Source organism: Malania oleifera, chromosome 5 (genome assembly GCF_029873635.1).
Source record: "Malania oleifera isolate guangnan ecotype guangnan chromosome 5, ASM2987363v1, whole genome shotgun sequence".
Classification (NCBI taxonomy): Eukaryota; Viridiplantae; Streptophyta; class Magnoliopsida; order Santalales; family Ximeniaceae; genus Malania; species Malania oleifera.
The window spans coordinates 54,346,496-54,418,584 of NC_080421.1; the positions used below are offsets into that span (position 1 = coordinate 54,346,496).

General features: G+C 36.5%; 1 protein-coding gene across 2 annotated transcripts; it reads right to left on the bottom strand.

Annotated features, from left to right (window-relative positions):
- Positions 1 to 25,054: 25,054 nt before the first annotated feature.
- Positions 25,055 to 43,222, bottom strand: LOC131156239 (chromatin modification-related protein EAF1 A-like). 2 transcript variants are annotated; one of them, XM_058109763.1, is made up of 24 exons: positions 42,743 to 43,222; positions 40,785 to 40,984; positions 40,621 to 40,675; positions 40,449 to 40,540; positions 38,942 to 40,361; positions 38,716 to 38,835; positions 38,214 to 38,489; positions 36,838 to 36,885; positions 36,517 to 36,708; positions 35,622 to 35,702; positions 35,130 to 35,187; positions 34,530 to 35,053; positions 34,241 to 34,294; positions 33,524 to 33,581; positions 33,228 to 33,418; positions 33,039 to 33,092; positions 32,863 to 32,943; positions 32,490 to 32,624; positions 32,203 to 32,319; positions 31,329 to 31,420; positions 30,905 to 31,120; positions 30,449 to 30,818; positions 25,855 to 27,631; positions 25,055 to 25,672 (listed from the first exon to the last, which is right to left on the bottom strand). In XM_058109763.1, the coding sequence occupies exons 2-23, from the start codon at positions 40,925 to 40,927 to the stop codon at positions 26,531 to 26,533; spliced, it is 5,478 nt and encodes a 1,825-aa protein (XP_057965746.1). In that variant the 5' UTR covers positions 40,928 to 40,984; positions 42,743 to 43,222; the 3' UTR covers positions 25,055 to 25,672; positions 25,855 to 26,530. The 2 variants fall into 2 exon arrangements, with proteins under 2 accessions (XP_057965746.1, XP_057965745.1); XM_058109762.1 differs by having other exon boundaries at positions 31,329 to 31,432.
- Between the last annotated feature and the right edge of the window lie 28,867 nt (positions 43,223 to 72,089).

The window sequence follows — 72,089 nt, forward strand, 5'->3', positions numbered from 1 at the left end:
CGTGCATATTATTAATATTATTAATATTTGGTATCAACATTTAGTCAACATTTGGATACAATCAAAACCTTAAGATCTCTAAAGGGAAAAGAACATAAGGTTGCATCTACTCATGCTTTATTTGTTTACACCTTTTGGTTGATGTCAAAGGGGGGAGAAAATCTGGAAAAGCAAAAATAATAAAATGGAAGCAAAGAGTCTTGGTAAAGCTAACTTGCAAAGGGTGAGATATTCAAAGGGAGAAATCTAGCATATTACATTCATTATGAGCATACTTCATATTTCATTTGGATTCAGGATAAACACTTTGTGTATGAACATGAGCATATTGTCATTCATTAAGGGGGAGCCTTGTTCGCCGTAACCCATTATATATATTTTTGCTTGTGTATTTGTCATCATCAAAAAGGGAGAGATTGTTGACTCTATGAGTCCAATCTTATTTTGATAATGACAAATATCTTGATATTTGATCTGTGCATTGAGTTTGTGAATAGGACTTACACTAAGCATGCACGGAAAGTTAACAAATCTTGGCAAGATCCATGGAACTCAAAGAGTACGAGAATCAAGATGCAAGCGGCAAAGTTCAAGAATATCTTGGGAAAGGGTATTTAGAACTCATGTATTAACATTTTCATATGATTTAATTTGAGACTCATTATAACTTAGAATGGTTTTAGGATTCATGCATTTTATGTACATCATTAGAAAACTCTCATGGACTTTGAAATGTTTTCAAAATCATGAAAAATATATTTTATGAAAGACCCAAGAAAAGAAACCAAGCAGATTTTTTAGTTAGAAATAAAAATTTGAGAGAATGGGTAGTTCGGTCGCCTGAAGTCAAATCTCGGTAGCCTGAAGAATTTCTTCGGTTGCCTGAAGATCAAGTTCAGTCGCCTAAAGAATTAAATGGAGAAGACAAAACCTGGCCAAGGCTCTTCGGTCGCCTGACCTTGGAACCTCAGGCGCCTGAAGTTGATACTTCAGGAGCCTGAAGTCGAGTTCGGTTGCCTGAACTCGCAGGAAAGCCTAAAAATCAGCTCTTTATTAAAAAGACACGCGAAGTATCTTATTGATTCAATGGTTGAGATAAATTCTAAGGGTAATATAATATATATTATGAATATGTAAACCCTAGAACATAGCTAAGGGACACAACAAGAAAGATATACTTCTCATTGCAAGATTTGAACCCTAGAACCGGTTTTCTGCACTTCAATCTTCTTCCATCTTCGTTTGGGAAAATCTCTACTAAAATCAAAAAGGGCATTCATTCATACAACTAAACTTTGATCCAGTATTAAGGTTTGATCTGTCAAGTTACTACTTTTCAAGAATCTCTCATCTCTTTACGTGTTTATCATTAGAAAGAGATTTTGATCTTGAGTGTGTATTCACATACAAAAACTAATTTTTGGGAAGATCATGTTTTGAGAAAAACTTGTTAGCTTGGTTGATTGATTTGAAATTCAAGAAGTACATAAACACATATTCATATATATTGTTCATTGGGCTTCTTATTGAAAAACCTACTTTGATTAAAATATTGGAACTTGAAGGAAAACTTTGTGATTTTTGATTGAGTTGGATTCAAGTCAAATTTTTGTTAAATAGCTCACTTCAAATATACTTGAGCATCTTTACAAAGTGAATTGAGAACCCTAGTAGACTCCAAAGAATTCCAAATATATTTTCACTTGGGAGTTCAGGCGCCTGAGCCAATAGACCTTAAGCGACTGAGGTTCTACTGCCTGTTGAGATTTCAATTCTGTAAATCTTCAGGAGACTGAACTTAATCTTCAGGTGCCTGAAGTCGCGGGATCTATATATTTAAAGCGCGAAAACCTTAACATCAGGCTACTGACTTTTGCTTCATCACTCACTCAAAGTTCCAACCTTTGGTCTCCCTTACTCCTCACTCAAAATCTCTTGAATCACAGCCCCAAACTCCTTCTCCTACACTCTTTTCCTCAGATTCTAGGGTTCCATTCTCCAAAAACACAACAATGCTTTGTACTAAGACCACGGCGAACTGAGGATCTTCTTCTAGAATGGACGATAACAACATCGAGCAGTGGTTAATCACTCCCCAATCTAAGCTTCATTATCGTTCTACTCTCCATTCCACGGATCCAATATTTGCTAAGGTGATTGAAACCACCTTCGTTGATTCCGAATTTCTTGAAATATTGCCTATGTTTAGGAATATAGGTTGGAAAAATTCTTTTGTTTCTCAAGCCAAAGGCATGTATCCCAACTTAGTCAAAATCTTTTATGCCAACATGATTCATGGAAAAAATTTTCTAACCACTGAGGTTAGAGGCAAGAAAATCATTTCAAATTCTCAAATCCTAGCTCCCATTTTGCATATCACCCTTGGAGAATTCAAATGTCCCGCCTTTGCTCAATCTTGGATTCTAGAGCAAGGCTTCGCACCCGAAGAGTTTCTGCCTCTAATTATGGTAAATGAACCTGTATACTTTGGTCATCCATCTATGTACAAACAATTGAACCTTCTGGCTCAAATACTTCACAAAATCATCTCAAACAACATCCTACCTAAGGCTGGCTCCTACGATCATCTTTCCTATGTCGACTGCTTTATTTTATGGTGTTTACTAAAAAGAAAGAAGCTTGATCTCTTTAGCCTCATTTTGAAATGGATATAGGCCATGTTAGAAGCCACTTGTGTCACTCTTCCTTATAGAGGTGTGTTAAACCTTATTTTTGCTCAACTTGATATCACCACACCTTCTAAGTTGTTCATCAAACGTACTCGATATAACCTCTTCACCTCCACAACCCTCAAGCAAATAGGCTATGAAAAGCATGATCAGGGTTGGTTCTTGAAAGGAGGAAGACCTCAAAGAGCAGAAGTTGTACCTCCTCCTCCTCCTCCAACTCAAGACCAAGGACCTCCTGTTGATACGCCTTCTTGGTTCATTCCTTTTCATCATGAATTCTCCACCATTAGCAGAGACATGAGATCAATACTTCAATCCCTATGGGAGGATGTATCTTCACTTCACACTACCTATTCGACACTTGATCAACACCTCACTTGTATTGAGAAGTATCAGGCTAGCTCCTCTCGTGGTGTTGATCCTATGGACACTAGTTCCGCTCCTTAGAGTGATGATGAAGAATCTGAGGAAGGCAGTGAAGAAGGTGATGAAGAAGAAGGTGATGAAGAGGAAGTTGAAGAGGAAGATGATGATGATATTGATAACTAATTTGTTTATCACTTTGTGTTGTGTTAAGCACTCTTTATATGTTAGCTTTGTTTTATGTTGCTTTGTTTGTTCTTGTTTTGGTTGGGCTTGTAATCTCTATTACTTATGTCCTTGTGAAATGTGACTATGCTAAACCACTTTGTGTCTATGCCCCTCAATTCTTTTTGAATGATCTCAGAGGGGGAGAAATTTTGAGCAAACATGAGAAAACATGAGAAAGTAATAAAAATAAGAATATGGCAAATATATAAAGCATACAAAATCTTGGCATATAGCGAGGGGGAGTAAGAGCTAAAATGAACATGAAAACTTAATAAAAGATTATATGATGACATAAGCTAGAATGTATTATATGATGACATGAGCAACAATGCAATTTACTTTTTGATTGTGACTTATTTTTTAACTTACTTATATTTGAATTCATCATTTTTCATATTTGTTAAAAAGGCATGCTTATTGTAAGGGGGGGCCTTTTCAAAAGGGTCTCTCATCCTTGCAGCTTATTTGTCATCATCAAAAATGGGGGAGATTGTTGGCCTAACATGGCTTTTGAATCTCGTTTTGATGATAACAAATGAAGGTTCATTTAACATATGTTGTTAAGTGATGATATTTCAAAAATGCTTAAATGACAAAGTTCAAAAGATCAAAGGAAATGCAAGTTCAAGATCACCAAGGACCACTATGTCATACTCATCTTTAAAGTGATCCAAAGGAAGCTCAAGTGAACCAAAAATGATCAAAGAATTTGGAAACCTAAAGTTGACTCATGCTCAAAGTCTAAGAGGATTCAAAGCAAAGACACTATGAAGACATCAAGATTAGAGTTCTTAAGGCTTTACGATGAATCAATGTAAGTACTTCATATTGAATATCATGTACAAATGGTTTAAAGCTCATTAGGGTTTGTCATGGACTTAGAGACCTTGTTTTCAAAAGCCTGAAAAATGTTTTTATAAAGTAACAAAGAAAAAGAGCCAAGTGTTTTTGAAAACTAGACTGAAAAACAGAAAATTTGTTTGTTCAGGCAACTAAAGTGTAAGCTTAGGCACTAGAAGATTTTCCTCAGGCAACTAAAGAATAGGTTCAGGTGCCTGAAGATTTTTCTGATGAATTTTTTAAGAGATAGTATAACCTCAGGCGACTGACCCTTGTCACCTCAGGCGCTTGACCCTGTTTTCAATTGAAAAATCACTATTTTAAAGACTTTCAAGTGACTAACCCCGAGACTTCAAGCGCCTGAACACTATTAACGGCTATATTTTTTAAAAGTTTTAAAATTCAAAATTAAGTTTCTTGTGCCCCAAATTTCATAAAAACTTAGGAAACACTCCAAGTAAAATTGGGCAACATGAATTAGCCTTTATGTGCCTATAAATACATGTTTTCACAAATCAAACACAGACCAAGCAATTGAAAATCTGCTCTCAAACTGAAAGCTCTTTTGTTCTCTTAAAGCTCTCTCTTGCTCACTCTTGCAATGTGAGAATTACTAAAATTCTGAGCTTCTGATCATTTTTCTCTGAGCTATACAATCTGACTTACTAATTTCCATCTAGAGAAGTATTTTGGTGAAATTTTTTAAGCTTCAACTCTGTTTATTTTGATATTTGTTATTGAAGTCTAGAGTGCTTTCAATTGTACTAACCAACTCTATCTAAGAGCATTCTTTGTACAAAATAAATTTGTTTCTTATTTCTTGTTTCTTGATGGTTCAGGTGATTGGATCGTTGTAACCGAGCGTGGGGTATCGCTTGAAGAGGGGGCTCCACCCTGAAGGAGGGTTGTAATTGGTTTGTCCCTCCCGCAAAGGAACAAGTTAGTGGAATCCTTAGGTGGTCTTTCCTAAGGCGAGGACGTAGGCTGGGGATAAGCCAGACCTCGTAAAAAATTTCGATCTCACTCTCTCTACCTTTTTCTATTTAAATTTCAGCATATACAAATTGTGTTTTCAAAAGTGCAGGATTGCTGAAAACTGAGATTGAGAAGACCTTTTGATTTAAGAAAGTATGTTTTGGTTAATCTTTTACAAAAACCTTAAGGTAGTACGTTGATTAACTGCTTGCAAAAATCTTGATTAAAAGAAGCGCTTAAAAATACATTCATACAGGGCTATAAACTGAAATCTTGCAAACGCTGAAAAACAAAGTGTTGCAACTCTCGCATATTGGTTAAGCATTGTATGATTGGTTGATTGATTATTGTTTGTTTTGTGATTGGTATTTGGCTTGTGTTTGGATTGTAATTGATTTAACATTAAGTCATTCTTGTGTGTTTTCTTAATTTTACATGAACATTGAAAAACCAGAAAAACACTTAAAAGAATTTTTATAAACCCAATTCACCCCCTCCCTCTTGGGATAACACCTTGACTTTCAAGTATGACAGTTCTAGTATTTCCCAAACATTCACAAATTAGTATTTAAGAGAAAATGCAATGATATCAACCAGTATAAACATGCAGAAATAGAAATGGAAATAGTATAGGAAAAGAATAACACTTGATTTTTACGAGGTTCATCAAATCCTGCCTACGTCCTCGCCTCAAGCCAACCCACTTGAGGATTCACTATATGCTCACTTAACCAGATTGAGTGATGTCGTTTACAAATTCTCCTAACAGGGTGGAGTCTCCCTCGCTCACTTACCGAGCAAAGCCAAACCTTTACATCTTACAGGATGGTGTCTTCCTAACTCACTTAACCAAACAGAGCCAAATTGGTACACCTTTCAGGGCAGAATCTCCCTAGCTCACTTACTAAATGGATCCAAACCAATTCACAGATATGAAAATATTGTGTACAAATAAAATGCTTCTATAATAAGGAAATTTGTACAATATTAAAACTAATGCACTCGTGTATGATGAGAGCTTATGCTCAATAGAGTATTTGTAGTTTATCTCTCAAAGATATATTTATGAAATAATTTGAGAGATGATAATGAAAATGATCTTTGATTCAAATATTAAATATTCACTAAGTGTATTTCAAAGATCAAAAGCCCAAATAATATTTCCAAAAGTATTTTTCGAACATGAAGTGTAAGAGATGTTGGAGATTGGCTTACAAAAATAATTTTGCAATAAATACAATGTAAACTTTTGAATCTTGCAATGGATATGCACAAAGATTCACAAGCTATGAGGAGTTTTCCCAAAAATATTTATCAACAAAATAATATGGGAAAAACTCAAAGCTTACTCTCAAAAAGGATGATTATCAAAAGTAAATGAATGAGTGAGAGTGTAAGTTTTTAGATGAAATGTATAATGCTCACAAGAATATATATATATATATATATATATATATATATATATATATATATTCAACAATCTTCAAATGCAATAGGTTTGCAAGTGAAGAAGGTGAATCTATGCTTCTCTTACTAAGATGATTTAACAACAAAATGTAAGAAAGAGAATCAAATATGCTTGTGTATATAAGAGTATAAGAAATGTTGGCCTAACTGGGCTTTTCAATCTTGTTTTTATGATAACAAAATGAAGGATGTTTTAACATGCGTTGTTGAGTGGTTTTAATTCAGGTCTAAGTAAAAGGACACTCACAATTAATCATGGAAATAAGCTGGAGATCAAAGTCAATCAAATGAAAGCTTCTCAGAACATTGAAGAAATAAAAGATACATGAAGAACTTAAAGGCCAAGCAAACCTTAAAGTAAAGACTAAATCTCAAGAGGGTGCAAGACTTAGTGATTAAGGAGATCAAGCTTAGAAGGATATTTGTAAGTACTTCAAGTCATCACTATTTAGATATGTGAAGTTCCTTAAGATACAAGAAACTTAGAGAATAGCACTTAAAAGAAAAAAAAAAAAAAAAAACTCTTGAAAATGTTTTTGAAAAGTTATAATTAAGTTTTTCAAGTAAACTAGATTTTAAAGAAATCAGAAATAGAAAATATTTGAAAAGAAAAGACTGCTCAACCAACTAACTCTACGGAGATTTTTTAATTTCAAACTTGTAGGAAAATTTTCAAAATTAATTTTATAATTTAATATTTTTAAGTGACCTAGTTGAGTAAGTCAGTGACCCAATCAAGTGAGTCAGCCCACTAACTCTGCAAAGAATTTTTGAATTACAAACTTGTGGGAAAATTTCAAAATTAATTCTATAATTTAATATTTTTTAAAAAAAGTTACTTAAATGGAAGATTTTCAAAATTAATTTTATAATTTAATATTTTTTGAAAAATTACTTAAATGCTTCATGATTAATGAGAAAACTTTTCCTTTAAAAATGTCTATAAATACCTTCCTTGTTAAATGAATAATACATTCAAGCAATACATAATTTATATGCTAAAACTCTCCTAAAGCTCATTCTTGATCACACCTTTACTGGGGGAAAACTCTACGAAATTGCTAGATTAAAAAGGAATTCTGATTCTGAGTTGCATCTAAAATTCTTATATCAATAAGAAAGAAACTTTGGTGACTTCTAAACATTGAGCTTCACATTTTCTATTTAGTTTTGGTTTTGAAGTACGATTTGAGATTTAACTTGTACAACTTACTCTATATTTGAGTGTTTTTGTACGCAGATATCCATTTCTTTCTACTAGATCTTTGATGGTTCAAGGTATTGTTGAATTGTTAGACCAAGCATAGGTTGTTGCTTGGAGAGGTTTTCTCCCCCTTTTGGCATTAGCAAAAAGGGCTAAGGTAAAAATTTAAGCATTTAAATGCATCCTTAGCTTAGAGAAACTCCCTAATTCAAACAACAAGATAGCATGAAATTCTAAGTATGATCATTCAATTCGATCATGCAATAACCTAGTCCACTATCAGCATGCATACACAAATTTTGAAACAACCTTGCAGATGGCATTCCTTACAAGCATGCAATCCAATATCTCAATCAATATAGTCAAAAATGGTTCCAAATACCAGATAATAAACATCCATTAAATAAAATCAAGCAATCAATACATAATGGATAGCAATTGTATTTCTCACAAGTCATAAAATATACAAGTGTGAGACAAGATAAGATTGCGAGAAAGCTTAATATTCAGAGTTGTAGTGATTTTAAATTAAGTTGCTCCCCCTCAATTATGCACTTTATTATATCTCTATGCAACTTCTCGAGTGTGCATCAAGCCTAATTCACATCTAATATGTATGAATCTATCCTTTTTGTAGAGGTTTCATGAATATATCAGTCCATTGCTCATCGGTGCACAAAAACTCAAGTGCCACATCTCCCTTTTGCACATGGTCACGAGTAAAATTATGTATTATTTCTATATGCTTAGTTTGTGAATGTGATATGGGGTTCTTTAAGATGTTAAATGCACTAGTGCTATCACATTTTATAGGAACTATGTCATAGTGCAATCCATAGTCTATGAGTTATTGCTTTATATAAAGCGTTTGAGCACAACAACTCTCAACTACTATGTATTCAGCCTCGGTTGTCGACAGTGCAACTGAGTTCTATTTCTTGGAGAATCAAGAAACCAGAGATTGTCCTAAATAATTACAAGTGTTGCTCGTGCTATTTCAATCTACTTTACTACTGGGAAAGGTAGCATCAGAATAATTGACAATCTCAAAAGAGGTATGCTTAGGATACCATAAATGAGACTCTTTAGGTGCAACCTAAAAACTCCCACACATACAAACACTAAACGTAATATCAGGTCTGCTCGCAGTCAGGTATAACAAGCTACCAATTATGTCATGGTAGAGCTTAACATCTACTGGTATACCTTACTCATCTTTGTCTAATTTCGTGGAAGAGCTCATAGGTGTTCCTAAGATTTTACTATCTTCCATATTAAATTTCTTAAGCAAGTATCTAACATATTTTGATTGGCATATAAATGTTCCATGTTTGGCCTATTTTATTTGAAGTCCAAGGAAGAAATTAAGTTCGCCTATCATGCTCATTTCAAATTCATTGTGCATGCATTTGGAAAACTCATTACACAACTCATCATTTGTAGCCCCGAATATGATGTCATCTACATATATTTGTACTAGGAGCATATGATCATTTTTAGCTTTTATAAAGAGTGTTGTGTCTATCTTCCCTCTAGTAAACTCATTATCTAATAGAAAACCACTAAACCTCTCATACCAAGCTCTAGGAGCTTGCTTCAATCCATACAAGGCTTTCGTCAATCGATAAACATGAGTAGGGAATTTATGCTTTCGAATCCATAGGGTTGCTCCGTATATATTTCCTTATTGATGTAGCCAATTAGAAATGCGCTTTTAACATCCATTTGAAATAATTTGAAGTTCTTGAAAGCAGCATATGCTAATAATATACAAATGGCTTCCATCCTAGCCACAAGAGCATAGGTCTACTCAAAATCTATCCCTTCCTCCTGCTTATACCCTTGGGCTACTAGTCTGACTTTGTTCCTAATTACTATCCCATTTTCATTTTTCTTGTTCTTATAGACCCAATTTGTTCCAACAACAGTATGATCATCAAATCTAGAAACCAAGTTCTAAACTTTGTTTCTCTCGAATTGATTAAGTTCTTCTTGCATAGACATTACCCATGATTCATCCTCAATGGACTCATTGACATTCTTAGGCTCCTCCTGAGACAAGAATGCAAAGTGGCTACACAAGTTTCTAAGGGATGATCGGATGGCTACACCTCGAGATGGTTCACCTATGATTATTTAGGGTGACTCTTCACAAATTTTCATTCTATAGGTAGTTTATGTATCTCACTTTCTACTTGATTATCCTCAACACATGTTTCTTTGATTTTTGTGTTTTTACCCTCATTATATTCAATGGATAATTTTTCTAATATCTTCCTTATATCAAGATCATCCTCATCAGAATTTTTGGTGAAGGGATTTGACTCATCAAAAACTACATGGATGGACTCTATAACAGTCAACGTTCTTTTATTAAATACCCTATAGGCTTTACTATCTAAGGAATAACCTAGAAATGTTCCCTCATCAGATTTTGCATCAAATTTCCCTAGGTGATCTTTATCTCTAAGAACAAAGCATTTACACCCAAAGACGTGCAAGTATGAGATATTAGGTCTATGTCCATTCCATAATTCATAAGAGGTTTTGTTGAGAGTTGGCCTAATTAAAACTCTGTTCATTACATAGCAAGCAGTACTAACTGCTTCAGCCCAGAAATATTTGGGTAAGTTCATTAAGCATTGTTCTACCCATTTCCTGTAAAGATCTATTCTTTCTCTAAACTACACCATTTGGTTGTGGAGTCCTGGGTGCAGAGAAATTGTGAGATATACCATGTGAATCACAAAAGTCCTTCATATCCTTATTTTTAAATTCTCTATTCCTATCACTTCGAATGTGTGTGATCGTATAGCCTTTTCGTTTTGAATTTTTTGACATAGTCTATAAAATTTTTCACATGCTTCATCTTTGTGTGCAAAGAATAAGATCATGTGAATCTAGAATAATCATCTACAATTACAAAGGTATATGATTTTCCTCCTAAACTCTGTGTAGCGACCCGAAAATTTTCGTTCAATTTCTCTAATACCACCTGTAATGACCTAAATATTTCATATAATGGAAGACCTTAATAATCAATTACCAGAGTACTAAATCATCCCAATATAAAAATATCATCTACTACACTACGAATTACATCCTTACCGCTCATAAATCATTAAAACATAATAAAATAATACAATTCTAAGTAAGACCTTCTATCCCACCCACGCTTCTGTTGCGCTACTCTAACTACTGCTATCCTCCACATGAATCTAAAAAATGTTAGAATATTCATGGAGTGAGACACCTCTTAGTAAGACAGAAAAGGTTACCATCAGTGTGTGGCAACATGATTTTAAATATTGTTGACTTTGGTGCAATCCCAAGAGAGGGGGTGAATTGGAGATTTAAAATTTTTCTCTCCTAGGTCAATTATCCAGCAATAATATTTCACAACCCTAGGATCAATCTAAAGCAAATATAAAATAAACCAATAAATGTAGTTGTAATTAAATTGCACAAGATAGCAAAGCAGGTAAAGTAAAGAAGACGCCCGATATGTTATCAAGGTTCGGCAAACGTGCACGTCCCCGCCTTGGCTCACAAGTACAAGGATTCCACTACGGCTCACTTAATGGGTGAAGCAACACTGATTATAACGAGGTCAATTAAAGCAGGGATGATCTCAACCTTTACAACCAATCCTTTCGGGCTGGATTAACACCCCCTTAGGCCACGCCTAGAATACAACCAATTCAAAATACAAAGTGTGTACAAAATGAGTGCTTCTCCAACAAGCAGATTTGTACTAATATCAATCAATGCACATCAGCAAGATAAGAACTATAAGCTCAGTGTAATATGTGTGATGTAACTCAATCTAATATCAATACGCAATCAAGCCCAAGAGTATGTAATCAATCTATCTTTGAAACTATGTATCAATACTAATCAATCACAACTAGGGTTACAAAGAGTTCCAACAAGAGTATTCAAAATATCTCAAAAATGATTATCTCAAAAAAATTAGCTCAAGAGATATTTCAAACATAATCTTGTCAAAAATAATTTTAGCACAATCAAAATACAAGCTTTGGAGTCTTGCAATACAAATGCCAAGACTCACAGGCTTCAAAGTTTTTCCCACAAAATGAAGTTATTAAATAAACCAGGGGGAAAACTTTGGCTAAAACTCTCAATACAAAATCAATCAAGCAATAAATCAATGAGAGTTTAAGTAGGTATGAATCTATATATAATCACTCAAGGCACTCTCACTAAGCAAGATTTAGCAAAGGAATAATAATGGGGAGTGTATAGGCTTTGTTTTTGGAAGAATAGAGTTTGAGAATTTCAGAGAATTTTTCCTTATCATGGAACTTTCATATGCCAATCTAAATATATCAGGGACTTGCTAAAGAAATTTAATATGGAAGATTGTAAAATTCTTGGTACACCTATGAACTCTTCCATTAAGCTTGATAAAGATGAGCAAGGAATTCCTGTTGACGTAAAATTGTATCGTGACATGATTGGGAGTCTCTTATATCTCACTGCTAGTAGGCTTGACATTATGTTTAGTGTGTGTATGTGTGCTAGGTTTCAAGATGCCCCTAAGGAGTCTCATCTAAAAGCTGTTAGATGAATCCTTAGGTATCTAGTTGGGATTATAGAGTTAGGCTTGTGGTACCCTAAGCATACTACTTTTGAGATTGTTAGTTATATTGATGCTGACTTTGCCAATAATAAGATTGATAGAAAAAGTACCAACGGCACTTGTCAATATTTAGAACAATCTCTTGTTTCTTGGTTCTCCAAGAAACAAAACTCAGTTGCCTTATCCACAGCTGAAACTGAATATATTGCGGCTGGAAGTTGTTGTGCTCAAACTCTTTAATGAAACAACAACTTATGGATTTTGTATTGCACTATGATACAATACCGATTAAATGTGATAATACTAGTGCAATCAACATCTCTAAAAATCCTATCTCACATTCACGAACTAAACACATTGAGATTAGACATCATTTTCTTCGTGATCATGTGCAAAAAGGAGATATGGCTCTTGAGTTTGTATGCACTAATGAACAGTCGGCAGACATTTTCACTAAACCACTTCCTGAAGATAGGTTCATACAAATAAGACGTGAGTTAGGTCTATTGCATAGTAGAGAGACTTCGTAGATATATCATAGGTTGCATAAATTTAGGGGGAGCTCTCTAATAAAATTTACAAGTCTTAGCACCTGATGTTATTGTTGATATGCCTAAGACTTATTAAGTATTTGACTTGTGTGCATAATTCTTATGACTATTACATGATGACATTGGACTTTATACTTTATTGCATGATAATATTAAGCTTTATGCTTTACTGCTTGAGCATACTGGAACTGTTTGAGTAGTTGTGGATAAACTGCTAGGAAATTATAAACTCAAACAGGATACTATTTATATAGGATCTTAAGGCTATACCCATTTTTTTTGCATAGTGTATTTGTCATCATCAAAACGGGGGAGAATGTTGACCTTATAGGTCGCACCTAGTTTTGATAATGACAAATACTCGGGTATTTGATAATTGTCAAGTGTTTGTGTAGGTTTAAATGAACATCCCAAGGACAGACACTTGAAGCAATTAGAAGACCCTGAAGACCTCTCATATTTGTAATTGTAAATTCAATATTTGTAATGTGGGTCTGTAATAGTAATTTAGGATGTGGTCTTTATTTCCCTTACCAGCACATCAAGCATACTGGATATATGGTAAGTTCAATAAGGCCATAGTAAGACCCTAGGTCCCAACACTCACACACATAGCATATAATATATAGGTGTGTTGAAATTTTGCATAAATTGAACATTCCCAATCAACTTGATAGAGTTCGGGCGACTGAACCCTTACAGTTCAAAACTCCTCGGGTGACCGATCCATAAATACACATATCTTCCCCAGTCGCCCGAATCCCTCGAAAGGGATAGTTCACCAACTCGAGCGACCGATAGTTTTAGTTCAAAAAGGACACTGGGCGACCGAAGACATGAGTTCAGGCCACTGAATATTGGACTGGGCACCTAAAGTCACGAACAAAGGCTACTAACTTTGACTCGGGCTGCCGAAGCTCTACACGGGCAACCGAACTTACTTAAAGGCCTTTTCAATCTGTGTCTGGTCGGGCGACCGAATCTAGGTTCAACTACCCAAACCTCAACTGGTTAAAATTATTTTAACCACGGTAAAACAGGGTTAATTCGGGCTAAATGCATTTTAATCATTTGGGACTTTTTAATTATTCCCATCGTATCCCAAACGCTTATATTTTTACCCCTAGCTATAAACATGAGTTCATTTGCAAGATTAGAGACAGATTAGTAAAGTGATTAGCCAAAAATTCCTCTCTTGAAAATTCACCCTTTGCCCAAATACTCTCAAACTTGCATCCTTTTGATAAAATTTGAGATTGTAAGAGTTCTTTTTGTGTAAGTGTGATTTCTATTTTGTCCTAATACTCCCACTTGTTTGTGTGTTTGAGATAATTTCTTTGGGAGCGTAGCTTAGGTTTATCCCACGGATTTTTCTATTATAAATCTTGTATGGGATTAAACCAAGGATGCTTAGGATATTTGCATCTTGTTGCAAGTGTCAAATAGCTTTGTTTTTGGTGTGCAAAGATTTTTTAAACAAGAAAACATTTTCAAACTAGCATTGTGCACATTACATTGAAGAAAACTTTCTTAAGCTAGTTTGATTATTTGATTTGTATACTTGGAATATTGATTTGTTATTGAAATGCCTTGTTTAGCATCATACTGATTATACTATGTTGAGTATTGATTGAACAAAATTTGCATCACTGAGCTTACATTATATTCATGCCATTGATGTATATGTAAATGTGTGTATTTGGGTACATTTCTGCTTTACGTGAAAGCACCATTTTTGTACCATATGTTTGAGAGAATACTGTTGTATTTCCAGGCGTGGCCTGAAGGGGCGGTAATTCAGTCCGGTAAGGATTATCTATACAGGTTGAGGTTAGCCCTGTGCTAATTGACCTAGTTTGTTATAGGTGTCGCTCCACCCATTTAAGTGAGCAATTATAGTGGTAATCCTTGTGCTTGTTAGCCAAGGCCCCAGGCAATTGACCAAACCTCGATAACATTTCTATGTGTCACTCTTACTTTACTACTTTCCAATGCATGTGCTGTTAATTAAATTAATTTATTTAATTTATAGTATATTTAAATTCCTTGCACTAGATTGACCATAGGGTTGTGAATATAATGGTGTTAGGAGATTGACCTAGAGCTTAAATCTTAAAAAATACCAATTCACCCCCCCCCCCTCTTGGGATCACGGTAAAGCTAATAGGTCCTTTGTATAATCTCAGGACCTAAAAGTCGTCATTTGCCAATCTCATCCCAATATAATGGGGATCGACACTTTTGACCATACAACGCTTTATATGGTGCCATCTCTATGCTAGACTAATAATTGTTGTTATAGGCGAACTCAACTAATGGAAAATACTGAATCCAACTTCCTTTGAAATTCAGTACACAAGCTCTCAACATATCGTCCAATATCTGAATGGTTCTCTGCGATTGTCCATCAGTTTGAGGATGAAATGTCACGCTGAAAGTAAGTCGTGATCCCAAGACTCTTTGCAAACTCTTCCAGAATTGTGATGTGAATTGTGGATCTCGATCTGATACGATAGACACGGGCACGCCATGTAGTATAACTATCTCTTGAACATACAACTCTGCAAGCTTGGTCATAGAGCAGTTAACTTTGATCAGAACAAAGTGAGCGGTCTTCGTTAGATGATCAACAACCACCCAGATGGTGTTTTGTCCATGGAGTGCTGGAGGTAGCCCAATTACAAAATCCACGGAGATGTGCTCCCATTTCCACTTAGGAATGTGGAATGATTACAGTGGTCCTGCTGGTCTCTGATGTTCAGCCTTTACTTGCTGACAAGTAAGACACTATTCCACTAATTATGCAATCTCCCTTTTCATGTTATTGCACCAAAAAGACTCTCTCAAGACCCGATACATCTTCGTGCTTTCCAAATGCACTGTATAAAGAGATCGATGAGCTTCTTCCAAGATTATTCTTTTGATATATTTGTCATTGGGCACACACAATCTAGTTTGGAATTTCAAAACTCCATCGCCAGAGATGTTAAAGTCTCCCTTCAGTACACTTTGAACCTTACCCATAATCGTCACTAGCTCTACATCTTCCATCTGTGCAAACTTAATATTTTCTAGTAAGGTTTGTTGGATTACCAGATTAGCAATGAGAGCTTGATGATTTCCCTCCACTATTTCCACACCAAATCTTTCTAGGTCCATCATAATTTGATGTTGGGTCACCATTGCTGAGACTGATGCATTCAATGACTTTCGACTTAACGCATCTACTACCACGTTGGCTTTTCCCGGGTGATATTTTATGGTGCAATCATGATCTTTGATTAATTCTAACCATCTTCTCTATCTCATGTTTAATTCCTTTTGCGTGAAAAAGTATTTGAGACTTTTATGATCTATAAAAATCTCACACCTTTCACCATACATATAGTGTCTCCAGATCTTTAGTGCGAATACCACAACTGCCAGTTCCAAATCATGTGTTGGATAATTCTTCTCGTACTCCTTGAGTTGTCGAGAAGCATATGCAATGACCTTCCCCTGTTGCATTAATACACACCCGAGCCCTTTCCGAGATGCATCACTGTAAATCACAAAACCATCTTCTCCTGATGGAATTGTCAGCACTGGGGCAATGATGAGTCATTGCTTTAGTTCTTGAAAGCTTTGCTCACATTCATCAGTCTACTTATACTTCACATTCTTTCTTGTCAATCTTGTCAAAGGACCAGATATTTTAGAAAATCCTTCCACAAATCAACGATAATATCCTGCCAGACCTAAGAAACTCCTGATCTCATGAATATTCTTCGATCTCGCCTAATCCACTACTGCCTCTATTTTACTTGGGTCCACAGAAATACCATCCTTAGATATCAAGTGCCCTAAAAATGCAACTCTTTCTAGCCAAAACTCACATTTCTTAAGTTTGGCATAGAGTTTTTTTTTTTCTGTTAGTACTTTGAGTACTAGCCTCAAATGGTTCTTATGTTCCTAGGGGCTTTTTGAATAAATCAAAATATCATCAAGGAAGACCACCACAAATTGATCTAGATATTCACGAAAGACCTTGTTCATAAAGTCCATAAATGCAGCAGAAGCATTGATCAGTCCAAATGGCATGACTAAGAAATCATAGTGACCATATCTCATTCGGAATCTAGTATTTGGAACATCTTATGATTTGATTTTCACTTGATGGTACCCTGATCGAAGATCAATTTTAGAGAAGACCTGTGTTCCTTGGAGTTGATCAAACAAGTCATCTATGTGAGGTATTGGGTACTTGTTCTTAATTGTTACTTTATTTATTTCCCAATAATCAATACAAATTCTCATCAATCCATCTTTCTTTTTAACGAATAGTACCCGGTGCTCCCCATGGTGACACGCTGGGTCTAATGAATCCTTTGTCCAGCAACTCTTGTAATTGTTCCTTCAGTTCTTTCAATTCTACCAATGCCATTCTGTATGGAGCTTTGGATATCGATGTTGTCCCTGGTAGTAGGTCGATAACAAACTCGATTTCGCGGTCAGGAGGTATCCCAGGTAAATCCTCATGGAATACATTCGAGAATTCCCTTACTATTGAGATATCCTCAAGCTTTAATTCTTCCCTTGGTGCCTCCACCACGGATGCTAGGTACCCCTGACATCCATTCAAGAGTAATCTCTTTGCTTGGATAGCTGACAATATTTGTGGTGAAAGGCATACACGAGTTCCATTGAACTTGTATTCTTGTTCACCAAGAAGTCTAAACACCACCTCCTTATTATAGCAATTTATACTAGCATAGTTAGAAGCTAGCCAGTCCATCCCAAGAATTACGTCAAACCCGTGCATACTAAACACTACCAAGTTAGCCAGTAGTATTCTTTTCTCAACACAAATTGAGTAACCTTTAAGTATTTTTCTACATACTATCGAGGTTTCCATTGGTGTAACCACAGATAACTCAGTTTATAATGGCTAAATCTCTACCCCACATATTTTAGCATAAGCTGTAGATATAAAAAGTGTGTGGCTCCAAAATTAAATAATACTATTGCTTTCTTGGAGAATATGGGAATAATACCTGTCACTATATCATTAGTATTTTCTGCATCTCCTGGAGTGAGGGCATAGACACGCGCCTGAGTGGTGTTCTATTCATTATTGTTTCGAGGTGCTTGGTTGCTTCATCTTTGTTAATTTGGGTTGTAGGAGTTGTTTTGTCGGCATTCTCGTTGCATGTGACTAGGTTTACAGCACCAATAACAGACCCCTAATCCGGCCCGACACTCACCCCTATGTATTTTGCTGCATTTTGGACAAGGGGTGCTTTGTGCATTATTTGGATTTCTCGTTGTTTGCCCTTGCCCCACAATATTGTTGTTGTTGTTGTTGTTGTTGCTCCTTTTCCAAGGTCCTTGATTTCTACCAGAGTGAAACCCTTGTGGCATGGGCCTCTTTCTCTGGTCAAATATTTCTGCACTCCTTTATAGACTTTCTTCTGCCTTCGTTGCTTTGTTTAACAATTTGGAGAAGTCTTCAAGCTCGAAAACTGTTACCATTTCTTAATCCTTGAGTTCAAGCCTTCTTCAAATTTTCGGGCTTTCTTTGATTCGTCTGGAACCAAAAATGATGCAAACCGAGATAATTCAATGAATTTTACTGCATATTATTGTACGTTCATATTTCCCTGTTTTAACTCCAAAAACTCCTTGGTCTTACCATCTTTGGTGGTTTTGGGGGAAAATCGTTCAAAAAAGAGTTCCTTAAAATGGTCCCACGTAAGGATTGTTGGATTTGGTCCTTCCTCTAGGAGTAACTTTTTCAAGTTCCACTAGCATTTGACCTCACCAGTCATTTTATAGGCAGAATATAGCACCTTTTTTTTGTCCACGTAATGAAGGACTCGTAGTATTTCTTCCATTGCTTACATCTAATCTTCTGCAGCAATTGGATTTGCTTTTCCCTCAAAAATCTGAGGGTGCATTCAATTGAATTTTTCAACCATACAACCTTCATGGGTTGGTGGACCATTCCGTTCCTTGGAGTTCCGTAGAAATTTCGCCATGACTTGTGTCATATCACACAATACCGTAGTAGCATTGATGTCTTCTCCATTGCAAGTTCCCATATTATTCTCGTTTCCTTCAACACTCACGTTTTTCAGGTCCATTCTAAGTGAAAGGACTAGAGTTATTTTCAAATCATAACCTTATCTTTAAAGTTTAATCAAAGTTATAGGCAAAAGAAAAACATCCTAGTTTACCCGATCTTACCCACATCATGGTTTATGTCTATGTTCAGGTAAAATTATTTCTTAAAGTCTACAGAACTTATAACCTATTGCTCTGATACCAAATGTAATACCCCAACCCCGAAAGATTTGGGATATTTACTTTTTACCATTGATTTACAACGGAAGTAAATAAACTCAATTATTATTAAACCAGAGCACTAATTAACTGTATTACAATCATTAAATAATCTGGCATCATACTAATATTTTTAATATTTCTAATAAATCTTTATTTTTCTATCCCCACGCGCATGCTTACTATGCCTGATTTTTGATATGTCCTTCAGAGTTATCTGAAATGTAAAATATGATTGGGGTGAGACGACGCTCAGTAAGTAAATAAGATTATTATTAATGTGTGGCCAAAATGAGCTTTTAAAAGTTCGTAAAACAATATCTATTACTATAACTTCAAAGGTGCTTCTAAAATAAATGTAAATTTAAAAATTTCTACATAAAACTTTTACCATAAACTATAACAATAAAATTTAATAGTCATATACTGTGACTGTTAAATTAAACTTTTAACTTTAAAATTGTACAAATATTTAATTATATACATATATATACTTTTCCTTATACGTTTCCTTTAGATCATCATTTAGGCACAAGAATGGCACTTTTCATACAAACATATATTTTTCCTTCAAATCATCAATAACCCTGTACATGTAATTAATTACATATAAACATATATTGTAAAAAAACCACCCTTAGGTCTGTTAGCCGTAAGTCATGTTTACCCCCCATGACTGGGTTGTGTGATCCGAAAACTGGACTTAGTTGGCTGGCCGATCAAACTAAATCAACGTACATAATCATTAAGTGAGATTTTCCTTATTAAGTCTTAGTTCGGAACCAGGTGTGCACTCAGAAGAAATTTACTAACATATATAACCACTCTGTAAACAGTGTAAGTGCACTCTGATCCGTTTAAACTTTAAATTACAGTACTGAGCATCTATAATTTTGAACTTCCTTTGCCATAAGGGGTTTTAAAACCATCTTATTATAATTTATGCAATTTAAAATAACATCGTGAAAATCTTATATTTACTCATATCTACATGAAACATGCAACGTAAAAATAAACTCATGTCACACAATTTTTGTGCTATATATATATTTTTTAATAGGAAAAAAATGCTGAATATTACCCTAGTGGATTAGAACATTTCTTAACCCAAAAATAAATGCAAGTATATTAAAGATAAAACTGGTATAATTAAATATGCGTAAAAATAAACTTAGGGGAATTTCATGAAACTAACTAACATAATCAAATTTTACTTACAAATAAATTCGGGTATAAATTTTAAATAAAAATCTAACATAATCAAATTTACTTACCTCTTCCTTTACCTAATACTACGAACACAATGAATATCTCTAAAAAATGAGATTGGAAAGAGTGGGTGAGTGAGAATTTACTTATAACAAAAATTCTCTCCACCATTAATTCTTTCACTCACTAATATTTCTCTTCCTTCGAAATTTTTTTGTGAAAAATGAAGGTTGAGAACTTCCTATTTATAGGAAAATTTTGGGGAAGAAAATAGAATTTATAAAAGTGTGGGGAGATGGGTGAAATTATTACTTTTTTTCCAACTTAAAGAATGGGTAGGAGAGGTTAAGGTATGGGTAATCTGGGCTAAGGATAGGGATCTGTGGGGCCATGGGAGTGTTTGCCGACACTTCCCATGTTTAATTAATTTTTTTATATGAATTTACTGATTTATTAATTTTTTTTAAATCCATTATTATTATCAGTTGTTATTAGTTTTATTAGCTATGGTTTATTTTGTTTTTTTTTGAAAAAAAATTAAGTTCGCATTTGAAAAACTCAAGGCCGGCCCCACACACTTTGAGACCTACGTGGGTCCTACATAATTATATAGTTCTCATACGATTGTATGGAGCATATACGTTTGCGAGATTCTGTGGACCCCCACATGACTTCGGGACTCCACACGGATCTTAGGGCCCGCTAAGATTGCTTATTCTTATATATTATTATATTAGTATTATTATGGGAGATTAGGTTAGCAATATGCTAAAATTATTGTGCAGTAAAATCATGATGTACTATTTACATAACAAACAGTGTGCGACCATTATCCTTTGAAAATTCCATTTTAACAAGGTCGACCTCACACGGAGTGATTGAGCCGCAATGGTTTGAGCCACGTCGCTTAGATAAGATCTTTCTTAGGCATCAAAAATGGAAGCAAGGGATCCGAACAGAGAAAACACTTTCATTTGACTTACTTACTAAATGGACCATTATTAGATTCTACCATTTTTTTTTTTGGTTATTAAAACTCCTACCCGTTCATTGCCTTCATTAATTAATGCTCACTCTTCCTCATAGACACGATGTGCCTATGCTGCGCAGTGTCCAAAAACCAGCTGGTCATCTCTACCTTCCGTATCTTATATAGGAGTCACCCCTAACTTACCATGAATATGTTCATTTTTTTAATTTATCTATCAATATTATACCACTCATTCATCTAAGCATTCTCATCTCATAAACTTTTACTTTTTGGATATGTTGTTTCTTAGTCACCCAACAATTTAATCCATATAGCATAGCTAGTCTTATCTTATAAAACCCTTTTTTTTTTAACTTTAAGGGTATTATATAATCACAAAGCACACTGGAAGGAAGCACTTCTTTCCATTACCCAAAAACTGCTCTAACGGTATACATTCAATTCTCTTCAATTTATTTAATTGGCATAATAGAGTCAGATATCGAAATCTACATAGTGTGTTATTTCTTATCATCAAGTTAAACTTTATCTCTGACATTCCTACTAATATTATGAAATTTACATTTATAGATCGTGATATTCTACTCCTAGTCAGTTTTGATCCCTCAATAAAGCAAAAAGGATAAGAGCTTAAGAGATTCTTTGATGTAAAACCTATGTGTTGAAAAGTTTTAATTCTCCACCTATAGTCCTTACACTAGTCATTACTCTATCATATATATCTTAGTGACATCAATATACTTACTGCATAAACTTTTTTTTTTTTAAACCCACCATAAAACTTCCCTAGGTTCCCTATCATACACTTTCTGTAAATCAATAAATATTATATGCAAGACTCTCTTCTTTTCTCTAAACTCTTCCATTAATCTTCTTAAAAGATAGTCTCTGTAATAGATTTTCCCAAGTATAAAACTACTTTGATTTTCTGAGACTCAATTTTTTACTGATCTTTGTTTAATACCCTTTTCACCACCTAATGTTTAAAATATGATCAAAGTTTAATTCCACAATAGTGATTACAAATTGAATATTCTCTTTATTTTGATATATGGTTAAAAGTGTCGTTACCTTCATTCATCTAACATTGTCTTTGTTATTTATAATTGTGTAAAAGAAAGAAGAACCATATAATCATTATCACCGAACTATTCCAAATTTCAACGAAGAGTTATCCAATCCTATAGTTTCCATTGTCATCTCTTTTTTAGGTGCAAACTACCTCATAAATCTAATCTGTGTGCGATACAATCGCATCATGTTCGTTTTTTTCCAGTGGGCAGGTCGAAGGGTTAATGGCTATTGGTTGCAGAAACGAGGTTACTACAAACTGCAGGAGGCGTGGTTGTAGAGCTGCGTTCTTTAACCAGACAATACCTCCGCCGGAGACAGGGACAGTACCTGAAAGTCATTACTCGTTTCTTTCTGTAGCTCTAACCAAGTTTAAAAAATATCGCTTTTCCTTCTTTGTATTAATCTATCATTACAAAATTAGTAATGTATTCGGATGTTAACTTCACTAATGACATTCTCTGACCATTTTTTTTCGCTTTCGTATATTTTCAAGTTGTCCAGGTTTCCTACATTTTACAATGTTTATACAAAATTTTTTGTCTTTACGGTTTTTCGATCATCTTGCTGATCAAACTCAAACCAAAGTTCTTTTATTGAGAATCTTCCTTTTGATTAAAAGTTTATGATATGTCTCCTTTAGACAAGCGTTCTTCACACTAGGGGCCTTAAGTGATGATTTTGTTACTTAGGGGCTCTGAATATTTTGTTAATTTTATTTTTATTTTAACGTAAGTTTTCTACTTTGAGATGCAAATCACTAATAAAGTGTTTGAAGATTACATTAGACTTAAAAAAGAAAGAATTAAATTATATTTACTTTACTTTGTCAAAAATACAATTCAATTTACTTTCTGCGCTAGTGAGAAAGCGGGTCAGATATGAGAAGAGATAACATCATAAATAATGTTAACATTATAAAAAAAAACAAATTTTGGAGACAGCAACTTTTGAGATAGTGGGAAAATCAATGTATGGGAAGAGATGACATCATAAATAATATTAATATTAAAAAAAATTTTAGGGGCCCCAAAACTGCTCAATGGCCTTATGGTCAGGCCGGCACTGCTTTTAGGTTCTACCACCTAATTCTCTTATATTAGTTTATTTTATTATTTCTCTTCCATTTTTTAATACATATATCTAACACTAAAACTCCATATTGTGTGGTTAAGCTTTCACTTGAGAGGACTTTATAATCCTTACATGATAAACAATTTACCCTTCTAGTTAAGAAAAAAAATTATTTGACTTTCATTTTGTCTACTTTTAAAATGTTATTAAGTGTTCTACTCTCTTCTTAAAGTAAGTATTCATTGTAATAAAATAATGTAGCAACATGACAAGTCTCCTTAAGGAACAATCTCCCAGGCTCATTTTTGTCTCCATTATCCATACCTCCCAGGATTCCTCTCATTGACTTTATTATCTCTTCCCACACGTTTATTTAGATCTGTTCCCATAAATATTTTCATAATCCCTAATATGTCTTGTATAAGTACTATCCATATCTTCCCAAATTTGTTACTAAACCTACTTAATGAGCATAGTTACTACTATATAGATCTCTTAACCTAAAATCTTCGAATGGTTATAATTCTATAGTTAACTTGATTCACATTACAACACTTGGTGCTGTATAATAAGTTCTACCCCAGTCTATAGGTTGCTTTTCCAGGGTGTACTAAAGGTTAAATCTGTAAATCGTGAGTTTACCAATTTTTCTTATAACTGTCGTCCCAAACCATTTAATTTCTGAGGCAAATTATATTAATTTTTCTTCTAATCATTATGTCCATTATTTCCACACTTTTACCTATCTCTATATTCCAAGTAGCTCATTTAATCCTAATATCCTGAAATAACTTTTTTACCTGCACATGTCCAGAATGATGCAAACACCCTTACATATTTGACACCACACTCGGGTGCCGACTTCGCACATCACTTCAAGGCGATGGCTTGCCCACTCCCGCCCACTTATCACTCCACCCGAGTAATATAAATACAATACACTGCTCATAGGAGACGCCTTAGCGAATATCGGACAAATTTTATGCTGATGTTGATTATTAGCAACCTAACGCAAATCATCCTCCATTACTTTTGAGTGTAGAATGTATGAAAAGATCAGAGGCAGAGTTGCCATGGTTAAATGTGCTTGCAGAAAATACTTCTGCAAATCAGAATGCAGAAATGCTTCATTGCGACAAGTGTACAGGCAGTAGGGAGTTCTTTCCTCACTGGTTAAGGGATCTGGCAGGGACCAGGGAGAATTCTATATGGCATTTCAGTCAACTACGTGATTAGTAAAATGGCTCATAAAAAAAAAAAAAATAGCTAAAAATATAACTTACTGATTTTAATTGTCCAGGAGTTTGCCGCATTTAATGCTGATAATAAAAGTAGAGAAAAAGAGAGGGCCTGTAGCTATGAGCAGTAGTAATAGTAGAGCAGTTGCGGCAGCAGCAGCAGATAAATATGAAATAAGAAAAGCTTGTTGCACTGATGGAAACAGAGAAGATGAAGTGGTTACAAAAAAAAAAAAAAATAAAATTCAATTTACAGGGCAGGCGCGACAATGGCAGGCCAAAAGAGAGGGAAGCATTAACAATAGATGGGGGGTTGTTAATTGTTATTTTGGTGTGTATACAGAGGAATTCCCCCCCGCCGAACTTCTCTGGCACTGCCTATATTCACAAAAATTCCCCATGAGGCTTTTTCGCCCATTAACAATTGACAGCTACATCCCTTCATTCCAAAGGGTCATAACAATAATAGTACATGCACTAATCTAAAAAGGGAATGAAGGCCCCCTCCCCCTCCCCCTCCCCCTCCCCCTCCTCCCTCCAAAAACGTGCTGGGGAAGCAGGCAAAATTAAAAATGAAATTCAAAAAAAAAAAATTAAAAAAAATAAAAGTAAATGAAGGAAAGAAAGACGAGAGACCCCCCTGTACAAACGCCTCTATAATTGTCCCCATCTTCCTCCGCTGAAGCCCTACTAGACCAGTGGTAATGTACATTACAATATCCTAGAACAAGAAAAACAAAAACAAAAAATATATGCCCTGACAACATCAGCCCTACCTCAAAATAACAACAGTAACCGCCACCCTCCCATCCCTCGTGTGATTCCCTCATGGAATGGCCAGCTTCATCTGCACACAACAACATGCCACCCAATATTAGCTTCCGTCAATTTACCTGTGTAAAAACTATTTCCCCACAAATCAGCAATTGTAAGTCTGGAAAGAAGCAATCACATAATAATACTAATATAATATAAACGACATTAACACAAGTAGTTGTGTAACTTTTGTTAAGGAAACATTAGATTTACCTGTACAGTGCTGTTACAAGGGCATGCGGACCCAGCTGTGGCAGGACCAACACCCTCCTGGAACTGCTCAACCATTGGGGTGCTTCATTCCAGTCTGGAGTTTGTGGATCTGATATACATGCTGCTTTGACCTCCTTGCAGATGCGTCTGCTGCTGAGAGTGCTGTTGTGGTGCCAACTGTTGAGGTGATTTCTGCTGTTTCAGTTGTTCTTGTTGCTGTTGCTGCTGTGGAGGTGGGGGCGGTGAAGGATGTTGTGGTGCGTGCGGCGGGCTGAGGCTTGTGCCACTGTTGATTCCACGACATGTCCATGAGGAGATCAAATGCTATGACTGCCTTGGCCCAAACATGGGTGACCTGTGTAATTGGCTCACTCCCAGAGGAATTTGTTAGAGGTGGGCTGCTGATGGAACCCAATTGTGTAGCTGAATTTGCCAAACTAGCCTCTAATAAAGGTTCTGTTGTTTTCCAATGAGCACCGGCAGAAGAAACAGGAACAACACTAGTTGAATCAACACAAGCCTGGGGCATCATAGTGCTGCCTATTGGAGACAGATCAGCATGAGCTTGGTCAGTTTGAGACTTGCTCGGCAGGTCAGAATTCACTTGACGATTCTGCGGAACCATTCTCTGAGAAGTTGGTTGACTTTGACTAACCTGCGTGGTGGGCGGTGCCGTTTAGCTGCAGTGTGCTGCGTGAGGAAGCATGATGAGGGGAGCAGCATGATGGGAGTCGGACAATTGGCAGACTAGGAGGAACTGGTGGAACCTGGCCTTGACTGCTATTATCAGAAAGTATGGTGGTGTTGTGGTTCGGGATGTTTGACAAAGAGTCACCACCAGAAAAAGCTTTTGTGGTTGTTGTGGTGGTTGGGGCTTTGGAGCAACTAATGGTTTAGCTGCTTGGGCAGCGTTGAGACCTGATCCAGAATACAAGCCTTGACCTTGCATCAATTGCATGACCTGCTCACCTTTGTCTGCAGCTTGGCTGCTTGTGGGTGGAGTAAGGCCATTCAAATGAGAGGAATCCATGGGGAGATTCTGATGCATTAACATGTTCCCTCTTCCTATTCCCTTCAGAAGTTTAGCCTGCTGTTGAGACTGCGACGAAGGGCGTTGTTGAGGGTGGTGCCTACCAGCCTGTGGAAATTGCTGCTGCTGTTGTAGCTGTCGTTGTCGTTGCTTCCCCATCTGGCTGGCCAACACACCAGCACCAGTTTGAGAACTCCGACCAATGCCATGCGGAGGAAGATGGTGTTTCTGTTGATGTTGGGAAGATATTGGGGTCATTGGAGAAGAAGATGTCAGAGGCGGCAGGGATACTGACTGAGAAGTCTGTGGTTGAATTGGGGAACTATTCTGCAAAGAAGATGATATGGGGGCAATCTGGGCCTGTGATTGGACATGTGGCATCAAAGTGTTAGATGCAGCGAACTGTTGTTGTTGTTGTTGCTGCTGCTGCTGAAATATCCTCTGCTGCAGCTGCCTTTCTTTAGCGAGGCGAATTGCATAGGCTTGCTGCTGTGTGCTTGCAGTATGATTAGGGCCTTGAAGGTGGGGGTGATGAGGGTTGCCAAGCACATGGGACTGCTGTGGGGACATTTGATGTTGCTGAGGGGGATGGACTGCATAAGTTTGAACAGGTGAGGGGATTGTCTGATTTGAGAAAGCAGAACTCAACCCGCTGAAAGGAGGAACTCCTTGGTTGTTCCCTTGAGTGACCTGCATCTGAATCTCTGGCACCATCATTTGCCTTTGATGCTCCGTATTCTGACCAGGCTATCACACCAAAAAAAGAAAAAAAAAATCCTTTATCATAACCAATTAGAGAATGGAAGTTGTAATTCAATGCAAAGTGTACAACAGAAAGATGTTGTTAATGTGGACATCAAAAACTAGCCATAAACTACCTTATGGCTTATGCAGCCAGAACAATATTGCACAAAGTAACGGAAAAAATATTAGTTGAGCACACTTCAGCATGGATATAAATATCCTTATCAATCACCTTACAAAAGTTGTGTTCACTTACAAAAGCATAGTTGATCGATATAACCACCAAATGGCACAATTCTATTTCCTAGATTGTATGTCTTCTACCCATCATCAGTTCCAAACCCCCACCCCCCAATGAAAAAATATTACTTAAATCTAATAACATTTTTTTTTTCTTTGTTTACCTCTTTTTTTTTCTTTTCTTCTGTTTTCTATATTTTTATCTAAGAGCAGCATCAGAGCCCTCTTTTCATTTTTTAAGGCTTAAATTCTCCTAGGCCATGTTCCAATAAGTGTTGCTCAAGATTCTCCTTATTTGTCAGATGTTGAAAATCAAAGAAAGCACAAACCTTCACCCCTCATTTAGAAGCTTGGAACTTGGACTATAGATTTGGATTTTTATGGATTTGGATAAAGTGCAATACAAAATTATATTAAATTTCATCCAAATCCAAATTCAAGGCCTAAAATTAATGCTCCGAACACAACCTCAGTTTAACTTAAAAATCCACCCCCAGTAATAGATGAAGTTCAGAAAAAGTCTGCAGAACATAATTTAATAGCAGATCGAGAAAAGGCATCTTGAATCTTGATGCACCTGCAAGTCATGGACAAGTGTCAACTTTCAAGGCATTCAAATGCTAGGAAAATGTGACAACAGAGGAAAGAGGTTACTTCCCATCACTCTTTCAAAACTCATCCCAAATAATAAAGCCTAAACATCAACTTACGGTTTGATATAATAACAATGTTAAAGGTTTCAGATAATTTCAGAAGTTCTTGCATTAAAGTATTTCCTCAATAGGCTTTTTCAAGGATGTGGAAAAATGGATACAGACCTCAATTTTCCAACTCCTTTGAACTTCTTATGCAGACATCAATTATAGAAACTTAATGAACACTGCTAGGGTTTCACTACACATATTCATGCCAATACTTCCTTTTTCTCATGTTGATTAACGTATGAAAACTATGCACCACTGACACCAAGAAGCTGAAAAGAAGAACCAATCTTAATGGCCAAACAATACAAGATCTGCAGTTTTAAATGTAATTGTGGGTATACCTTTTGTTTAATCCAGTTATATTTTTCAAGTTAAGGCTTCCCTTGATTTTCAAGTTTCAATCTCATAAATCTTGATGCCCAACCATCGGATCTCAAGCATGATCCTTCCCAACCATTGAATATTTTACTTCCCTAAACATTGTTGTTGTCGTTCATATAATATGGCTCAACATGTAAACAAAAAATTAATCGGTTATGTTAGCAAAACTCACATAATTTAGTAATATCTACTGACAGTCACAAACCATGTAATTACTAAATTAAATGAAAAAGGTAATGCCACAGTGATATGTATGTGCATTAGATCCAGAGGACTAGATTGCCATCACAACACACATAATGTGAGAACCTACACCATCAATTTTCTTTAAAAAGTTGATTGGCCGCATTTATTTTCATTTTTACATTTCGAGAACATTCTTGCTAATTTCTAAAACAAACATAAGGGGGCAACTTGAGGTTATCGGGAATGCATTTTTTCACACTATTTTCAACCAGATTCATACATAAGCAGACTGACTGACTGAAAGAGGGCAGAAACTGAAACCTCAACTTAGATTACGCGCAACCCAGCCATCCCAACCATTGCCAGTCACTGGCAGATAAATTGACCGACAGGAATTGAGGATTTCTTGCTGTTGTTTCACTTCCTTTTGATTGTAACACATGGGTCTGACTGCTCACACATGCCACTAGAATGCATTTTTGGTACATCTTTATATTTAGGACAAAATATACTAGCATCCCCATAGATTTATTGAAACGAACATTCAAAAAATGGCACTGACCTTGACATTTAAACGCAACAGTACTAACACCCACTCCATCGGTTGACTCATCTTTTATATATATAATTAAGAGTCCATGCTGCCCTTTCTAAATTATGGGAAGATTTATGACACAGATAGCAAATACTTATTACATCCTTTTACTGATATGCATCTTCTTCCAAAGTGCATTTTCAACCACTGTTTTTACTGAAACTCATCCAAGGAGAGTAATAGTGTAAGAGCTTTTGGGGGTATTTAGGGCTTCTCCACTTAACATTTAGCGGGTTCAATTTGACAAGTATATCAAGCCTTCATTGGAGGTCAACTAACAATGGGGTATATACTGTCATCCTATGTAAATGTCAAGTTGATGTCATTTTTTGAACATTAAGAGAAGTCCACGTCTTTTTATCAAACCTCTAGTCAATGTATTTTTACCTTATATTCAATAACAAACATCAACTTTTAAAGTGTAAAATTAACCACTCTAAATTATTTTCTCAACTAATAATACTGATTATAGATAATCCCCAAATCAAATTACCTCCACCCCATCGCATTTAAAAAAAAAATTGAAGTAGGTAAATTTGCAACGTATACGTATGCAGTTTTAGTACATATGAAACTAGTCAAGTTGAAACCATCTCCATCTGAGGTCCAACTAACATTGGAGCGTCGATCTTGAAATTAATCCCACTTTATATTATCCTAAAGACGAAATAACACGATGCAATTGTTAAAAGCAGTGAGAAAGAGAGAGCTAACCCGCATCATATGTAGAGCCTCACGAGGTCTCAATAATGAATTCCCTTGAGCAGAACTAGCTCCAGAGTGAATATTCACAGGGCTTGGCATCCCCATCATGCTGGAGGAGAGCATACTTCCAGAATTCAGCATAGATGAGGAGGCAATTCCTGGTAACCCTGGTCTTGGCATTGGCATGCTTCTGTTTGGCCCGCACATCATGCCCATACTATTTCCACCAGGCAGCATGCGAACACCACGGTCAGTCCCAGGAACAGACAAGCTGGCTTGTTGAATGTTTCGACCAGATAACATATGGTTATACTGTTGCATTCTTTGCTGCTCTTCAACTGGCAATGATGATGCTCTTGGGACACCATATCTACCATCCCTGACAAATAGGATGAACAATGTGACAGGCCATAAAATTGAATTATCACAAAATGCACAGTTAATGTCAATATAAGAGCAAATTACCTAACAGAGCCATTCAGTGGAGCAGATGGAGATGACAAGTTACTGCCAAGGATCATACCAGAAGATCCCTGTAGCGAGGAATTTGCACCAGAAGCAGGAAGTATTGATGCTACAGAACCTTGATTTGAAATTGGTAAACCACTAGTGTGCGAGCCTTGGTACCCAAGGGAGAGAACATCAGGATTTGATGTGGCCGCATCAATGAGATCAAGAGGCCTTCATTAAAAAATAAATAACAATAACAATAGTGAAAAAAAAAAAAGAAATATAGTTAATAACAAAATTTCTGAATTTCATAAGACAAAATGTTACATTCCAGAAAAGTGTTAAACAAAATATAATTAAACACCAATGAATGAATCACTATGGCTTTTATGCACTATGTCGTTAAAAAAATAAAATCCAAAGAAACATTACAACTTACGTTAAAGTAACACCATTCAGGTTATTGGGGCAGACTTGGGAAAGAGCAACGATATGAGAATTGTGGATTCCTGTTGCTATTTGTTTTGATTCCTGTTTATCATTCTTTGAAAAAAAAAAAAAATGAGGAATAATACAAGTAAGCTCAAAGTCACAAAAGAAAACATCAAAATAATGGAATTTATTAGGTTGTTTTCAGTGATTGGCATCCACACTCCAAGATATTCACAGAGGGGTCTTTCTACATTGTATTTTATTCTATTACATTTTTTGCTGCTATGCTACTCAAGGTTGCCATATGCTGCTTAAATTTTACAGACCAAGGGAGAAAAAAGAAGTCCACACAGCTGGCTCAAAATGCTTATCCCCAACCATGACTAGGTGAGAAAATATATAAGGGGCAAAGTGACAAGCTGAGCTTTAATTCAATTGATAACAAAATTTTAAGGCACACGATAAATGCATGTTCGTATCAATGTATGGGTGTCTCTGTGTGTGTGTAAATAATAGGTCAAAATTGAATATGCTATCAAAAAAAGGTAAATTGAATACCAATTCAAAAGCATAGGAACCAGTTGACACAGATAATGTCACTTGCCCATTAAGAAACAGCTGAACAACTATCTTTGCTAGACTCGCCCCATGCCAAATAAAGGTGATGAAGATATCAAGTATGAAACTTAAAAATGGCTAAATTGCAATCAGAATCTGACATTCATTAGAGAAATAAAATGTGAAAAATGCTACAAGCCTGTGTTTGACAAAGAAAGACAATTTGAACCCAAAATAGAAGTGCTGAGAACAGGAAGGCTCCACAGGTAGTATAACAGTTTTTTAATCTGAATATACAACCAAAAGAGCTGTTTAATACAAACCTGACTCTTCTGATAATGCTGCTGCTGTACAATTGAAATGATTTTCTCAAAATGAGCCTTAAGGGTATCCTCTTCCATTGGCCCCTGCAAACGTTGAAACAACTGTCTGGCACTGCCCTGTGAGAAATGCAGAAACACTATCCAATCAATGCAAAGCTAAAATCAGCATCCGATCAATGCACACCTAAAACTCAACAGTACGGTAATACGATATCTCACACTGATACATGATTAACATACTGAATTGTCAAATTCAACTTGTGAAAAGGGGGGTGCGAAATTATTGCCTTTGGAATTCCCGGTAATGTAGACGGGTAAGGTTGAGAAGACCCTGAATCTTCGGCACTATCAACCCCATCAGCAGACCTATCCATTAAGATTTTGTGACGTTCCTTGCATTCTTTAGGCATGCGGAAGACGCACTGGACATATTAGACAGCCGATAAATATTAGAATTTCAATGCTCAACAACAAAACATTTTAATAATAATGAGAAAAACAATGTGCCATGATGCCCCAAGAAAGGAAAAAAATTGAACTTAGTACTTTTTCAGCCATAAGAACATACAATGCAAACTTGATTTTTAAAGACCTAACATGCAAGATGCAGATAAACCTAAATGAAAAGAGATGCGAGAAAAAATTTCAACATATATGTACCTTAATCTGCAGAGTATTGTTGATACAATCACTAACAAGCTCCCAATTAGGACCCATATCATGCACAAGGACAACAAGTGCCTAAGGCATTAAAATTAATCTATTTCAGGCACCCATTCATTTCTCCAACAACAATCAAAATTACAATACAATTACAGAACAAAATAAGCAAAAACCTGGTCTTCAAACGCTGTCCATGGGCTTCCTATCCCTGACTGCCCTGCAGGAATCTGCAAAAAAGAATAGACTCTAAAATTCTTCGTTACAAAAAACGACAAAATAAACAAAAAACAAAAAAAAACGAAAGACAACCACACCAGGAACAGGTTAAAAACACAATTAGTTAGACCTTCTCTGCTCAATACCTTCAGCAATTTAGCTTTCTTGCCCCTATCACGGCCACCAATCATTTTGATAAATTTAGTTGGATTGGACATGTTACTCATTTGGGAAGCTACAGGAGACGGAATAGACCCTGTCATTGGAGTGTCAAAGGAATTGTCCAGTGACTGCTTTATTATCCTTGGTTTCTTCACAGAATGTTGCGCAAACAGACCTTTTGGGAGGACATGTAAATATGTGAGGAGATCAGGAGGACAAATATTAAACGCCTCTGCAAAACTAACTACCATAACAGTTCTGAGATTAAAAAGAGCATTACCACTGCTTCCATTAGATTCAAAATGATGACTCTCCAATCTCTTTCTTGAATTATCCCTCTGCATATTTATGCCATTAAAAAAGTTGATAACTACACTATAAGAAGCATGCCAAATCCAAATTATTTGATGATCAAACCAGTCAAAAAAATGGAGAAGCATTGGGGGGAAATAATCCAAATTATTTAATGATGAAACCAGTCAAAAAAAGGGAGAAGCATTGGGGGGAAATGATCAAACATGAAATTAACAGGATGAATGAATATTCACAAGAATACAGTGCTACATTAAAATAGAAAATAAAGAATAAAACAACTATAAAAACATTCATCCAAATATACAAATAACCATGCCCTAACTAAAAATCCAAAATCAATCAACTTTAAAACCAAAACAAAAATCAAAGACAATTCTGCCTAATAAACAACACATTAAAAAGCAGCAAACGCAAATAAGAAATAAAATGTTCATGTTATTTAAAAAAAAAATTAAAGAATGTATGCATATCAAAACTCATGTACTTGCAAAATTTTAGCATTTGACACAAACTCATTAAACCTAACAATTTGTGTTTATAAATTTAGTACTCTCATACTCAAAAGTAAACATTTAAACATTATGGCAAGCATATTTTCTTTTTCAAAGAACATACAGGACCAACAACAGGGTAGATATGTAACAAATGAAGCAATTTTATTCAACAACCAAGTCAAAACTACCTGGTCATGTTGAATACTGGAATCAAGCTGCCATCTCTGTTCATATGTGGGACACTGCAGCCACAAATCAAAAACTCATTGATAGTGAGAAAGTACACTAAGTGGTTCTAGAGTAAGCAAGGCCTCACTTAACAAAGCCTAGCAAAAAACAAAGGCCTCACTGGAGAGAGAAAAAAAAAAGGCAACAACAACAAAAAAAATATCAAAAAACAAAAAGAGAGGAAAAACACCAAAAAAACAAGATAGGGCTGAGCCTAAAGGACTTCAGAAATTTTAATTTTCTATTTACCAGATGCTTGGCCTTCTTCTTCTTTTTAGGTTTTGATATTTCGGTACAGTCAAATGGTACTTGCTTTTCAAAGTCCACGGCAGATTCAACCTCCAAACTTTTCTGAATCTGGGATCCACCATGCAGGGTACTCTGGTCATCCTGCAGAGAATTAGTGTCTCCACTTGAAGCATCTGTCTTACTTGGGGCCAGGACACCCCCAGGAACTCCAGTGCTAAAAGGACTCAAAACCCTTTGACGGGAAGCAGTGCGCATTCGTTTTGTAGGTATAGAACCAACATTAAGGCTACTGGCAGGCCTTTTTGCTAATAAAATGGATGGTTGATTCCCAATTTTATTTTCCATACACTGTCCATAAGGTGTATCAGCTCCTAACTCATACGACCTAGCTGTGTATGACTTTGTTAAGTTTTTCCGTTTCTTCTGTGCAAATTTTGACAGCCTGCTGCTTTCAACAGTTCCAGGCAAATAGTAAGTGCTTGTTTCCCCATCCTCTTCATATGCAAGCTCTTGAGTTCCAAACTCTGCATAAGTAAACTTGTCATGAACACATGATATGTCAACAAGGAAAATACAAATCACAATAGGCATCATCAATACCTGCCCCAGCATCATACATAGACGTCTCAACTTCCTCTTGCACGCTACTGCCAGTTTTCTGAAAATATAATTAATTAAAATATGTTATCTAAATATCCAGATAAGCCAATAAATACATATCATCCACAATGGCAACCTTATAATAGCAAGAGACAAGAATTTATACAAAGAATAATGTTAATTCCTACTTTCAAATTTATTTTTAGAAAAAGAAAAAAAAAAAACAAACGATTGTTGTTCCCTAGAATAAAAGAATTAAATTGCCTGTCCAAACCCTCTTCCTCTTCCACATGGTGAATGTTATTCTCCAGCCTCTTTCTTACATTTCTTCCAAAATATTTTTTTCTCGTAACAGAAACAGAGCAAAAATCTATCAATAATAATTTTAAAAGGAACTGTTGATCCTCTGCTGCTCTGCCACATTCCACATATAAATAACAAGGTCCTGGACATGCATAATCCAAATATTGGAGTTGGCAAGCATGAATTTACCTCACATTGTACCACATAAGACTCAATAGATTTTCGGTAGGCTTCCATTGCACCAAGGGGCACTTTATAAAAGAGGCTTTCCTGCCACAAGGAAAAAAATACATAATGAATTCTCTTTGCACAGTGAAAATCAAGAAAATATGTTCATAACACCAACAACAACAAAGTCCTGAGTCCTAAGTCCCACTGAGTGGGGTTTCTGACATGAATCCTCTTCCACCATTCCATCCAAGGCAATATCCTTGTTCTTACCACTTCACCTAAAAGCTTAAGATATTAGGTTGTTGGCCAACAATGTATATCTAGCTTTAATACTCCCGCAAACATGCAGCCCGATAGCATGCATTGAGATAAGAAACCATTAAATAACTCCCATTACAGGGAATACAATAATTTTTAAACACCACACAATAAACGTGAGCAACAAGACTAGAACCCACCTCCTGGTAACCAGCCCTGTTACCATGATAGATTACCACTTTACCTAAAATCTTAAGCTATTAAGCTGTAGACCAACAATGTATGATACCTTTAACAATCCTCAAAAAGGTGAAATGATGTCAAATCCTTGGTATTTCAGTTCAAGTTATTCTAGCTCTACCATGCCCTTCCTACACTCACCCCTTCTCACCGGTTCATTATTTGGTATATGCCAAGTAAATATACTCATATTTTTTAGCAAAATGTATTAATATATAATCTGTCTTTTCAAAGTATGACACCCTCCCTATACGAGAACGACTCTTCAGTGCATGACAACACCCAGCATGTTTTAACAGGTGCATCAAAAGGTCTTTCAGTATATTACATAAAATCTACTATTAACAACCAGGGAGGGCCATTCCATTCTCAACATCCAAATTATATGTGCAAGTTAAAGTGATTAACCCCATACTTCCATAAAGTGATCCTCCCATGACATTTCCAGAGTACCCAAATCAGTTACTCTATCAGGAGTCACTGGTGCTTCTGCTCGAACAGTAGGGACAGAGGAGCTGTTATCTTTCAAAAATCTCAGTGCGTATCTCTGAACAGCAAGTGCAAGGTTTTTCCCAGTATATTGTCCCTCCAAATCTTTGTTCATTTCCTGCCCATCAGCACCACATACTGTATTATATAGCACATAGAGATAAGATAAAGAAGTACAATATTCTAAAAAGGTCACGAATTTAGTCCAATCAAAAAGGTAATGAAGCCTTGAAATTAGAATTTTCACCAAAAGAGCAGAGATGCTACCAATTCCCATAAAGGCCCAGCCCAATACCTATATTTGAAGCAGCAAACATCATAAAAATAAAATTTAAAAAAAAAAAGAATAAAAAAAGCAAAGAAAAGAAGGCAACTGCTCCAGATACAGAACAATAGTTTAAAGCCAGCAGATTCAACTTAAACATCCAGAGTTCGCACCTTATTTAACCATTGAAATACTAAGATTTTGATTTCATCTTTCTACGTTTGTGTCCCTTTCAAATGAGATCATGAGAGATGACGCAACATACCATTATGCACCCACCTCTTAAATCTGTAACCTATTCCCCCATAATAGTTTTAGGGCACACACTAACCAGTTTGCAGTACCACTTTTTTGCATTTTCAATTAATAAAAATAAAAATTTTATTAAGAGGTAAACGAGATATGAAGCCAACACAAGGCGTGCATGAAGGAAAAAAAAAAAAACAGAAACTCAAGCCCTAAATTGTCAAAAGGGCATCCTAAAAATGAACAAATAAAAGACAATTATTGTAAATTTATATAATATAGATGCTTAAGTTCGAGCAAAGGTTGAATTCTCAATGACTAAAAGCTTTAAGCATCAGTATCCTTACAATGAATTTTTCTCAACCTATAATATATAAGTACTGCTTTTGAAAAGCACAAAAGATAAGATCTAAGACAGTATTAACATAAAAACCAAGATAGTAGCCACACTTTACAAGTTAACAACCAAAGCATATCTCGACAATAAAATATTTTTTGGCCTGTAATATCTTATAAGTAGTGCTTTTTGAAAAGCACAAAAAAGACATTATTTGGTGGGACAATCACAACATTAACATAAAGTACAAGAAAATAGCCAGTACAGTTATTCTAGTTAACAACCAAAATGTATGTATTAATATTGCAAAAGAACGTAGTGGCATAAACAATGTACCTTTGTTTCTTAATGCATAGGCCATAGATCAATGTGTCTAATAAAGACACAGTCCCACAGAAATATATATATACATACATATATATATATATATATATATATATATATAGCAAAGTGATATCTACATTAGAACAGACCATCAACATAGTTCCATTGATGAATACATATTATTTACCTCTTTGAAAGTTGAAACACAAAGAAATTCACACAAGAAATTAAGAAAGCTTAAATCACAATGAGCCAACTATACATTGAGATAAATTCTATAAACCAAACAAAAGCAAGAAAAATAGAACCATTACCACTCACAGATAACTTACTGCTGTACACTTGTATATAGAGAAGCAAACAAGAAAAAGCATAGCATAGCATTGAAAACACATGATTATATTAGCCAAAAGCAGTGGCCAGAATAAAATTCAAAGTAAATAATAAGCACCTTATTTGGAACACCAACGCCATCCTTAGCAACTTCATTCCCATCAAGAGTCCCGAATCCAACCACATCAAACTTGCCATCTTCTGGACTATCACTTGGATCATCACTATTAAGAAGCAACTCTGCTGAATGCCAGAACTGCATGACAGCCTTTGCCAAGGTGTAAGCAACCTTTCTTTGCTTCGAGTATAAACCTTGTTTCTCAAATCTTAACTGTGAAGCAAAAGCGGCAGAATGACACATTTGAGCAGCAACAGTCATCTTCCAGGTACGCTCCTGCAAGCAAGAAGTGATTGTTGCAGAAGGAAAGTATGTACAAAAGGCAGGAGAACCTTAAAATCAGAAGTTACAACAATATTTGAAAAAAAATAAAAAATAACTGCATACAATAAATGCTATATAAATCTATATTACGATAAAACCACAAAAAATTGCAACGAAAAAAAGATGAGACATGAGGAATAGGAAAAATTAACTTTCAAATTTATCTGCAAAATCAGACCTGTGCAAAATCATTTGCCAGCCATGCCATTTCTTCAAGGACAAAATCCCAGTGAGATTTTCGACGAATCTCCAAGGGTAAGGCACCAACAGATAATTCAGCAATTCTCTTGCGCTTGGCCTGTTTACCATTGCATCAAACATTAAGGCAAAATAAGGCAAAAAAAAATGTGCACCCAAGTTTAACAACTTAAAAGCATAAGTTACAAAAGAAGATGTGAAAAAACCTGTATGATTCGGGCCTCTTCCAAAATAGAATCTTCGTGTGCCTTGTTTGCCATCTTTGAACAATTATCAGATGATGTTTGAACCTCAGAGGCAGACGCAGATAGAGGCAACTTGCAAGACACAGCCATTGAAAAGCCCTCAGGCTGAGGCCTATCAGTGGAAGAATTTTCATTCTTCAAATTGGAATGATCACTATCATGCAACAAATTCCCCGATATTGTATCATTTTTGGATGCATTATGATCACTCACTTTCATTCCCTCGATATTGGTTGGATACCTCGCATCATTTTCAGAGTCAGGTCTACTGCCATTTACCTCATCCTCAACTTTGACCATACATCCATTGCCAATGTGATTCTGATGAACAGAACTATGGTCAACATCAACAATGGTCTTGGCCTCATTCTTTTGTTTTACTGCTTCATTGCCTTCTAAATCTGGTGCCCCTTCAAATGCCAAAGTTTGTTCCTTAGGATTTCCATTAGAATCAACATTCTTCGGATTAGTACGTAGATCACTATCATTATTACCATCTAAGCTAACACAAGTTTGGGTACAAGAGGACTCTGAGTCTAACCCTTTTGTGCTTAATGCTGCACTGCTATGTTTGCCTTCATCCCGTATGCTTCTTCTATCCCTTTTTAAATTGTTAAACCAATTTAGTTGACCAGAACAGGTCTCATTCCCAGTGCTCACTGTAGCTGCAGAAGGCTGGCATTCGAGACCAACTGAAACTGGCTGCTCCCTTCCTCCACCCAGATCATGTCCTGCAGAAGCAGAATCAATTGGAGTCTGCTGAGCTTCAACTTTTGATTGTAGATTATGATGGTTATCCTGCAAATTATTGGAAGCTGCAACATTTAACTTTCCTTCAAACAATTCACCTTTCGTTAGGCTAGTATCCAACTCAACATCCAACTGGTTATCAGATGTCACAGTTTTAAAAACTATATCACCGTTTGGGCTTGTGGACTTTGTGTTACAAGTGGAAGCTATATTCTGGTCCTTCTGGTTGTTTATTTCAGATCTCAACCCTTTAGGATCCCTTGAACCATGACGAACAGATAATGAAGAACCATGACCACCCGAACTTGATCTAGCACCGTCACGATTGGACTTGGACCTGTTCCTTCGAGCATATGCTTGATTTTTCACCAGGCGAATTATGCCAGAGTCTTCTGATTCCTTGGCATTTTGGCTCCCTTCCATTTGGGAAGACTGCTCAGAAGGAGCAACATTACTCCTACTAGGATGTAGAGAGTTCCTTTCACCTTCAAGCGATTCATTGTCACCATCTAAAAGCAAGAGATTGTCAGCAGTATTGGGTTCATTAACTGCAGGAGCCCCTGGTCTACCGCTACTTTCGACAGAGTCTCCATGAGGAGAGGCTGTCAATGCAAAACTACCTTTCGCTTCACTGATGTACCAGAATAAATACATTAATATGTTTACTAAAAATACTCTGCAGATTACACATGACTAAAAAACAGAGGCAAGAGTTAACCTGGTCACAAGTTCAGGATGTTCTGGGAGTGAAGTAGATTGGACACTAACAGAAGCAGCATGCCCAAATTTAAAGTCCAAAGGATTGCCTCCCTGCAAGTAAGAAGCATTTAATCAGTCTATCAACTCCACACAAGGAATTCATAAAGCAAGAGAAATATTAATTGCCATACTTTCTCAAGAAATTCCAGCTCTCTTCTCCTTTCTTCACGAACATCATACTCCTGCCTGTTATCAGAAAATTGTAATTCATTTAGTTACACTGATAAACAAAAAATCTATCTATGCAAAAAAATATAACAGAGCAATGGTGCACACAAAGGGCACAACTTACTACCTAAGCTCTTCTTGAGCCTTCTCGATAGCCACTCTACGTGGAGAGGTTTTCGTACCAATACCAACTCCACCGTCAACAACTCCTCCCATGGAATCAACCTCAGCATTGACTAAGACAGCAGGACCAGAACAGCATCCATGCATTCCTAAATTTTTCCTAGAAGTTCATCCCTCCCATCTGTTTAAAAATCTACCAAATTCCTAAAAGCAATAAAATAGGAATAGTAAAATAAGAATGAGAAATCTATAGAAATAAAATCAATTGAAGCAAATGAATTGTAATGACATAATAATGCACATGCACTCCAAAATACGAAAATTGACTTTATATATTGATGTAGCCTCTTCATAAGCATACTGGACCAAATCCTTAACCTATAGAAAAATCAAGCTTATGTAAGTGGCTTATGTAAGTGCACATGCTGTAAAGCAAAGGAATGTGAAGTTGTGACCTAAAACAAGAAAGAATTTGGTAGTCATTTGAGTAGCAGGATCTATGAAATGTCTATAGGTAACAACATGATATGAGATACACAAGGCTTGCCTGTGCTGTGACTTCCAAAAATAAAAAAACAGGAAAAAGTGTCTATAGCATCAACTATAAATAAGGAATGTGTCAATAAGTATCACTATATTATCCAATACCAGACGCAAATCCTAGGTGCCTTAATAGTTGCTCAATCAATGGTTCAACTATGTCAAGAAGAAATTTTCATAATATCAATTGCACTAACACCCTAAATCTGGAAGAAGACTTCACTATTAAAAGAAAAAGTACTTAGAATTCTCTCATCAACAAACTCAAAGGACAGGTGGGGGCAGGCAAAAAACAAATGAAAGAAGGAAAAAATGAGCAAAATATAAAACGAAAATCTTATCCAATACGAAGTAATTAAGGTTCAACAAGATGTGTGTGTGTGTATATATATAAGGTTCAATAAGAACTATTTTACCTAGGGTCTAAGTGGACCAAAATTTTTTTTATACAATTTTTTAACCCACATATAGAGGAGGTACCGTACTTTCTTTTCTTTTTTTTTTTTGTAAAAGGTTGGGGGGGGGGGGGATAGGCGGGAAATAAAGAAGGCTTATTAAGAGAAGGGGAAAATAAGAATAATGGAGGATAAGGCATCTTCCTAAAGTAATAACAAAACAAGAATAAAAAAAAAACACACACAAAACCATTAAAATATGTGTATAACAATTATAAAAAAAAAAATGTCAAATATTCAATAAGCATATTGCAAGCATCATTTAATTGAAGAGTAGCAATGCACTTCCAAATGATTGACTAAAGGCAAATCATAAAATAAATACACATGAATGCAGGCATGCACACAACATTGCATATGTCAGAAATTACAATGCAACCAATTGCGATAGGCATTGCTAATATTCAAAATGAGAAGGAAAAATTCACAGAAAGCAGCAATTTTTTTAACCAAACTAATTGTTGCCAGTAAAGAGGATAGTTTGAGTTAATACTGATATATGCCTCATTTGTCAGCCTATAGAGTACCCAAGACTGTGTACAATAACAATGATGATATTAACCTGTACCAAAGTTTTGCCAAGGGTACTCATATATTTTCCAGGCAAGGTACTTGGTGCCTCAATACCCTTCACATTCTCTTACATAAACAACTTCAACGGATCAACTGCAACCCCAAAAGCACTAGCATTGAATTAAGCATGCCTTACCTAATTTGCCAACATAAACACACCGTGCTCTGACATTCTATTGCATGCTAACTCATTAAGCCCACAAACAATAGCAATCACCAAAGTAAATCAAGAAGCATTCATTCAAAATGCATTTCATAATGACATAGTAAACAAATTCACCTTCATTTGCTCACAATCAACCCTAGAGAACACCTTAGCCCACAAATTGGCACAATTTCGACACTACTCCAATTCTAGGGTTTCCAAGTACCGAACATAGAGTTAAAGGTTCACCTGAATTGGAACAAGACTCACAAAATTGGCAGCTAGGGCAACCCTGTCGCAGCCCCGGCCTCCCCCCGTCCCCCCTCCTTCTCTCCCCTAGGGTTTTGGGCGCCAAACCGTTCTCAATTATATGCACGCGAATTTGCCCTAGGAGAGACCCTCTCTATGCAAATGAGCGCCATGCGAGCCTCGAACCCCTCTGAAACTCCTCCCTCCCTCTATAACTATACGTGTATTTTCTTCTCTCTTCGTTCTGCTTCTCTTCTTCTTCTTATTCTTCTTCTTCTTCTTCTTCGTCTTGGCCTTACGTATATTTCTTTCAAAAGGTTCGAAGAAGTGTCTAAGCGTCCTCTGCGAGTAGTGGGCTGGACATGCAGACGACGAACACCAAGAGGGCTTGGGGAATTTGGTCCATTTGGGCTTTGTTATTAAAAGTGCTTTCTAATTCTTCCTATCATCGGGGTCGGGGAAGATGAAACAATTGAAGCATCAAAATACAGAAACAATTTTTTCTCTCATCTTTTGTTACAATTTTATTTGAATTTTTTGGAGGATGATTGGAAATACGTGAGGGTTACCTCGGTAATTTGAGCAATGTTAGTTTTCCTAGGAAGATAAATAAAGCGAGATAAAATCAGATAATTTTTGTTAATTCATTCATGTTTGATGGATAATTGGTAAAACAATTTTGGATTTTTAAACGTTAGAATTTTACTTTTATTTTTTAAAAAATTTTATTAGTACGAATTTTGTAATGATTTTTTTTCTAACTGTTTATTTTGTTGTAAATGAAATAAAGAGATAATTATAGAAAAACTAAAGTAACTATAGAAATTCAACAGTTTAATTTTTCAAGAATTAGATATTGCTAGTTATCTTTTTTATCTTAATTTTGATTGTAAAACATGTTCTTGTATAGGCAAAAATTATATTAGCACCCCAAATATCAATTACATAAAGAACCATTATGTGGGCATATCAAAAGTTATAACATATTCTCAAGATAGTCGTCCACATGTATAATGTACACGTTTTACAATACTTCCCTTTGATTACTATACGCTATGAATACGTCTCGTTAAAACATTCGTTAAGAAAAACCCTATGTGACAAAACCTTAACGAAGGAAAAAGAGTACAGTATTCATACTTCCCTTAAAAAATACAATCAATTAAGAAATGTCCTTAAGTTTCGTATTCCAATGTTATGTCCATGCTTTTTGAAAATTGAAGTTGACTATGCTTTTATGAATAGATCTGCTGAGTTGTCACTTGAGCGAATTTTACAAATGTCAACATCTCCTTTCTTCAAAAGTTCATGAGTGTAAAAGAACTTTGGTGAAATATGTTTAGTTCTATCATCTTTTATGTACCCACTTTTGATTTGTGCAATACATGCTGCATTGTCCTCGTACAATATTGTTGGCTTGTTATTCTTCAGTGATAATCCATTTGTCCCTTTAATGTGTTGGATTATAATTTTTAACCATACACATTCACCACTTGTTTCGTGAACTGGCAATATTTCTGAATGGTTTGAAGAGGTAGCAGTGATTATTTGTTTTACAGATCGTCATGAGATAGGAGTATCACCACATGTAAAAATATAGCATGTTTGTGATTAAGCTTTGTGAGGATCAAAAAGATATCCAACATCAGCATATCCTTTCAACATAGACTTTACTCCCTTTAGGTAAAATAAACTCATATCAAATGTACCGCGGAGATAACGAAGAACATGTTTTACTTCATTTCAACGTCTCTGAGTTGGTGTAGAACTAAACCTTACCAGCAAATTTACTGCAAAAGTTATATCTGGTTGAGTGCAATTTGCAAGATACAAGAGTGTTCTAATTGCACTAAGATAATATACTTCAGGACCAAGGATTTCTTCATCATCTTCTTGAGGATGAAAAAGATCTTTTTTCACATCAAGTGAACGAACAACCATCAGGGAGCTTAATGGATAAGATTTATCCATATAAAATTGTTTCAAGATTGTTTCTACATAAGATGATTGATGAATAAGAATTCCACTTGTTAAATGTTCAACTTGAAAACTAAGACAAAATTTTGTCTTCCCAATATCCTTTATTTCAAATTCTTTCATTAAATAGTCAACAGTCATTGAAATCTCTTCTAGAGTTCCTACTATGTTTATGTCATCAACATAAACTGCGACTATAGCAAATATAGAATTTATCTTCTTGATAAAAACATAAGGACAGATAAGATTATTTTCATATCTAATTTTCAATAAATATTCACTTAGACAATTGTACCACATTCGTCAAGATTGTTTCAGTCCATATAAGGATCTTTGTAATTTAACAGAATACATTTGTCATTATTTTGGATTATATGTTTCAGGCATTTTAAATCCTTTAGGGATTTTATATATATGTCATTATCCAATGAGTCATACAAGTAAGTTGTTAGTACGTCCATGAGGCAAATGTCAAGTCCTTCAGAAACCGTTAAACTAATCTGAAATCTGAAAATTACTACATCCATATCAGGAGAATAGGTCTCATTATAATCTATACCACGCCTTTGTGAGAAACCTTGTGCTACAAGATGCACCTTGTATCTCACAATTTCATTTATTTCATTTCTTTAACGTACAAAAACTCATTTATACCCAACAGGTTTGACATTCTCAAGTGTTTGGACTACTGGTCCAAATACCTTACGTTTGGCTAATGAGCATAGTTCAACCTGTATTGCTTCTTTCCATTTTGGCTAATCATTTCGATATCAACATTCTTCTACAGTTTGAGGTTCAGGCTCATTATCATTAATAATTTCTGAAGCAATCGCATATGCAAACACATTTACAACAACAACTTCATTTCTTCTCTACATATTTCCAAATTTTAATGAGATCTCATAATTTTTCGGTACCAGGAAACACTTCTGGTGTTGCTTCTGTGGAAATGTGGGATTGTTGATCTATATTTCTTTTAACCTCTTCTTGAGTGTTAATGACCTCTTTTGGAATGTCACTTTTGTTCATTTCCTTTTTCTTTCGAGGAACAACATCCTTTGCACCATTTGGTCTACCACGCTTCTAGCGCATTTTAGATTCATTAGATGCTATTCCCAGTGGGTATTCTTTAGGAACAATCAATCTAGCAGGAATATTTGTGGTCAGAACATGTGATTGAGTGACCCTTTTGGTGTCTATAAAAACATTTGGCAATTGATTTGCAGCATTCTGCAAATGAATTATTCTTTGAACTTTAAGTTCACATTGATTTGTGTGTGTATCAAGATTAGACAAAGTTGGTGTGTTCCAACAAATTTCTTATGTTTTTAATCTTTTACCTTTTCCTTCTCCTAATGACAGGAAAACTGATTCATCAGATTGATAATATAGAAATTTTGCTATAAAAAGACCCCCTGTTAGTGGTTCAAGTTATCTAATGATAGAAGGAGAATCAAAACCAACAAAAATACCAAGTCGATGTTGTGGTCCCATCTTACTTCGTTGTGCAGGTGCAATAGGAACATATACTGCGCAACCAAAAATTATAAGATGAGATATATTAGGATGATGGTTAAACACAAGCCGTGAAGGTGAAAACTTGTGAAATGCAGTTGGTCTAATTCTAATCAAAGACGCAGCATGCCCTATAGCATGACCCCAAGTAGATGTAGGAAGTTTTGATCACATAAGCATAGGTCTAGCAATACATTGTAAATGCTTAATGAAGGATTCTGCTAAACCATTTTGTGTATGAACATGTGGAATAGAATGTTCAACACTTAATCCTATTGACATGCAATAGTCATAAAATGCTTTTAAAGAAAATTCAACTGCATTATCTAAACGGATAGTCTGAATGGGATGATTAGGAAAACTTGATCTTAACTTTGTTATTTGAGCAAGAAATTTAGCAAAAGCAACATTATGAGTTGAAAGTAGACAAACAAATGACCATCAAGTGGAAGCATCTATTAAAATCATGAAATATTGAAATGGTTTGCAAAATGGATGGATTAGGCCACAAATATCTCCTTGTATTCTTTACAAAAAAGATGGAGACTCTAAAGGTAATTTAGATGGAGAAGGTCTAACAAATAGTTTTCAAGAAATACAAAAATAATCACCAGGTAAAAGAACTTTCTGATCCTTTAATGGATGTCCATATGTATTTTCAATGATTCGTTACATCATAGTTGAACCAAGATGGCCAAGACGATCATGCCAAAGTATAAAACTTCTAGGTTCAGAGCACTTCCGATGCATAAAATTTGATTCAACCATCCTTATTTTTGTGAAATATAGGCCAGATGAAAAACTTGAATTTTTTCCAATATGATCTTTTGGTTTGAAACTGTAGATGTAATTAAAAGATATTCCATATCTCCTTCATTTTTGGTTTCAACATGATATCCATTGTGACGTATATCTTTAAAACTTAGTAGATTTCTTCGGGATCTACTAGAATACAATGCATCATTAATATACAATTTTGTCCCATTTGAAAACATAATATGAACTCTTCAAAAGCCCTCCATTAACGTGCTGATAACATGTTGTAAATGAAACCAGATGTTGTATTAACAGTTCCTGAAGAGCTAGATGTTGTATTAACATTAATTTCAGCTAATGTTAACGTGCTGATAACGTGTTGTAAATGAAATAAAGAGAGAATTATAGAAAAATTAAAGTAAAGAAATTTGAAACTATAGAAATTCAGCGGTCTAGTTCTTCAGGAACTAGATGTTGCTAATCATCTTTTTTATCACAATTTTTGTTGTAAAACATGTCCTTATATACGCAAAGATTATATTGGCATCCCAAAGGTCAATTATATAATGAACCATTATACAAATTTTTATACATGTATAATATACACATTTTACAACATATTTCTCATTTTTACTTTTCCTTAGCATCTCCTTGTTTTTTTCAAATCATGTCAAAATTTTTAAATATTTTGAATATATATATATATATATATATATATATATATATATTTAACCCAAACAAATAAGTCTATTTATATCCAAGACTCAAGAATTTCAGCTAACTCCCAAGAGACACACCACATGTCACATTCATCATCCATTAAACTCAAAATTAATGCATAATGTTCAATTTTATAAATATTTTAAACATATATGTAATATAAGCAAAACCATATAACTTATCTATCCAAACTTACAAATCCAAACTTTATTCTTTCCAAATGTCACATGTATGATTAAGTGTCAAAATTAGATAATTAAGTGTTTAAGTGTGTTAATTGGTTATTGCAAAATGAACTTAGAGTCTAATTATGCATATGATTTTAGTAATTGAGCTTAATTGATAAGAACTGATATTTAGCCTTTAGGAATATTTTAATTGCAGCTATTGAAATTTATTAAAAAAAAAAAAACACATGTGACTCTCACCTCTAGAACCATTAGTCTTTTTTTCCCCTTAAGTTTATGAGTTGATGATTAATTGGTGTATTAGAGACCCAAAAAATATAAATGATAATAAAAATAGAAGAAAAGGGAAAAATGGTTTGGTGAGGAGAAAACCGACAATGGTTTTCTAGAGTGCTAAGAAAACCATCGACGGTTATATAGTTACCGTAGTCGGGTAAAATGGTAAACAATGAAACAGGTATGGTTAAAGACAAAATCGGCGATGATTTTCTAGGATCTTAAAAAAATCGTCAATGGTTTTTGCCTAGGACAGAATGGTATATAAGGGCCTATGTCATTTTCTTATTAAAAATTTGAAAAACTCTCTCTCCTCTAGAAGCTGCAAGCTCTCTCTCTCTCTCTCTCCCCCCTCATTTTCTCACTCTAAACTTGCCCCATTGACAATCAGATTCCTTATTTATGGCCTAGCGGCGATCCTCGTCAATTTGACCGGAGCAAAATTATGTTTTGAGGATCCCAGACACCACTCCAAAGTTGAGGTACAGGTGTTAAATGTTGGTATTTGATTTATTAAATAAAGAATATGAGTTTAGAGATATTTAAATGATTATAATTGTGGCGTTAAAGTTGATTGAGCTAAAAAAAAATGTAAATTTCAGGGTTTTGGTGCGAATGCTGCAGGCATGGGTTTAGGGTCCCTGCAGGTGTTTCCTTAGGAAATGAGGTAAGAGTAATAAATAGTTAATTATTTTATGTTTCATTGATTAAATGGAGTATGTGGGTTTGGGGAAAATGTGAATGTGATATTATTATGGGATTACATGATTTCAGGGTTTTTGAGTTATGAACGCCGCGGGCGTGATTATAAAATTTTAGCGAGCTTCTCGATAATCAGGTAAGGGGAATAAGTTAAGCCAATTAATTTTCGGGAATTTTATCAATTAAAGTATAACATGTGTTTATGGGATTTGAATTTTACATCTATTATATGCTTGTGAAAATTCAGAAAATTTGGGTTACAAGAAAGTTTTACAAATGATATATATTATTTTTATATAGTAGGAAAATAAAGATTTTTCCTGTATAGATTATAGTATAAGAGTTTCATTTAAAATTGTGTGGCATGAGAAATATCAGATATAGTACAGAGATTTTGTAACGACCTAAAAAATAATGGTTTTTAAATAATGAAGAGGGGGGGGGAATGGAAACAGAAGAAGGCAGTAGGCTTCGACAACATTGCACTTTAGATGGAATAACTCGGAAGTAACACACAGGGCCTCGTCGACGAACACAAGGAGTTCGTCGACGAGCGCATAAGGGGACCTCGTCGACGAAGTCATGCCTCGTCGACGAGAAGATATTGAGAAGGGTTTTTGGATAGTCTGAAATTCGTCGACAAGGGAGTAAGTTCATCGACGAAATTATTAAAGGACTTCTCGACGAATCAAACTCTATAAATAGTGAAAATCCGGATTTTTTATGTAAAATTGGCTCAAGAAACCCCCTTTTTCTCTCTCTACGCTCCTCTCTCCTTCTCTCTTCGATTTCGGCCCCGTTTCACGCCAGATTGACGATCTGAAACCACCACGACGCTCCTAGTGAAGTTCTCTACAAGTCTGCTGGAGCTGATCATTGGTGGAGTTGGTTTGAATTTCGTCCCAATCTTAGGGTAAGGAATTTTATTCAGTATTTGTCTTTCCCTCAGTTATAAGAAATACAATACACGAAGAACTACTAATGTTTTGTTCTGGGGGATTTGATTTTCAGGATGTTGAGTGGAGAACCCTGTGGGTATGGGGCTAGAGAACAGTAAGGACTTCTCAGAGATAAGGTAAGGGAAATATGCTATGCTAGGAATTTTTATAATGTTAACAGAGATTTTACACATATATACACCAGCTTATTACCTAGTTTTACAGAATATGAGTTTTAAATGCTTGTGTGGCCTGAGTAGATATTTATGTGATGAAGAACTTATATAGTTTTTATAGTATATCATACTATACTGATTACATGAATATAGACAATATATTATAGATATTTATCTAGAATAGTATATTACAATTTTACTCAGATTAGTATGATATAGTTTTATACATATCAGTATATCATAGGTATTTATCCAGAATAATATATTACAGTTTTACTTAGATCAGTGTGATTTAGTTTTATACATATCAGTATATCACAGATATTTATCCAGAATAGTATATTACAGTTTTACTCAGATCAGTATGATATAGTTTTATACAAATCAGTATATCACAAATGTTTATCTAGAACAGTATATTACAGTTTTACTCAGATCATTATAGCACAGCTTTATTCAGAACAGTATATATATAGTATTTATAGTTTGCCATGTTTCTTATTACCATAATATATAGAGTATACAGATAGAGTATTTAGACAGAGTATACAGACAGATATACAAAGATAGCATCAAGATGCTACTGATACAGAATATAGAGATTACAGAGTTTACAGTACAGGAAGATAGCGTTATGGTAATTTTGGAAACATGATGAAAACAGTAAAAAAGTATATATATATAATATCATATCCCTGAGGAATGATTATAGACATATACAGATAAAGAATATAGAGCACGGTACCGTTACTAGATATAGATAGAGTGCAACCATATATCTCAGATATTATGTGGGTACCGTCAACCGTGCTCGGAGAGTATGCAATTCCCCAGTTCGCTGGGTTGAGGGGGCTGGTTTGACGAGATAGTAGCCAGTCCCGCGCCTAAGAGAGTATGCAGTTTGGCTAGGCTAAGGTAATGTAGAGTATATTAACTTATCTGGAGGGCCGACCAGATTAAGTCCTGCCTACGAGCCGCACAACTCTATCATGAGGGGTCAAATCATGACATACAGAGTTCCAGGGATAAAACACAGTTATGTATATGTATACAGTTTTACAGTATCTGATGAATATAGTATGATATTAGCAGTGTGAAAAGTAGTAAGTACAGATGATACAATTATATTTTAAATTATGAAAAAAAGATATGCTTTACAGATTTACTATTGTATTATAGTTCAGTGGTTATTTAAATGGTATTCCTAACTTAGTTACCACACACTTGTAATAACATATTTCCACTTACTGAGCGTCGGCTCACCCCATGACTTTAACATTTTTCAGGTGAGCCAGTTGGACGAGTAGATCAGGCTCGCAGATAAAAAAGTTTATTTGATTACCCTGGTTAGAGGGAAGTTTGTGCAGGGTTTTGTGTCTTGGGACAGATATTTCTGGAGAGAGATGTATTTTATATATAGTTATGGTTTAGAAACACAGATACCTGGTATTGTATGATGTGTATAGATGTATGGATTATGTTTCCGCTGCATAGGTATGATTTGATATTCAAATTTACCCCGGTGCCTTTCGAGGCTCGACTTCCATAGCAGGGTAATATATATATTAAAAAAATGACGTAAATTTTGAGGTCGTCACAATTTGGTATCAGAGCCTAGGTTGCTCTGTTCTATTGACTCTAGAGTGTAGTGGAAAACAATACCAGAATATAGGAAAAATATTTGAGGTTTTGTTCTATGGTCTAGATACCAGATTTTCGTGGTGGTTTTTGTGTTTTTCCTGGAGTGACGATTTCAGGAAAACCATAGTAAACTATCAATGAGTCATGTGTTTGGGTTGCAGGATTAGATTTTGGGGTTAGGATCAGGAGGGATAATTAATAGAGAATTTGGAGTTTAGTTGAATAAGTTGGGTTTGTAGGGAAATAGAATTCTGAAACAGTGTTCTATGTGTTTACAGGATGGAACCAGGAGGCAGTAGCGCTCACGCTAGTGGGGATGATGGTGCCGGTCCTTCTGGCGCAGCAGGTGGGGACTCAGATGCTGTGCTACGTAGTGTGGCTCAGCAAGTTATGGTTGAGATTGCATAGACCTCTAGAGAGCAGGAAGGTCCATCTTTGGCTCAGAGATGTACCATAGAGAAATTCATGAAGATGAATCCGCTAGTTTTTTCTGGAGCAACTGACCCTGCAGTTGTTGAGAACTGGGTGCAGGAGGTAGAGAAGATTCTGACAGTACTTCATTGCACTGACGAGCAGAGAGTTTTATATACTACGTATAGGCTGGCGGGGGAGGCTGAGAGATGGTGGTCAACCACTAGATTGTTGGAGGAGCAGAGGGCTATACTAGTGCCGATGACCTAGGCTTGATTCAGGGACGTGTTCTTTGATAGATATTATCCTGCCTTAGTCAGAGAGGCTCGTGTATAGGAGTTTCTGAGCTTGTCCCAGGGATCATTGACCGTCCAGCAGTATAGGGCAAGATTTATCGAACTCTCACATTTCTGCCCATGTATTGTCCCCGATGAAGTGAAGAAGGTCAGAATGTTCGAGAGGAACCTGAGGCGAGACATTTACAGGCAGGTGGCGGTACTAAGGATCCAGGATTTTGCAGAGTTGGTTGACAGGGCGATTATAGTAGAGGAGAGTCTATCTAGAGAGACAGAGACACAGAGTCACAGGAAGAGGACTGCGCCCTCGAGTTTTTAGGCGGGTCCCAGCCAAGGCCCTTGGAGAGGAGGTAGATCTAGCGGAGGGCAGAGGCAGATGGTAGAGCACAAGGGATTTTAGGGTGGATAGCTTCCTGCCATTTGTCCTAGATGCGGATGGAGACATCCTGGTGAGTGTCGATTAGAGGAGAATGTTTGTTATCTCTGTGGGAGGCCGGGTCATATGGCTCGATCGTGTCAGATGCCATCGAATTATGCACTGGCTCCTAGGCCGTTTCGAGGTGGATATCAGGCACCTCGTGGAGGTCAGCAGAGAAATACTACACCTGCGAGAGTCTATGCATTGAAGCCGGGAGACGCTAAGACAGCTGAAGATGTGGTCATAGGTATCATTATTGTTTTACCATATACAATTGTTGTTTTGTTTGATACAGGTGCCACCCATTCCTTTATATTAGCGGGATATGTGAAAATAGATGGAATAGAGACACAACCATTAGATATAGAACTGTCTGTGGGTATGCTGATGGGGTCTGTGGTGAGATGTAGGAGGATACTTCAGAATTTTTCAGTAAGTATTCAGGAGAGGGTATTATCAGCTGATCTGGTGGTTCTAGATATGCAGGGGTTTGATGTAATATTGGGTATGGATTGGCTAGCTACTCATCATGCAAATATAAATTGCCATTAGAAAGAAGTTATTTTCAAACCCCCAAGCGAGTAGGAATATAAATTCGTAGGTTCACGTGTACGTGCCTCACCACAGCTAGTGTCGGCTATTCAGGTGAGGAGGCTGCTGTAGGATGGTTGCCAGGGGTATGTCGCATACCTAAAAGAATTTCCAAAAGAAGAATTGAGACAAGCTAACATACCAGTAGTGAGAGAGTTTCCAAATGTATTTTCAGAAGAATTTTATGGTTTGCCACCTGATTATGAGATTGAGTTCATTATAGACCTATTGTCGGGATATGCACCAGTATCTAAAGCACCGTACCGTATGGCTCCAGTCGAGTTGAAAGAATTGAAAGATCAGCTATAAGAATTGCTGGATAAGGGTTTTATTAGGCCCATTGTGTTGCCCTGGGGAGCGCCAGTTTTATTCGTGAAAAAGAAAGATGGAACCATGAGGTTGTGCATCGATTATAGGGAGATAAATAAATTGATAGTCAAAAATAAATACCCTCACCCTAGGATCGATGACTTGTTTGACCAGCTTCAAGGGACCCAGGTTTATTCTAAAATTGATCTGCGGTTATGCTATCATTAGGTGAAAGTTAGAGCAAAAGATATTTCGAAGACCACATTTCGTACCAGGTATAGGCATTACGAGTTTTCAGTGATGCCATTTGGGTTGACTAATGCACCAGCAGTACTTATGGATCTAATGATTGGGTGTTCCATCAGTATTTGGGCTAGTTTGTGGTTGTGTTCATTGATGATATGCTAGCCTATTCGAGGAGTTTTGAGGAGCACGAGCATCATTTGAGGCTGGTGTTGCAGATATTGAGAGAAAGAAAATTATATGCAAAATTTAAGAAGTGTGAGTTTTGGTTAAAACAGGTTACTTTTCTCGGCCATGTGATCTCCGAAGTAGGTGTATCAGTTAATCCAAGTAAAATAGAGGTAGTGGTGAGTTGGGAAAGGCCGGGAAATGTTTAGGAAGTCAGGAGTTTTCTGGGATTAGAAGGTTATTACTGGCGCTTTGTGGATGGTTTCTCCAGGTTATCAGGTCCATTAACACGACTTACGAGGAAAAATGTAAAGTTTGACTGGACCAACGACTGTGAGCAGAGTTTTCAGGAGTTAAAGCGACGGTTAGTTTCAGCTCCAGTATTGGCTATTCCTTTAGGGGAGGATGGGTTCGTAATATACAATGATGCCTCTTTGAAGGGTCTTAGATGCATGTTGATGCAACACAGCAGGGTTATTGCATATGCATCTAGACAGCTTAAAGAATATGAGAAGAATTATCATGTTCATGATTTAGAGCTTGCTGCAGTGGTGTATGCTCTTAAGATTTGGAGGCATTATCTATATGGTGGAAAGTGCGAGATTTTCACGGATCACAAGAGCTTGAAATATTTTTTCACCCAGAAAAAGTTGAATATAAGGCAAAGAAGGTGGCTAGAGCTTATTAAAGACTATGATTGCACGATTTGTTACCACCCAAGAAAAGCAAATGTAGTGGTAGATGCTCTGAGCAGGAAATTAGGGGGACCCGTACTGGCAGTTATGGAGATACAACACTCAATTCTGATGGATTTGGAGAGGCTCAGCATAGAATTGGTAGAGAAGAGTCCTCAAGTAGTTATTACCAGTCTAGTGGTTTAGCCTACGCTATACGAGAGGATTAAAGCAGCTCAGGGTGATGATGCGGAGTTGGTAAAGGTGATGGCTAGAGTGTGGGATGGTCAGGGAGCATATCAAATGATGGAGCCCTACGATTCTGTGGTAGGCTCTGTGTTCCTGCAGATATCAAGATCAAGAGAACTATATTAGAGGAGACTCACAGATCCCTATACACTGTACATCCAGGTAGCACTAAAATGTATCGGGATCTGTGAGAGTATTTCTGGTGGAGTGGAATAAAGAGGGAGATAGTTGAGTTTGTTCAGCAATACTTGACGTGTCGGCAGGTTAAAACTGAGCACTAGAGGCCAGTAGGGTAGTTGCAGCCATTTTTTATTCCAAAGTGGAAGTGGGACCACGTTTCTATGGATTTTGTTACGGGGTTACCACCAGTGCAATAGGGGTTGAATGCAATTTGGGTGGTTGTTGATCGTTTGACGAAGACCACCCATTTCATCCCTATTAAAGTTAGTTATTTCATGGATAGGTTGGTAGAAATTTATGTTCAGGAGATAGTTGGTGTCCATGGTGTGCCGATATCTATAGTCTCAAACCAAGATCCTCGGTTTACTTCATGATTCTGGAAAAGTTTTCAAGAAGCTATGGGTACACAGTTAGCATTCAGCACTACTTTCCATCCCTAGACAGATGGTTAGACTAAGAGGACGATTCAGACACTAGAGGATATGCTTCGTGCTTGTGTGTTTGATTTTGGAGGCAGTTGGATTCAGTTTATGCCATTAGTCGAGTTTGCCTACAATAACAGCTACCAGACTAGAATCGGCGTGGCTCCATATGAGGCATTGTATGGTAGGAGATGTTGTTCTCCTCTATTTTGGGATAAGGTAGGCAAAAGGACAGTTTTGGGTCCAGAGATAGTATAGCAGGCTTGTGACAAGGTCCGACTAATTAAAGAAAGAATCGGTACAGCACAGAGTCGGCAGAAAAGCTACGCAGATACTTGCCATCGAGAGTTAAAGTTTGATGTGGGAGATCAAGTATTTTTTAAGATAGCTCCTTTGAAAAGAGTTATGAGGTTTGGAAAGAGGGGCAAGTTGAGCCCTAGGTATAATGGCCCTTTTGAGATACTGGAGAGAATAGGGTCAGTTGCCTATAGGCTAGCTTTGCCACCAGCTTTAACTCGAATTCATGACGTGTTTCATGTTGCTATGTTAAGGAAATACATCCCAGACCCATCCCACATCATTAGCTATGCAGAGATAGAGCTTAAGGATTCATTGGCATATAAAGAAGTACTAGTACAGATTTTGGACAGAAAGATTCATACTCTACGCACTAAAGAAATTCAGTTAGTGAAAGTTTTTTGGAAAAATCATGCTATAGAGGAAGCTTCTTGGGAACTCGAGGACATATCAGAAAAAGATACCTGCAGATGTTTCAAGCGGTATAAAGGTAATCAGGTAAAGTATAATAGTTAGATAAGTTTCTTTTGCAGGTATATGTATGGATTTAGGGAGTAAATAGTTTCAATTTTATATATGTAATCTCCTAGAACATAAAATGTAACCACGGTATTCCTCCGCCATAAGTGAGGGTAGGTAATAAAATAAGTAGACATTTTACCTTTATGGGATAATAGATGGAGATACAGATAGTACATTTCGAGGATGAAATTTTGTAAGGAGGGAAGAATGTAACAACCCGAAAAATAATGGTTTTTAAATAATGAAGAGGGAGGGAAATGGAAACAGAAGAAGACAGTAGGCTTCGACGACATTGCACTTTGGATGGAATAACCCGGAAGTAACACACAGAGCCTCGTTGACGAACACAGGGAGTTTGTCAACGAGCACATAAGGGGACCTCGTCGACAAAGCCATGCCTCGTCAACGAGAAGATACCGAGAAGGGTTTTTAGATAGTATAAAATTCATCGACGAGGGAGTAAGTTCGTTGATGAAATTATTAAAGGACTCGTCGATGAGGTGATGTGTCTTGTCGACGAATCCAGCTCTATTAATAGTGAAAACCTGGATTTTTTTATGTAAATTTGGCGCAAGAAACCCCCTTTTTCTCTCTCTATGCCCTCTCTCCTTCTCTCTTCAATTTCGGCCCCGTTTCACACCGGATCGATGATCTGAAGCCACCACGACGCTCCTGGCGAAATTCTCTGCAAGTCTACTAGAGCTGATCATTGGTGGCGTTGGTTTGGATTTCATCCCAATCTCAGGGTAAAGCATTTTGTTCAGTATTTGTCTTTCTCTCAGTTATAAGAAATACAATACATGAAGAAATACTGATGTTTTGTTCTGGAAGATTTGATTTTCAGGGTGTTGAGTGGAGAACCTTACAGGTATAGGGCTAGAGTACAGTAGGGATTTTTCAGAGATAAGGTAAGGGAAATATGCTATGTTAAGAATTTTTATAATGTTAACACAGATTTTACACACACACACACACACACACACACACACATACCCCCTTATTACCCAATTTTACAGAATATGAGTTTTAAATGCTTGTGCCTGAGTAGATATTTATGTGATGAAGAACTTATATAGTTTTTACAGTATATCATACTATACAGATTACATAGATATAGACAATATATTATAGATATTTATCTAGAATAGTATATTACAGTTTTAGTCAGATCAGTATGATATAATTTTATACATATCAGTATATCAGAGATATTTATCCAGAATAGTATATTACAGTTTTACTCAAATCAGTATGATATAGTTTTATACATATCAGTATATCACAGATATTTATCCAGAATAGTTTATTACAGTTTTACTCAGATCAGTATGATATAGTTTTATACAGATTAGTATATCACAGATGTTTATCCACAACAGTATATTACAGTTTTACTTAGATCATTATAGCATAACTTTATTCAGAACAGTATATATACAGTATTTATAGTTTGCTTTGTTTCCTATTACCATAACATACAGAGTATACAGACAGAGTATATAGACAGAGTATATAGACAGATATATAGAGATAGCATCAAGATGCTATTGATACAAAATATAGAGATTACAGAGTTTACAATACAGAAAGATAGCGTTATGGTAATTTTGAAAACATGATGAAAACAATAAAAGAGTATATATGTATATATATAATATCAGATCCCTAAGGAATGATTATAGACATATACAGATAAAGAATATAGAGCACGGTACCATTGCTAGATATAGATAGAGTGCAACCATATATTTCAGATAGTGTGTGGGTATCGTCAACCGTGCTCGAAGAGTATGCAGCTCCCTAGTTCACTGGGTTGAGGGGGCCGGTTTGACGAGGTAGCATCCAGTCCCATGCCTAGGAGAGTATGCAGTTTGGCAGGGCTGAGGTAGTGTAGAGTATATTGACTTATCTGGAGGGCCAACCAAATCAAGTCCCGCCTACGAGCCAGACAACCCTGTCATGAGAGGTCAAATGATGACATACAGAGTTCCAAGGATAAAGCACAGCTATGTATATGTATACAGTTTTATAGTATCTGATGAATATAGTATGATATTAGCAGTATGAAAAGTAGTAAATATAGATGATACAGTTATATTTTAAATATTGAAAAGGAAGATATGCTTTACAGATTTACTATTGCATTATAGTTGAGTGGTTATTTAAACAGTATTCCTAACTTAGTTGTCACACACTAGTAATAACATATTTCCACTTACTGAGCGTCGACTCACCCCATGACTTTAACATTTTTCAGGTGAGCCAGCTGGGTGAGCAAATCAGGCTCACAGATAAAAAGTTTATTTGATTACCCTAGTTAGAGGGTAAGTTTGTGTAGGATTTTGTGTTTTAGGATAGATATTTCTGGAGAGAGATGTATTTTATATATAGTTATGGTTTAGAAACACAGATACCTGGTATTGTATGATGTGTGTAGATGTATGGATTATGTTTCCGCTGCATAGGTATGATTTGATATTCAGATTTACCCCGGTGCCTTCTAAGGCTCGAGTTCCATAGCAGGGGGTATCAGAATAGGTAATATATATATATAAAAAAATGATGTAAATTTTGAGGTCATCACAAATTTAATACAAAGTTTTATACAGATTTTGTAGAACCATGATTATATACAGTTTCTACAGAACCATGATTATATACAACTTTTACAGAGCTATGATATACAATTATTACAGTGCTATGATTTACAGTTATTACATAATCATGGTATTATAGTTTATACAAAATAATAGCAAAACAGTAGTATACTAACATAGTATTATATAGTATCAGAACCCTGATGGACCAGAGCAGATCACAGAGCACGGTACCATAGCTATACAATATAGATAGTGCAACCACACATCTCAAATAGAGTGTGGAATGTTTAGTCGATTGTGCCTAGAGGAGAGACAAAGGCTCCCTGGAAGTTAGGTCCAAGTTGAGGAGGCTAATCGTACTACAGAGGTTATAGTTTGACTTAGCCTAGAAGGCTAGCCAGAGTTAAGTCCCGCCCATAGGCCGCACAACCCGAGCATGCGGGGTTAATTCATGCGTACAATTATCCATCCACGGAAGCTTTCACAGTTATATAGATAAATGTATATAGTTTTACAAAGAACATGAACTATCTATTACAATTTAAAGTATGTTCAAATAGAAAGCTTATTTTAAAAGGCATAGGTGTGAGTTATGATATGTCTTACATTGAAATGTTATCATAGTTATAGTTGATTTAATAATATGTTATTCAAGTAAAACTCATTGTCACACACTGGTTGTAATTTATTCCGTCTTAATGAGAAGTATTTCACCCTAGAATTCCAAACATTTCAGGTGATCCAGATAGACGTGCGGAGCGAGCTCTGTGATAGAGGGGACCTTAGTATTGCCCTAACTACAGGATAAGTTTTTGAGTTGGGAGTTGTATTTTTGGGCATGCCCTAAGACATTGGGTTACTTTTGGGAGTAGTATGTGTATACTTTGAGAAATACTGAAACTCTGGTATTTTTAATAAGGTTAAAGTGTTTTTATGTTTTTTTCGCTGCATAGGTGGCATGTTCTGTGAATAGGTATCCTTGGTACCACTTGAGGTTCGAGACGTTATAGTGGATATTGTTATAGGTATCAGAGTAATATTATATTGTTGCAGGATATATATATATATATATATATATATATATATATATACATATGTAGATAATGGTAATAATTTTGGGCTCGTTACAGGTGTAGGGTATTTTTGGAAGATAAAAAATTGAGCAACTAAATGAGAGATTCACAAGCAATTACACGCAGGAGGGATTCTCGCACACACATGCAGTAGAGGGGCCCTTGGAAACCAGTGATGGGAATGAAAAAAAAAAAAAAACATTGGCCATGAGATAAATTCCCTCAAAATGTGAGAGATGAGTGCAAAATTGCTCTTGAAAAATTCCAAGAAGAAAAAGATAAAAGAAATGAACTTCTTGAAGATATTGGGATGGGTCCACGAGGAGGGACTCAGAGTTCTATGTCTCCATCAATTGGAGATATTGAGCAGCAAAATAGTGGGACTGGCCTTAATTATAGGACTAGAGGTCCAATGGATAAGTTTTCATTGTCACTGACCAAATTTACCAAACAATCCACTCTAAACACAAAATGGAAGAAGGAAGAAAGAAATGAAGTGTGTAGGAAAGTTGGTCGTTGTGTGTCCAATAATGTTCTACCATTAATTTGATGGATGGTGTGTATTGGCGTGTTATGGTGGATGGTATTGCTAATTACGAGTCAGGTTTCAAACCTCTATCTATGCAAAAGATGAGGATGTGGATCCTTAAAGATGAAATGAAAGACATCGATGGCATGTTGAAAGACCACAAAAAAACTTGGAATATGGATGTTCTATCATGGTTAATGGATGGACTGATGGGTGTTTAAGGGTCTTGATTATTTTCCTTGTGAATAGTTCTGCTGATACATGATTTTTAAAGTCCATTTATGCTTATGATTCTATAAAAAATTGTGATTTTATGTTTAAGTATATGGATGAGGTGGTCGGGGAAGTTGGTGAGGAGAATGTTGTGCCAGTGATAACTGAAAATGCGAAGAACACGATAAATGGTGGAAAAAAGCTTATGGAAAATAGGGAGAAGCTCTATTGGACTCCATGTGCTGCACATTGTTTGGATCTCATGTTGGAGGATATTGCAAAATTGAAAATCCATGCAAGCACAATCCTAAAGGCTAAGCAAGTTGCAAAATTTATTTATAATCATTCCTATGTACTTGCAATGATGAGGAAGCATTTCACCAACAATAAATAACTCATCTGCCTGGCAGTGACGCGCTTTGCTACTACATTTTTGAAACTTCAGAGCATTTACAAACAAAAGTGAGGTCTTCAATCTATGTTCTCATCGAAGATGTGGTGCACTTCTACATATGCAAAAATGCATGAAGGTATAAAGACTCGCTCAATAGTTTTATTTGACCAATATTTTTGGCCTCACGTGCCATATGTTATCAAGAGTGTTGTCCCTCTTGTGTGTGTTCTAAAGGAAGTTGATTCTGAGGAAAGATGAGCCATAGGGTTGCTCTATGAGATGATGGATTCAGCGAAGGAAAAAATTGTGGAAATTTTTTCTAGAAATGAGAAGAATTATGGACCCATTTGGAGAAAAATAGATGATAGATGGACTCTACAACTTCATCACCCTTTACATGCTATAGGACATTATTTAAATTCCTAATTGCATTATAAGGAGAACTTCTCTAATTGTGAAGAAGTGAAGAGAGAACTATTTGAATGCATGGATAGAATGTTGACATATGAGGAGAGGCTAGCTGCAGACATCCAATTGGATTTTTTTGATAATGCACAAGGGGATTTTGGGACTCGAGTGGCTGTTGACTCCAAAATGTTGAGAAGCCTAAGTAAAAATAATATTTCAGTCAAAATTAGTTAATTAGTAGTACTCTATCCTTGTTTCTTCTTATAACTTGAAACTTAAATATGTTCTTTTTTCTTTTTTAGCTAATTGGTGGAAGCATTTTGGGACAAAGACCCCAGAATTGATGAAGTTTGCTATTTTTGTTCTTGGCTTGACATGTAGTGCTAGTGGTTGTGAGAGGAATTGGAGCATATTTAAGCAGGTTCTTAGTTCTTACATCTTACAAATTCCATGTTATTATGGTTTCACTCAAATATGAAAATATCTTCTAATATCTAAAAATTTAAACGGCTTAACCTCAATTGTAGATTCATACAAAAAAGAGGAATGGATTAAAGCACAAGAGATTGAATGCTCTAGTTTACATCAAATACAACACTAAATTGAGGGAGAGTGTAAGAACCCGAACTATGATATTTGGAATAATTAATAAAGAGAGGAGTAGAATTGTAAATTGAGTAGGCTTCGTTGATGTCGACGAAGCCAGAGTTCATTGAAAAAGGCCTTATGATGTTCGATGACGAAATGCAGAGGCTCGTTGATGAGAAGAAGCTGAGAGGTTTCGGAGGCTCGTTCAGGCTCGTCGAAGAGGCCACCGTCTCGTTGACGAACTGTCTTCATTGACTCGTCAATAAGACGCCATCTCGTCGACGAGGTTGGCTGAGTCAAAGGGCTATAAATATCCAAATGGTTGCTTCTAAGCTAAGAAATCAAAATATCCTCTCTCTCTCTCTCTCTCTCTAGATTTCTTCGTCGATCGTTGCCTGAATCGACGTTTCGATGTTACTATGAGTATTAGGGGAGGAATCTTTTCGAGATTTACGGAACGGATCTTCGTTTCAAGCATTTTTGGGTTTTGACTTAAAATAGAGGTAAGACTCGATTTTCATTTCCATTTGGGTAGTTTGGTAGGGAATGGAATTGTGAGTATATTCTGTACTGTGCTTTATAGGTTTTGAGAACTCAATTTACTATTTAGGAGCCGTAGAGTTCGGGATTGGATTTTTGGGGATTCTATTTATGTCGATTATTTTTCAAAATAGGACTTGGTAGAATTGTGGTTCACGGTCCTGTGTGTGTTTTGGCTACTCATTTGGGGGGGGGGTCTAGTGGGTAAAATTATGGGTTTTGCATATTACAGTTTTGGGAAAAGGGGGGGGGGGGCATTGAGTTGCATCTCTGGTTTTGTTGGAAAATTGTGAATATATTGTGATATATATTATGTTATGGGGATGGTCGGGCCTTGACTTGTTTTAAACTATATTCTAAAAACCATATTTGTTGTAATTACCAAATGAGTGTTGATTGATGTGTTATGTGAGTATATAGGAACTGGGTTCTAAATTGTTCCAGGTTGTGAAAGAGTGTCCGATTTTATATCCGAGGGTGTGAAATATCACCTGCCACGTTTGGTAAGAGTGTCCGGCTCTATATCCGAGGGCGTGAGCCTTATCGGCTGATCACCGAAGGGTGTGGATCCACCAGTTGTACCGATACGATGTCATGGGAGCCTGGGGCTACGCCATGTGGCACAGGACGCTGTGTAATGCAGGCCAGCTTCGAACCGAAGGGTGTGATGACACCGGGTTACTTGATCATGTGTGTGTGAGTGTGTTGCACTATACTGGAACTGTTTTGTGAGAATACTGGAATTGCATTGAACTGTGTATGTTTTATGTCATGATAACACTCATATGCCACACATCGATATAACCTAGATTTGCCTTACTGAGAAGTGTCTCACCCCTATCGTACGTACATGTTTTTCAGGTCTTCAAGTAACTAGAACTAGTGTTCTTGTGTTGGGAGCGTAGTGGTCGGTGTACTGTGGGAAGTACTTGGGTAAGTACTAGGACCTTTATCGAGTTGTCTTTTTAGGATATTTGGCTGACACCTAGGTTTACATTTTGTCTTATGGAGCCTGGACTCCTTGTGATGACCCAATATATATATGCGATTTAAAGCATAATAATAATAGAATAATAAAAATGGTCATTAAGTTAATATCAATACAGAAGTGTTTTTCTATAGGATCCTTGATTCCATATTTAATGCCTAAGAATGACCTTGTCTTAACGAGTGCTCAGAAACCATTGCGGCTCAGTCGCTCCTTGGAGGTTGGCCTGGTCAAAAGGGAATTTCATAAGATAAATAGGATAAACATTGTTTGTACACGTAAATAAGTTCATATACAATGTTTTGATAGACATAATTTGTAGAAATACATGATAAAATAATAATAATAATAATACGGGTATCCTATGATGGGCCCACAAGACTGTGTGGGGCCAACATGAGTCCCGAAGTCGTGTGGGGTCCACATGAGTCCCAAAATTGTATAGGACTCGTAAAATTGTATGAGAACTATTGGAATTATGTAAGACCCGATTGGGTCTCGAAGTTGTGTAGGGCCCACAAAATCATGTAAGGTCCACATAAGTTCCGAAGTCATGTGGGGTCTATATAAGTCCCAAAACTATGTAGGGCTCATAAAATCGTGTGAGGACTATTAGAGTTACGTAGGACCCACTTGGGTCTTGAAGTTGTGTGGGGCCCACAAGACCATGTGGGCCATATGAGTTTTCAAAATTCAAATTTAATTCTTTAAAAAAAATATATAATACTAAAACATGGCTTAAAAATAATAATAATAATAATAATAATAATAATAATAATAATAATAATAATGATGATGATGATGATGATTTTAAAAAAATTAAAATAAATAAATAAATTAATTAATTAAGTAATTAATTAAAAATTAATTAAAGGGGAGTGGTGGCAAGCACTCCCACATGGCCTCCATCCCCATCCCATACTTAACTCATACCTAGCCCATCTTTAATTTTAAAAAAATTATAATTTCACCTCTTTCCCCACACTTTACAAATTCCTTTTCTTCCCCAAAATTTTCCTATAAATAGGAATCTCTCAACCTTCATTTTCCACAAAAAATTTCAAAGGAAGAGAATAATTAGTGAGTGAAAGAATTAGTAGTGAAGAGAGAATTTTTGAGTAAGTTCTCACTCACCCACTCTTTTTGATCTCATTTCTTAGAGATATTCATTGTGTTCATAGCACAAGGTTAAAGAAGAGGTAAGTAAATTTGATTATGTTAGATTTTTATTTAAAATTCATACTTGAGTTTATTTGTAAGTAAATTTTGATTATGTTAGTTAGTTTCATAAAATTTTCTTGAATTTATTTTTACGCATATTTAATTATACTAATTTTATCTTTAATATACTTGCATTTATTTTTGAGTTAAGAAATGTTCTAAACCCCTCAGGTGTTTTACATCATTAATTTCTATTTAACAAAATATTTTTAACACGAAAATTGTGTGGCATGAGTTTATTTATACGTTGCATATTTCACGAAAATATAAGTAAAGATTACATGAGTTGATTTTTTTTACGTTGCGTATTTCACGAAAATATGAATAAAAATGAGATTTTCATGATATTATTTTAATTGTACAAATTATATAATAAAAATATTTTTACAACCCTTTATGGCAAAGAAAGTTCAAAGTTACAGATGCTCGGTACTACAGTTTAAAGTTTAAACGGATCAGAGTGCACCCACACTGTTTACAGAGTGACTTTATATGGGAGTGGATTTCTCCTGAGTGCACACTTGGGTCGGACCAGGGTTTAATAGAGAAAATCTCACTTAATGATGATGTACATTGATTTAGTTTGGCCGGACAATCAGCTAAGTCCTGTCTTCGAACCGTACAACCTAGTCATGGGGATAAACATGATTTATGATTAACAGGCCTAAGGGTGGTTTTTACAGTACGTGTAAATAGATATTTAATTACGTATACAGAGCTATTGATAAATTGAAGGAAAAGTATATGTTTATGTAAATAGGGGCATTTTGTGCCAAATTAATGATTTAATACGAAAAGTATATGTCTATATATATATATATATATATATATACATGATTGAGTATTATAGTTATAGTTTTAAAAGTTAAAAAGTTCAGTTTAACAGATATAGTATATGATTATAAAATTTTACTATTGTAGTTGATGGCAAAAGTTTTTATGCATAAATTTTTAAATTTACATTTATTTTAAAAGCATTTTTAAAGTTATAGTATTAAATATTATTTTACGAAATTATAAAAGCTCATTTTGGCCACACACTAATAATAATCTTATTTACTTACTGAGCATCGTCTCACCCCAATCATTATTTTACATTTCAGATCATTTTGAGAAGCGTACCAGAAATTTGGAGTAGCAAGTTCATGGGTGGGAATAAAAAGAGCAGAGTAGAATAAAAAAATTAGTATAATACAATTTAGAATATGTTTGTGTATTTTAGAATTTTAGAAATTTGCATTTTAATAGTTGAGACATATATTTGTAATAAAGCTAATTAGTGCTCTGGTAATAAAAATAATTTAGATTTATTTGCGTCCGTTGAAAAATTTATATGTAGGAACCCACTCGGGTTCGCGTCCTTACACTCCTTGTGTATAGACTCTGGTATGGTACGAAATATGTACAGAAAGAATATTTTTCGCTTCCTATTTTTCGTATTTGTGAATGTGTATACGGTGCTTGGGAACCCCAAAGGGTTGGACCCTCATTCATTTGGTATTGTATCATTGGTGATTTGTATGATACAGGGATATGTTAGGTTACTAATTCACCCCTAGGTCCTATTACTGAGTTTGAGGTGTGATAGCTTGGTATCAGAGCTAACTAGGTTGTTAGGTCTTGTAGACTTGGTTAGGCATAGCTGTGTGTACATATGAGAGTATAGGAAGTAGGAAATGGGTAGAGTAGGTCGAGGGTTGTTTTGTTGCTAGAAAGGGACTCGTTGGCGGTGTTTTGTGTTTTTCCTGGAATGACGATTTCAGTAAAATCATAGAAAACCATTGATGATTTTCGTGTCGGTGTGATAGGGCAGACCTGGACTCGTTAAGTGGTAGTTAACATGATTAGTGGTAAATGATTGTGTTAACTGTACATGATGTAGGAGTGCTAAGAGATTCCTATTGTATTTTCAGAATGGAGCCCAAGGATCATAATTTGGAAAGTGGCTCCAAAGAGACTGCGAGTGATGAGTCTTCTTCTGTGCCTCGAGGGTTGACGAGGTAGGTGATGCGGGAGATCAGGCGGAGTGTTAGGAGACGTGAACGCTCTCTTATTGCTACGAGTTGTACCATTGAGAGGTTCACACGTATGCACCCTCCAACATTTTCAGGAGGACCCAATCCGATGATAGCTGAGGACTGGGTCGAGAAGACTGAGAGAATTTTGGAAGTCCTTCACTGCACAGATAAGCAAAGGGGTCTTATATGCTATCTTCTAGTTGTCTGGGGAGGCAGGGCGGTGGTGGACTGCAGTGAGTCTACTGAAGAAGCAAAGGGTCGGTCCTACAGAGATGACATGAAGCCATTTCAAGGAAGTGTTCTTTGAGAGATACTTCCTGGTCTTCATACGTGATGCAAAGGTGGATGAGTTCTCTGCTCTGACACAGAGAGATATGACGGTGTAGGGGTATGCTGCTCGGTATATAGAGCTATTTCGTTTCACTTCATGTTTGATTTCGCACGAGTATGATAAGACTCAGAGGTTCGAGAAGGGCCTGAGGAAGGACATCCATAAATTAGTGGGTATGCTTCAGATCCGTGAGTTCTCAGTCTTGGTGGATAAGGCCACAGTGATCGAGACCGGCATCCGAGAGGATGAGGTGGATTAGGAACCAAAGAAGAGGCCAGTACCTTTTGGTTCCTAGTTTGGATCTCGCCATGGATCATGGAAGAAGAGGAACAAGGGCTCGGGTTACCATCAGAATACTGAGCTTCAGAATTCTCAGGCGAGTCAGTCAGGTGATCGTTGTATCAGGTGCCACAGATGGCATAGCGGTGAATGCTAGCTGTTTGGGGGTAACTACTATAACTGTGGCCAGTCAGGTCACATGGCTCGGGATTGTCATGCACCAAAGAGGGATACACCCGCTTCGAGTCAGAATCAGGGAAGTAATTAGGTATCCTGGGGGACTTATCAGGCGAACACAGCTCTGGCAAGGGTTTACTCGCTTACTCCAGCGGATGCTGAGCATGCGGGGAATGTGGTGACAGGTACTATGATGTTGCTTTTAAATAAAGCTGTGGTTTTATTTAATTTGGGTGAGACCCACTCCTTTATATATGTTAATTTTGTAAAACTGTGTGGGGTTGAGACCCAAGTTATGAATGAAGAATTGTCCGTAGCTACACTATCTGGGAGTATCGTTCTGTAGGAGGATGTTAGCAGACTGCCTATTGGTAATTCAGGGAAGACTACTACCGGAGAATTTTGTGGTATATGACATGTCTGAGTTCGATGTCTTACTGGGGATGGATTGGTTATCTTCAAGTTATGTTGCTATCGACTATCGTGGAAAGGTGGTAGTGTTCAGACCTCTTGGGGAGCAGGAATACGAGTTTGTAGGATTGTGCGTGCGTTCGAAACCGCAGGTTCTATCGGCATTATAAGCGAGGAGGTTACTCTTGGACGGATGTCAGGGGTACCTAGCTTGCGTGAGGAAAATGCCATAGGATAAGTTGAAACTTGAGGATATTCGAGTGGTTAACGAGTTCCCAGTTGTGTTTCCTGAAGACTTACTTGGTTTACCTCCGGATCATGAAATTGAGTTTGTGATAGAGTTATTGCCTAGCAAGGTACCGATCTCTAAAGCTCTGTACTGGATGGCTCTAGCAGAACTTCAGGAATTGAAGGAGCAGTTACAGGAATTACTGGACAAGGGCTTCATTTGACCTAGTGTTTCGCCCTAGGGAGCTCTAGTTTTGTTTTTAAAGAAGAAGGACGGGTCGATGCGTATGTGTATTGATTACCATGAGATCAATAAGGTGACTGTGAAGAATCGTTACCCGTTGCCTCGTATTGATGATCTCTTTGACCAGCTACAGGGGACGCACGTCTTTTCGAAGATCGACCTACGGTCAGGGTATCATCAGGTGAGGGTTCAATCTGAGGATGTTGCGAAGACTGCCTTTTGAACCAAATACGACCACTATGAGTTTTTAGTCATACCTTTTGGATTGACGAATGCCCCGTTAGTGTTCATGGATTTGGTGAATAGGGTTTTCCATGAGTACTTGGACCAGTTCGTAGTGGTGTTCATCGATGACATTTTGGTATACTCAAGGAGTTTGGAAGAGCATGAAAACCTTCTGAGGATGGTGCTTCAGATTCCGCGGGAGAAGCAATTGTATGCCAAGTTGAAGAAGTGTGAGTTCTGGTTGAATCAAGTCATGTTTTTAGGCTATGTGGTGTCTGAAGGCGGTATCTCAGTTGATCCTAGCAAGATCGAAGCTGTGGTCGACTGGGTGAGATTAAAGAGTGTGCAGGAGGTTCAGAGTTTTTTAGGACTGGCAGGTTACTATCATCGGTTTGTGGAGGGATTCTCTAAATTATTTGGGTCTCTGACACGATTGACTAGGAAGGGGGTGAAATTTGATTGGACCAAGGATTGTGAGTAGTGTTTCCAGGAACTGAAACAACGATTAGTTATTGCTCCAGTTTTGACCATTCCTTCCGGGGATGTCTGTTTTGTGATTTATAGCGACATGTCTCTGAAGGGTCTGGGATGTGTGCTTATGTAGTAGGGTAAGGTAATAGCGTATTCTTCTCGACAACTCAAGGAATACGAGAAGAATTATCCTATGCATGATCTGGAATTGGCTGCTGTAGTCTATGCACTGAAGATGTGGAGACACTACTTGTATGGTGTGTAGTGCAAGATTTTCACTGATCACAAAAGCCTAGGTACTTTTTCAAGCAGAAGGAGTTGAATATGAGGCAATGAAAGTGGCTTGAGTTGATCAAAGACTATGATTGCACCATCGTTATCACCTGGGGAAAGCTAACGTGGTAGCTGATGCGTTGAGTTGGAAGTTGGAGCATGTGGCAGTATCAGCAGTGGTAACTCAGTATCATATCAGACAAGATCTGGAAAGCCTTGGTATAGAGTTGGTGGCTGGTGATCATCAAGCATGCATTGCTAGTTTGGTGATCCAGTCGACTTTGTTTGAGCGTATTAAGGTCGCGTAGGCTAGTGATGCAGAGTTAGTTGAAATTATGGAGAAAGTACAACAGGGGTTGGCTGCGGAATTTAACATCTCTTAGGGAGGTGTGTTGAGGTTTGGAACTAGGTTGTGTGTTCCAAACTACGACGAGATCAAAAGGGTGATCTTGGAGGAAGCGTATTGTTCGTTATATACGATACATCCTGATAGCACGAAGATGTATTGGGATTTGCGCGAGACCTTTTGGTGGAGTGGTATGAAAAGGCAGATTGCTTAGTTCGTGGAGCAATGTCTGACATATCAGCAGGTGAAAGTTGAACATCAGAGGCCGGCAGGGCCGTTACAACCCTTAGTTATTCCATAGTGGAAATGGGAGCATATTTCCATGGATTTTGTGACCGGATTGCCACCAGCACTTCACGGGCAGAATGCTATCTAGGTGATCGTGGAAAGGTTAATGAAATCTGCTCGCTTTTTTTCGATGAAGGTTAGCTACCCTTTGAGTAGGCTAGCAGACCTATACGTACATGAGATAGTTAGAATGCACGGAGTACTGGTGTCCATTGTGTCAGATTGAGACCCGAGGTTTACCTCTCGTTTCTGGAAGAGTTTGTAGGAAGCACTGGGGATGAAGCTTACTTCCAGTACAACGTTCCACCCCTAGACTAATGGACAGTTGGAAAGGACAATACAGATCCTAGAGGATATGTTATGGGCTTGTATGTTAGACTTCAGTGGTAGTTGGGTACAGTTTTTGCCACTAGTAGAGTTTGCCTATAACAATTGTTTCCAGGCTAGTATCGGGATGACACCGTTTAAGGCTCTGTATGGTCGGAGGTTTCGGTCTCCTCTATATTGGGATGAGGTTGGTGAACGTTAGGTGTTAGGACCTAAACTTGTTCAACATGCGTCTGAGAAGGTGGGTTTGATTCGGGATATGATTAGATTGGTTCAAAGTTGGCGGAAGAGTTACATAAATGTTCACCGCCGTGACTTGGAATTCAAAGTGGGGGGTAAGGTATTTCTGAGGATTACTTTGATGAAAGGGGTGATGAGATTGAAAAAGAAGGACAAGTTGAGCCCGAGGTATATCAGACCATTTGAGGTTCTTGAGCGAGTGGGTCCGGTAGCCTACATGATTGCACTACCCCCAACACTTTGGAGGATCCATGACGTGTTTCGCGTATCTATGTTGAGGAAGTACGTGTCGGATCCTTCACATGTTATTAGTTACAAGAACTTAGAAATTGGGGATACTTTAGCGTACGAGGAGGTACCTGTTCAGATTCTGGACCGTAGATTTTAGAAGCTACGTACCAAGGATATACCGTTAGTGAAGGTATTGTGGCGGAATCACGAGGTTGAGGAAGCTTCTTGGGAATTGGAAATGAAAATAAGCCGGAAGTATCCACAGTTGTTCTGAGTATATATGTATCACCCTACTTTTGTTTTGGAATAGGTCGTTAGTCATTGGGAGTGTGTATTATTGTGAACTCCTGAGACGATTTGTGTATGTAACCATGGTATTCCTATGCCATAAGTGAGGGTGTGTATGTGTTATAATAGGGCTTTGATGTAAATAGTCACCGGTTCTTTCTAGAGTCGAGCGTGTGTTTGGTTGTGTGAATAAGTTCATGAATGAGAGATTACAAATTTTAAGGATGAAATATTTGTAAGGAGGGGAGGTTGTAAGAACCCGAATTGTGATATTTGGAATAATTAATAAAGAGAGGGGTAGAATTGTAAATTGAGCAGGCTTCGTCGACGAAGCCAGAGTTCGTCGACGAAGGCCTTATGATGTTCGACGACGAAATGCAGAGGTTCGTCAGCGAGAAGAAGCCAAGGGAGAACCGGGAATCTCAGGCTTGTCGACGAGGCCACCGTCTTTTCAATGAACTGTCTTCATTGACTCGTCGATGAAGACACCATCTTGTCGACGAGGTTGGCCAAGTCAAAGGGCTATAAATATCCAAATGGTTGCATCTAAGCTTAGAAATCAAAATATCCTCTTTCTTTCTCTCTCTCTCTCTCTCTCTAAGAACTCGAAAATCACTCACTCACTCTCTCTCTCTCTCTCTCTCTATATATATATATATATATATATATTTCTTCGTTGATCGTTGCCTAAATCGACAATCCAACATTACTACAAGGATCAGGGGAGGATTCTCTTCGAGATTTATG

Coding starts and splice junctions, on each gene's coding strand:
- LOC131156239 (XM_058109762.1), bottom strand. CDS start 40,927: ATGCATGGATGCTGTTCTGGTCCTGCTGTCTTAGTCAATGCTGAGGTT. Junction 33,419..33,523: donor TGAATCTAATGGAAGCAGTG/GTAATGCTCTTT, acceptor TCCTCCCAAAAG/GTCTGTTTGCGCAACATTCT. Junction 27,632..30,448: donor AGGCTCTACATATGATGCGG/GTTAGCTCTCTC, acceptor TTGGTGTGATAG/CCTGGTCAGAATACGGAGCA.